Genomic DNA, 71,225 nt, shown 5'->3' with positions numbered 1-71,225 from the left:
CAGCAATAGAGGGATTGGTTTACAATTGTCAGCCGCTGGCCAACCACTGTGTATGTGTGTGCGTATACAAGCGTGGAGGCCTAACAAGGCTGAAATTGATGCCATTTTTGATGGTTGCTGACATTCAGCAGCAGAAATGTCCACATTGGATGTGGAAAAGGCTAAAGCCAAGGACGAGCAACTGGGAGAAAAAGAACAAAAGACAAAAGAAGAGGCGAGAAGACGAGAGAAACGAAAAGGATAAGAAATAAGTAAGCATGTGGGAGGTTGAGAATCAAAGTTTGCGCTGTCAAATTTAGTGGAGTAAAAAGCACAATATTTGGAGTACAGGTATGAAGAAGCATAAAATGGAAATACTTTAATAAAAGTACAAGTAATTCAAAAAGTTCAGTGCATGAGTAAACATAGTAACGTTACAGCAGTGTTTTCCCTCCACATATCTACAACATTAAGCATACTCTCGTTTTTAGATATCTGAATACATTACAGTTGTGCTTGTAGTCAGCTTCTGCTTTACTCTGTAATAACAAAATAAAGGAGGCAAGGAAAGGACCCATTAGCACGTTATCACTAAACACTGGTTGTACTACACTCCACAGCACAATGGTTTTACTGTCCAGTGGATGAAAACCCTCCAGTCTTTAGTTTGTGTTTTCAGAGGCACTTCTCATGCATGAAACACCCCATCAGCTACTACAGGAGACAGGAAACTATTACATGCACGTCATTTTTCTTCACTGTTGGCACACTGTAGTAATCACAGACCCCCACCCCCACCCCCCCTCCCGTATCGTCTTCCTCCTGTACAAGCACGGAGGAAAAACTCCCGACAAAATAAATGCTGCGACCACAGCTCCTCAGCTCGTATTTCTTTACCCAGCTCTTCTTTATTTCCCGTCATCATTTCAAGGGGAGACAAATGTTTGTCACATCTACTGTCTGGGTGCACAACAGCTGCTTGGGATTTTGGTTATCTCGGGTTTTTTTCTTTTCTACTGTTGCACTTATTTTGCATTGCTCTGGATAAGAGTGTCAGCTAAACACATACACTGCATTTGTACGTGTCAGCATTTCCCTAAGTCAGATCCCCAGGCTTGTTTCATTGCTTTTTTTGTGCAGATTGGAGTTTTACTTTTATAAACAGTACTTGGAAGAAAAATGCTTTATAGACTGAAATCAAGTATGAAAAAAAATTCTACCACCAGAGATTTTACTCAAAAGAACCTTCACTTATTTGAGTAAAAGGTTGCTTTTTTTTCCTTGCTCTCAGTTACTTAAAGGGGCACTACACCAATTTTACACATGAACTTGAGTTTACACCTCACAAAGAGTACTACTTAGCCTGTAATAGTTGTCATATGTTCTCTCTCTTTCCAGGGAGCTTTCTAAAGTCTGAGAATATGACCCTGATGATGTCTGACGCACGTTATTGATAGGGATGTTAATGATGAACCGTTTAACCGTGAAACATTTTTCGCATGGTAAAAGAAAAGTAGGCTATACAATCTATTTCTTAACTGCTAGGTAACTTGCTAGTTCTAACTTTGCACTTGCAAGTTGCGTTTTAAGCCGCTCTTTTTTTTTCCTGCTAAGTTCCTGGCTCTCTGCTGGACGGCGGCCACAGCGGAGAGCTACGTGACACATGCCACTATATTGATGAGGGCTGGCGGGTTAAATCGGCCGTCCTAGACACAGAGCGTGCCAGGCAGACACACAGCTGACAACCCCGCAGGTGGATGTGGTGGAGACGGGCTCGGACGTATTCTCTGGACAGCTGCGGACATATACCGGTCGTGCAGACTTGCAAGCGGTTCTAGGAAAGTGGCTGCTGTGGGTACGCCATCTGTGCTGCCTGCACAATTCGACATGCGCATGCGCAGATGATAATCCTGTTTTACGACGATTTACGACACTGCACGATCTGTTCCACGCTTGAAGTATTTAAGTTGGCCTAATACCATCCGGTCCGGGCGTCCTGGACAGGTGAATTGGGACTCTGTTGCCAGTGTCGGTTAACGGTTAATGATCGGTTAATGAGGGTCGGCTATTCAGGGAAAAAAAGACTCCCTAGTTATTGAGTTGCATTATGGGAAATGTAGGAACGAGTGTTTTTGGAGCTCGACCGGAGACCACAAGTCAGGATATCTTAGCCACTGCTGCTTCAATGTTGACCTTCTTTTTTTAAATCTGTCACTTGGGAGTCTCCCCAACTTTATTGATGTGCAATTGCTGGAGTACCCCTTTAACACAAAACCCTATTTTAGCTCTGCCCTTTGAGGAGTTTATTTCTTCTTTTTTTTATTATTTTATTGGGCATTTTTAGGCCTTTGTTTGTATAGGACAGCTGAAGACATGAAAGGGGAGAGAGAGGGGGAATGACATGCAGCAAATTAAAGGGCCGAAGGTCGTAGTCGAACCTTGGGCTGCTGCGTCGAGGAATGAGCCTCTATATATGGGCACGCTCTACCAGGTGAGCTACCCAGGCGCCCCTATGAGTTTATTTCTACTGCCAAAAACAAAAACCTTAGAGAGACGTTTAACATTCTTCCCATCCCATTTAGCTTTTCATTAACTGTAATGTTCAGTAGAAGTTGGTCACATTATTGCTTTAATTCAATTATCTCATTGGTTCCAAATAAGGATAAGGACCACTGCCAGACACAAAAAACTCAGAAGTGCCGTTCTCATTCAAGTAACGCCTAATGGTTTAAGATGATCTCAAGGATGCAGGTCAAACGGATTTGCCTGTGCAGAAATAACACATTGGTAAGTGCCTGTTGCCAATCTGGCTCAACAGTCTGTGGCCTACATCATGTTTCCTTCAACAAGTTGCTTCCTCTGTCAGCAACAAGTTTGACTAACAAGCTACACGCTAATAATAGGAAACATAAGGAAAGGGCGGGATACGATTGTGTAGAAAGGCCAAGCTGCTTAACTTAAAAAAAACATAGTCAAGAAATATGAGTGGGGTGTTATTTGCAGAATTGAAAATAAAAGAGTTTATGTGCAAAATGTTTGACATTACATTGAAATAAGAAGTTTCTTGCTGCTTTAAAATATTATGCATCTGGTCATTTTTTCCACAGCAGTTTCAGCATCAATTTCCACACCACCGATCTGCCATCCATCCATTTTTTCACGTATTTCTTCATCACCTTTCCACGTCTCCTTCCCTTTATACCTGAACCCATCTCTCTTCTCACTGTTGTGTTAGTCACCTCACTCTTTTTTCTTTTCTTCTACCTTTTTCCCCGTTTCTGCCAAGCTTGGCTTCATTAAAACACTAATGACTCCCATTATCGGAGCCACAGATCGATGTGGTTGGCGTTCACTTGAGCCTCTGCTAATAAGGTGTGATTAGTGTTGGTTTAATTCACTGAACCTCTGTGTATGTTTGTATGTGTGTGTCCTGCCATTACTCTGATCTTTTATTGATTTGCTGTTTGGCCAGCAGATGGACTCCCTCCATGGATCTCTGCCTCTCAAACAGACTATTTCAGAATCACAGGCAGTCTCGGCGGCAACTATGAAAACTGTAAATTCATGAAAAGTGTACTAGCGACAGGATAACAGAATATGTTCAAAAACTATATTTTGTGTCATCTCCATTTCTCTCTCTGTTTTTGTCTGTTTCTCTATATTCCAGTCCGTGTCTATGTTTTGCATTATCCCCACCAGTCTGCCTGGGGTTTTTGAAGTGTCAGGGAAGGCATGGTAGCCTGGACCTCCATGGCTGAAGCTTCCCAGAGGTTATAAGGATGTCGACACAGCAAATCACAGTTTGATGGTAATCCCATATGCTCCCAGCTGACCGGGACAGTCCACTCAGAGTATACACAAGTATAGAGTATACATTCCTAATAATGCTGTATCGTATGTATTTTTCTGTATCGTTTTCTATCGCGATGTTGAAAAACAAGAGGCCGAACTGCGTTGCGGCAATATTTGCGTCATTTTTACAATCTTCTGATCCTTGCACGTTATGTTCATTTTGTACTAGAGTTCCTAATTAAAATGAACATTTGTCAAGTATTTAATTCTCACAAGAGTATACAAGAGTAGAGTATGGTTTACCATGTGGTTATTTCATATGGACTATTTATTTATAATGAATAACCAGAAAACATGCTATATCGTGATATATATCTTTATTGCGATATGAAAGGACCTATATCAGGATCAAAGATTTCGGCCATATCAGCCCATTGCTTAGCCTATTTGAAAGTGCAACCAGTTCAAATCTTCACATTCTATTTTTTCTCTTTATATGTGATTTACACTGTAATTTAATGGTTGCACTTAAAAGTCAGATTTAACTGCTGTATTTCTACAGCAACATACTGATAAATCACAGTCATTTCAGGCAAAGTTGGTGTAAAAGTAGTTCAACTTATAGCCAGTAATTCAACGTAAATGTACAGTCCAACATTTCACAATGATGTGATTTGTCAAATATCAATGTATACACTCTAACATTTATGTAGTTGAAAAGTATTCTTGAATAGTTACCGTCATAGCTACTTTTTAACGTGGTTTATTAAATTGCGTGTATAAGAAAATAAGATTGCATCCAAATGAATAAGTGTGGAGTTTCTTGGCTTTGAGCAGAAGTACCTACTTTCTCTGTTTGATGTTATCTGCAGACGGGTCTCTGAGGATTCCCCTCTGAGGGCTGCGGATGATATTGTTCTCTGCGGTTTGCATCTGCTGGTTTGATAATCCAGTGATTTTGCCGTCAGAGGGGGATTCTGGGAGCGCAAACACGCAACAACACACAAACTCCTGGACTGTGACGGCAGCCATTGTTCCTCCCAAACAATGTCTTCACTTTGATGTCTGTGATGCTTGGCTGGCCGAGGGGAGTTTTTTCAATCTGCTTTCGCACCCAGTTCCCTCTCTTTCTCGCTTTTCTCCCCCCCCCCTCTCTTTCAGCCTGCACTGCTGAGGAACACATAAACTAAAAAGAAATAATGTATAAACGACTTTTATTCTCTACGTACAGTATATTATTATTTCATTTTATATCAAATGGATTTGTGGACTTTCTGAAATAAATAAAAAAATGTACTAATTATTATGAATTAATTGCATAGACACATGCAGCACCAAGTTCATATTTGTATGGTTAATGTGAAAAGTTTGAAGGGGAAACAACTGCATCATTTTTAATTCATAAAAAACTGACTTAGACTGCAATAAGTCTGGCAAGCCGATGGATTTTGGCGCTAAATTTGTATCAATAAATCCAATTTGAAATATTTAATCTATTTATTTCCTCCAAATCCACAGACTTTCAGGGATTTTCAAAACTCCAGGACTGTAAGGGGAATTATAGCTTGAATACTAAAAGGCTTTTTGAAGGAAAAGGCCAGTAAAAAACAGCCAGTAAAACGCTGCAAAAAACGAGAAGAAGAAGTCACACTTATACTGTATGTATGTGTATGTGTGTGTGTGTGTGTGTGTGTATATATATATATATATATATATATATATATATATATATATATATATATATATATATATATATATATATATATATTCTAATAAATAAATAAAATTGCCATTGATCTGATCTGTTGCACTCATATCACTGTATGTATGATGTGGCATATTGTGTGTTGTGTTTGTGTCACTAAAATGCCATTAAAAGCCCCTTCAAAGGGTTAAGCCTAAAAAAGGGGGTTTGTCATTGTCTTGCTGCGGGGGCAACATGCTGGTTGAAGTCTTGATTGGCAGGTTCAATCCTCCAATGTGCTTTGGCACAAAAGGTGACAAGCAGAAAGGAAATTGGCTTTTGTCCCTGCCTCTCAGCTACTTAACCTGTGCCGGATTTCTCATTTATTAAAACTTAAACTGTCCTGAAACTGACACAAACAAGCATACGCAAAAGAAATTCTGCAAGATGGTTCATTGCCTTGGTTATGTTTTAAATTTGTCTGCAATTACTCCTTTTTATTGACATTTCTGGTGGGGTTTAAGAGTCGCTTTTGAAGTAGATTTGAATTCTTCCATTTGCTGCATTCATTGTAAGGTTTCCCTCAATTTTTAGATACGAGTTAAAAACATCTGCAGTATTTTTTAACTCAGTCTCAGTACTCATGCAAGTTTTATATTATTGCAAACACTACCTTATTGCTTTTTAATCATCTTTTATTCTATTCATTTTCTGCTATGAATTGCCCTGCAGTTTTTTGTTGCGTTATTTTCATTGTTTGAATTTGAGTTTAGTTAACTTTTAACTCTTTCATTTGACTCTTTAAATCCTATTTATGTGCCTTTTTATATTGTCTTTTACATTGCTTCTTAAATGTATTTTACGTCTTGTGCAAATCACATGAATTCCCTTGCTGTTGAAAAGTGCTGTACAAATAAACGTGCCTTGACTTTCCTGTTATTTTATGTATGCCCTTAGTTTTATTTCATAGCAACATTAGTGCACCCAGCAACAACAACAAAAATCCAGACAATTTAGGAGATTTTTTTTTTTAGGTGCCCATCAAAAAATTCAATAAGAGATAAAACGTCCACACAAATAAAACTTGGAAATGAAATCCAGCCAGAGGTGGATGCCCTGCGTTCCTCTGTGCTTGGCCTGTACTCACTCTAAGTTAGTAGTTTTGTGCCCCCTTCTGGCAACTGTGGCAAAAACTGACCAGCTGATACAGTTGTGATAGAAAGAAATAAGAGCTTGTAATATGGGGGTGATGTCTCTTATCCAGCCACACAAGGCCAACAACCACCAATGCACACAGATTATTAGATTTCCACAAAGGTATACAGATTCATGAGCACTTTAATAATACAACGGATCCAAACCATCGTAAAACAAAAAGGGAATTTCTCTCAACAACCCTAGAAATACATCCTAATATGAAGTATACATGAACAATACAACTCCATATTCCTTCTTATTTGTCATACCATTCTGCCAAGCTCAACATGATTAACTATTTAACCCTTTCCTAACTTACCTACCCAACTTTAACCCTTACCAGTACAAGAATGAAGACACACACACACACACACACACACACCTAGGACTGTTTAGCAGAATGCCGTGTGCGATACAGTCCGGTGAAGATGCCACATACAAAAAAAGTGAAACATTAGGCGTTGCAACATAATAAGAACCAAATCAGCCATTTCCCCTCTGTCACCTTTGTTACTCTGAGAACCAACAAGGCAGTAGACTCTCCAACTACACCTCCCTCTCCCTCTCTCAGTCACTCCCGCCCTCTCTCTCGTCTCGACTCCATAACTTGTCACATTCCCCACTCATTTCCATGACAGATGCTGACTTTGCCCCTCTGCCTTTCTCTGCCTCACTCTCCATCTCTCTCGCTGTATTTCTCCCATTTATCTCTTCCATTTTTTGTCTTTTCTTTCACCTGCTCTCTCTCTCTCTCTCTCTCTCTCTCTCTCTCTGCCCATTTCCCTTCCTCCTCCTTCTCTACTTTTTTTCTTTTGTCATTCCTTTCATTACCTTTCCCTGTATCCCCCCCTCCCTGTCTTGACCCCCATATCTCCTCACACTCCCCATTAATTTCCATAAAAGAGATGCTGACTTTGCACTCATTCAGTGTTGGGTGCTGAGGGTGGTGAGTGTGTGTGTGTGTGTGTGTGTGTGTGTGTGTGTGTGTGTGTGTGTGTGTGTGTGTGTGTGTGTGTTTTTTAACTGGTGGATTTTAACAGGAGGAGACTCACAGGCCAAACTTGTATTGTGAATGATGGCTTCCTATTAAAGGAAGACTGTTATCATGATGGAAAGAGACAAACAGAGAGAGGTTGGGAGGAAAAGTAAGAAGTAATGAAGGCCATGAGAGAAGAGAGAGAGAGAGAGAGAGAGAGAATTAAAAAGAAAGGCGAGAGACAGGTGAAGAAAGGAGGAAAATGAGAGAATGAAGAAAGATAATAAATGAGTTGATGAAGAAAAGAAATACAACATGGAATGGGGATGAGAGCAGATAAAAAAGAGGAGGAAAAGAGAGGGGCAGGTGGAGAATATTAGAGTGGCAGATGTAGAGCAAAGAAGAAAAGAGCGGAGGAGATAAATGAGATGGAGAGGTGGAGATTGTGAGACAAAAGATGACAAAGGGAGAGGAAAAAACGAGAGAAAATGAGCTAGGTTGTTGTCCTTGTCAGAGCCCAAATAGAAACAGATGATGAAGAAAAGAGATAGAAAGGCCACTGAGTTGTAACACACAACAGATTGTATCTGAACCTCTGCTGATCCAAGGATGCTTCAATAACATGTGGAGAGAAGTATAGTGGAGAGGAGAGGAGAAGTGGAGTTTTCTTTTGTCGCTATAGTAAGACTTATTTCTCAAGCCTGGAGACAACTACAGCTACAAAGAATACGAAGAAGAAGAACCATCATTTTTGGAGGAAAAGATCCTTTTAATCTGCCTGTTAATGCACAGACTGAAGTCCCCCATGCAGTACTGCTACACACAGTGTGTGTACTGGGGGTTGATATAACATGAGATTTGTTTTACCGCGTCCACCTCCCCTCAATATCTCTGGGTGTATGAGTCCAACGTGGACAATGCTGTAAATCTATGAGCAGGACTAATGGCAATATTGAAATTTGATATGATGTTTGCATCAATGTGATGAAATACTTTGATTTGCCATTTCATTTTCTGTATTAGCCACACACAAAAAAATGTGTGGCAGCTTTGAGTCACTGTGGAGACTTAACTGGAGTGTGCTGCTCTGAAGGAGACACCTTCAGGCCTTGGACTTCTCCTCTACATGCAAGCTGCCACCTAGATCACTGTAGGGATGCAACTCACCATTACTTTCATCCCGGATTAATCGTTTGGTTTATAAAATGTCAGAAAACAGAGAGACTTTGAGAATTGGACACCTCCAAGGTGATGCCTTACATTGCTTGTTGTTTGACCAAAGCCCAAAAAATGAATTACATTTGCTCTCCTATAAGAAAATGAAAAGCAGTTTAGTTTGTGTTGTTTCCAATTTTCATCCGTTTACAAGTCAGGTTCAACCTTTGTGTGTTTTTTACTAGATCTGGCTGGGTCCACCGGTGCGCTTTCCTCACAGCCGGGCGGTGGCCCAGCGACGGACGGGTCATACTGTTTTTGTTGTCGCGGCGTGCAAGCAGGAGGGTAAACAAATCCAGTTTTAATAAGGGCTTGTAGCTCATAATCCTCAGCCGCCAGCAGGTGAGGGCCAACATATGGGGCGAGACTGCGGCGAACGGACAGCACGAACATGCACGCGCGCAGCCGTCCGTGTGTACACACACGGACACGCGCGCGCGCACACACACACACACACACACACACACACACACACACACACACACACACACACACACACACACACACACACACACACACAGCAGCTGTCACTTGTTTTCCGAGGCAAGACCGATCCAACAAGAACACCGTGGGTCATGGGGAGCTTCGCCAAGAGAGGAAGGAAGGGAAAAGGGGGGGTGGGGGGTGGGGGTACTGTATATTAATGCAAATGACAGAAGGTGAAGAAGGAAAGGATTTTACTTTTTCCAATTTAAGTCCATTTGTTTCCTGCCACCATTACATTTTCTAATACAAGCTGATATTTTACACAAAAGTACTCCATGGCTATTATAATTGGACATGAAGTGAAGTAATAGCACAGTATTCTACTGTGTGGGAGTGCACAGTGCGTTTTAGTTTGACTAATTTACCACTTTGCTGTTTTGTAAGCATAATGCGTTTGACTAGTGGGACTTGTTCATGGTTACTTTGCCCTAGTGTGCTTTATGGCGATAAAATGCTCTCAGCGATGAGGAAAAAAAAAAAAAGAAAAAAAAAATCAATTTCCCCCCTGACCGATTTGGTTACACAGAGCATGAACACAGTCTAGCTGGCTGTTGTCTTGTTTTTAGCTAACAAACATACTTTTTTTTGTTGCTGTTCTTGTGGCGTATTACATACAATCCAGAGAGGTTTTCATAAATCACAAAGGTTGTTTACACAGCCCATAGAGGTTCAATCTTTCTTAGTTTAAACATGAAAATCAAGCCAAAAACTGAGGTTTTAATGATTTTATGTCACACAGTGTGCGTTTGTCCTCTCCTCCACTGTAACAGAAAATGGCTACAGGAGCCACGCCGTCTGGTTTACATCTCTGCTTTCTCTATCCTTTTCTTGCTTTCTCATACTGTCTGTCATCACTCCCTTTTTGTCTCCTCCCCAGTTCGTTTCTTCCCTGTTTTGGTCGACTCTCTACAGTATCTCCGTCTGCCTTCTCTTTGTCTGCCTCTCCTCTCCTCCATTGCAACCCATTCCTGCTCCTTATGAACTGTGAAAAATGATTGTCTGCAGGATGAAGTGGACAGAATTCGCCGGCGTAATGGCCTGACAAAATGAATCGCGGCCTTCCTCGCCATTCATCACCGCTCCGAGGCGACTGCGGTTAAGATCTGTGAAGGTGCTGGCTTATTGATTACTAGTTGTAACTACAAAGTGTCTGATTCAGTGTTTGTAGCATGGCAGGGTGGGGGGGCGGGGGCCGGGTTTGGGGAAGGTGGTTGGTGGTGGGTGGAAGGGAATGCAGGCGACTGTAGCGCTCTCAGAAATCCTCTTTTGATAGATTTTAAATAGTGAAATATTGATTTCTGTCCGGTCCAAGGCCTGGCCGAGCAGGCCGCAGCCATTTGTCGGAGGTATAACGCCGGACACCCAGTTCTGCTGGCCACCATCAGTCATTCTGACACGGGGAAAAATGAGAAAGGAAGGAAGAAAGGCGGGGGCAAAAAAGAGAGGAGGTAGGTATAGAGAAAGAGAAATAAATCAGCGGTTCAAGCCTTTAGCTTCATTCAATTCGGGTTGAATCTCTCTGTTATATGGGAACACATCCTGGTTAAAGCACAAACTGGATTATGTCACTTATGAATATTCTGCATATTGTTTAAAGCGCTGACTTTTTAGTGATTAGACTAACAACAACGCCCACAAAAATACAGCACAAAGTATGTGTCAAAGCATTCTGAATGAAGTATTGTGGTGCTGCAGAGATGTCCCAGCCTACAAATCCTATCCTACAGACTGAAGAAAAAAATCTCTCTTTGGTACAGATCTTCGCAAAAATCACATTGTGATCATTTTAATTTTAATATTTTTCAATGAAAATGATAATGATACAAAAATTAACATTCCCTCCAATATCGTGAATCATATCGCAATCGCAATATCAGTCACAATTAATAAGAGTATAATAATCACAATTGTCGCAATGTCGTGCAGCGCTAATCCACACCTTCCAAACTTTCCTCATTAGCTTGTATTTGGTGAGAGTACTGGGAGTGTGGAGCTACTGTATGAGCTGGATAATGACCTACTAAGAGAGCACACCATGAAGAGGTGATTATTGCTCTTACTTGTTGTCCACAGAGGCAGCAAAAATGCAGGCAGGTAGCATTAATCTAAATTAAAGACATTGGAGAACGCTTTTATGCTGATTCACACTCATTTAAGGCTGCGTGTTGTTCTGCTGATAAGCTTGAATTAATGGTAGTTTTTAATGCTGCGCTACAAGAGGGAGGTCTCACACATGCTGAGAGATAATTATGATTACAACTGCATGAAAAGGGACAAATCCACATGTGGAAACACTACAGATTTTTGGACTTTTGCACCACAAATTCAACATTTTCCTAATCAAAATACAGTCACGTACTCGGAAGGAAGGCACCATATATAAAGCAGAAAATATGCTTGCGCTCAATAAACAAGTACAAATATTGTATCATAGAGGAATAAGCAGACGGATACAATACACAGCGGGGTTCAACGTTAAGGTTCACGCCTAAAGTCAATTGAGTTGGCCCCTATTCAAATAGTTTTTTTATTAGTGGTTATCAAATAACGACAAAGACTCAAATTATATACATTGAGTTGTTTCATCAACATCCTCAAGACACACTACGTCCTCTTATTCTGAAATTCATTTGTAAAACACAAAAAACTGCAAAACAGCAGCGACTACTTGATGGGTACCTAAATGAGAAGAGTCAAGGGCTGAACTGAGGTATTATGGGTACTTTGTTGGATTTCATCATCAACCTCTCTTGAAAAAAAATGACAAAATATTAGAATTAGTTCATGCATATGTACACTGGCCCACTTGTGTGATGTGAATTGAATTGTACTGAATCTTGGATAAACTTACTGTACATTAAATGTATTATTATGCTGATAGCATCGCTGTGGGAACACTTGTTTTATTTCATATTTTATTGTTGTTTTGCACATAAAGGGTTATGTGTTGACTATCGTCATCTCATGTTTTCTACCTAGTTACTGTATGTTGTATGTGATCTTACCAAAGCAAATATCAGCAATGCTGAAATGGCAGTAAGGCATTGAATCTTACTGAAAACTTACTGAAATCATATTAGACCAAAATATGAATCCAAATATATTATTATAGTATTTTAAAATATTCAAACATGAATGTATTTTCACATGATATCATATTCTGTATTTTTACCAACAAAGAAATGCTTTTGCTTATTTAAACAAAACATTTGTGCTATTGAGGAAATTCAGTTCATTCCAATTTTGCAATTCAATCATACATCATAATTTAGTCCAAAAAAAACCCTGCCGAGTGTAATGCAATGTTTTGGTCCTGAGAAAAAAAAAATGGAAGTAGGTCGAGAGCAGGTGGTGACCGCCACCCACGCACCCTCCACACACACACACACACACACACACACACACACACACACACACACACACACACACACATGCAGCACAGAGGAAGCTCAGTCCTGGTGGGAGGTCTGAGGTCTGGCCCTCCACATTCCACAGACAAGTGTCTAGCACCTGCTAGGCCTCAGTCAGCCTTTACTGGCCAACAGATTAGGACGGGCGGACACACTCCAAATCTGTTTACTTTACAGTCTGTCTATTTGCGTGTGTGTGTGTGTGTGTGTGTGTGTGTGTGTGTAGTATGTGATGTGTGTGTGTGTGTGTGTGTGTGTGTGTGTGTGTGAGAGAGAAAGAGAGAGAGAGGATCCAAATCCATTGTCAAGTTATTATGTGACAAACTGAAAAATATATGGTCACACTTTTACAGTGTGCGTGAACAGCTCTAATATTGTTTTTATTGTACCAAAAAAAGGCTAAAGAACAAACATGGACATTAAAAAAGACAACATAACACAATACAAATGCATCGAGAAAAAAGGCAAACGAAACGACACTCTGTGTCTGTCTGTTAGAGCTCTATAAATTTTTTTGGGCATTAAAGACTCGATTGGATATCAAACACTGCGCGCACACACACACACACACACACACACACACACACACACACACACACATACAGTAGACATGCACACCTTCAGCAGCCCATGTCTGACAGGTGCACATGTCAGTGGTTAGTTCAACCTGGATCAGAGCATTTGGTCTCACTCTATAGCAGACAGGCCCCTAGGGGTGTGTGTGTGTGTGTGTGTGTGTGTGTGTGTGTGTGTGTGTGTGTGTGTGTGTGTGTGTGTGTGTGTGCCGATGCTCAGTACCCAGACACTACCCATATTGTTTTCTTCAGTGGAGCTAGAAAAAGGGAAGCTGATTTACAGAGCTGTCTGGCACTGGAGCACACAGATGCATGACTGACTCAGCCTAATGGAGTTTTCAGCTTTGGATTTACACTTCTCCATCTCTGAGAGGAGCATAAGCACAATTGGGCTTCTGCACGTCTTTGTGGCAGCTATGTTAGCGCTGTGATCTCGTCCTGCAACTCTTACTAACCGTTTGCTTCATTGCCAGTACCACCTCAGCGCCTTCTCCCTCATGCCATGTTTTGAGCGTGTCAGAGGTTATGGATCCCAAGATTGGACATTTTCTTCTTTTTTATTATTTTTGTGGTAATAAACACCCCTGAGTCAGACTTTATCTTCTTTTTCCACCAAAATTTCTTTTATGTAATTGCACCCTTACAATTGTACATATTTAACAAAATGCACGCTAAAGCATACAAAAAGCTATGAGCCCTTGATCTAAAATCAATTAGTGATTTGAATTTGACTAAACCCAGATTTCACTCAAGATTTTACGAAACACAACAAAGAGCACGTACAGTAGCCTATATCTACTGTATACTTTCAATTTACACACGTTGAGGTTAAAAAGCATTACAATTTTCAAGATTATTCATGCTTATTGTGTGCATGCAAACCATGAAAAGCCAAAACCTAAAAATATTTAATTTTCTGTCATAGAAGACTAAAACAACCTCCAAATGTACACATTTGAAAAGCTGGGGCAAGTGTTGGCATTTTTGTTTTTGTTACTAACATTTATGATGAACAATGTTTTAGCTTCCTCCGAAAAAAGAAGAGCAGAGGTTATAAAGTGTTCAAAAATCTGTCAAGAAGAAGAGGTTTCACACTTGTCTTTCCTCAGCACGTCGTGGGCAAACCATGGCCCTCTTTCTGAATGAACCGTCATTACACTGTGACCCAGACAGCCAGAGCTGATAATGCTGGGAATCCAACATTAACGTGTTAACTGGACCTAAATCGTTTTTTGTCTGTGTCGGATTGCTGGACTGCCATCAGGGCAGGACTGTGTGAGTGCGTGCAGCTGCCCACAAACGCTGGCTTCAACAAATTACCCATTTCACAGCTCACAAAGCATTAAGCATCCAAACTATGTGAACAAATCCATTCCTGTGCTTTTGGAAGGAAACCAACTCACATGTGAATGTAATATTTCTATCAGCGGACCTGATGCTATGGGCCCAGTTCTTTATTCTGGTCTTGAGATTGTTGGCTGCTATTTAAATAATATGTCATTATGATGTCTGTCTGTATGATGATGGGTGAGAAAAGGGTGCTTTTGTTGTTTGCTACAAATGTGTTTTTAAAAGTTTCGGTTTGCATTTGCATTATCACTTTTTATCTGAAACGAACTACCATTCCAAGGTGGGAAATTCAATATTCAATCTGTCCGTCTGTAAAACACAACCTTGTACCGTTTGCTTGTCACTCAAGTGTGGCAGTGGGCGGCACCGTGAATAAATGGAACGTGGTCAGACCGGAATACGCCCGGCAAACTTTACTCCTGCTTAGGCAGTTAAGGGCAGGGTTGTAAGCATACACTGGGAGAGCTGACTTCTCAAGTAAGTCTCCAGTCTTGGCTATAAAGTCCAAAGTCAAGACCAACAAGTCGCAAGTCTAGTCCAAGTTCCATCTTTGATTCGAACGTTACATTCTGACACTTTGAACTAGGGCTGGGCGAGATGGAGAAAATCAAATATCACAATATTCTTGAACAAATACCTCAATGTCGATATTTCAACGATATTGTAGGGTGTTGGTAGCCTGGTCCTACCAGACTCTGGTACATTTCATTTGTACAGAGAGTCTGGCCTCTCTCCATTGACAAGTGTTAACTTCCTTGAAGGCGGGTACTCTGTTGAAGTTTAAAACTATTGGATCTGCCCAGAGCCACTCTGGATCTGCCATAACCAATCGCTAATGTTTGGTCGTGACATTGGCTTAGCATCGCTATTAGCCACTCCTTTGCCGTTGTGGCAACGCTGCCGAATATCCAGAAGTTAAAGCCCGAGCAAGAACAATCTTTGCTGAGTTTTGTTGGTGGCCATGATGTTGTGGCCCTCCTCCCCACGGGGTTCGGGAAAAGTTTGATTTTCCAGCTCGCTCCGTTAGTGGTGAAGGAGTTGGCTGAGGCTAACACTAGCGATGCTAATGCTAAATATAAGCCAATAGTTGTTGTCGGTCTCCGCTCTTGTTGTACTAGCGCATGACATACGTCACGACCAAACGTTAGCGATTGGTTATGGCAGATCCAGAGTGGCTCTGGGCAGATCCAATAGTTTTAAACTTCAACAGAGTACCCGCCTTCAAGGAAGTTAACACTTTTCAATGAAATGTACGAGAGTCTGGTAGGACCAGGCTAATATTAGGATAATACGGTATCCAAAATCAAAGACTATATCTAGTCTCATATCACGATATCAATATAATACATATATATTGTCCAGCTCTACTTTGAATGTTGAATTACAACATTCAGTTACAACCACACGATAACGAATATGCTAAAGGGAGTTTTGGTTCCAAATTAAGTGCCTGGGTTTAATCCTGTGGCTTTTTATTTGGTCAGAAAGGCCCAAAAAGTAAAGAAAAGAATTGGAAAGCTCCTTCGTATCTGTAAGAAAACCCCAACCATTCAGTGAGTGAGGGGAGTGAGTAGACTCAAGGACTAGCCCTGGACTGTGTGAGAGCAGACCATCAGCAGGGGCTCTGATCCAGACTTCCTTTATCATCTCCTCATTTTGGAGCGACCGTCAGGGGACCTTGAAGCATTTATGCAAAAAAAAAAACCCTGTGTAATAGCTCCCATTGTAGAAGTGTTGGTCCAGCATCAACTGTTGGCAGCGACTAATGAATGCTATATAAACTGGAAAACTGAGTTCCTTAATCCATTTACACATTTCTTTAGATTCTATGGTGCAGTAAGCCTATTAGGCCATAGAGCTGTGGCGAATCATGCAATAAGTGTTGAAAGTAACAGCGGTGGGAGACTGAGGAGGAAGGAACAACTGTGGCACAATTGTCATCTGAAAGTATGTAATGTGTGATCAAATCATGCGGAATACAAGCCGCAAAAAAGAAAGAAAAACTTGAGAAAGAAATCAAACTGATTTCTTCATTGCCTATAGCCATATAGCAGTAAGCTCGGATTTGTCTCGAGGGTTCTTTCTACAACATTTATTGAGAAAAAAAACGAGAGACCAAGGGAGACAGAAAGAGACTGAGAAGGATCAAGGTCTCTCCCTATAATTACAAAGATAGCACGGTCGCACTTTCTCCCCAGCGGAGCCGCTGAGGCGTCACTCCCCATCCCTTCATATTGTATAAAGACTGTTCTATCAGCCCAGGAACGGCGTCATTGCTTGTAAATTAATTTGGGGTTCCTGTCAGTCGGGGCCTTCTCCTCTCTTATCTGGCAGTGTAATATGGGAAGCTGAGAGGCTAGGGAGATACTGCTGAGAGCGCTGGAGGAGCGGAGGGGAGGGTAGAGGGGATATGGGGAGTGGAGGTGGGGGGGGGGGGGGTGGAAGTGAGTATTAAAGAGAAGAGAGATAGATAGGAGGAAAGAGAGAGGCAGGGACAAAACAAGAGAGGAGAGTGAGAGAAGCGAATGAGTCCCTGCTGGATGTCAAGGAGCAGATTCAAGGAAGTACCTGACTCAGTGATAAGTGAATATGGTCTGGTATCCTATTTCACACACACACACACACACACACACACACACACACACACACACACACACACAAACACACACACACAAAGCTATTTGTCATCCAGACTGGACTCTACACCGAGAGGCCTTCACCTATCAGCACTATTTGTCCCCGTGTCACAGCAGCCCGCAGATAAATCTTCTCCCGAGGATCCTTGTTTAAATCCACCCCCTATTACCAAAGGTCCAGCCCTCTCATATCCACATCTGCTCAACACACACACACACACACACACACACACACACACACACACACACACACACCTCTGACCCCTTCAGTTGTTTCTAATTAACCCCTCACACACTGTATGTCGCCTCAATTCCCTAATGGCAATAAATAGGCCTGACTGCAATCCCATTAGTGGCCGGAGTCATGATGGCAAATTAGGAGAACATTGACTGAATGCTGGGACGGCACGGAGGCTGAGCTCATTCACGTACAATATGAGCACTGATAGTGACAGTATGTACCGAGAGGGTTTTTTTGCAGAAATTGTCCTCTTTGTTACATAATTATAAACAACATCTATTTGTGAACATTCTTGTATCACAGGCTGTGTTAATATATTAGGGTTTGTGATGAGGAGATTACGTTGGGCAGAAACCATTGTGGGTGGCTTAACAACGAGGAGGCATAATGCAAAGACAGCTTCTGGTTAATAGAGATGCGTTACATCTGGCAGGCTTTCATTTAGCTAATTTCAAACCCTCGGCATTGTTTTATTATAGTAAAGCCAAATGGTGTAGACTGGTTTCAGGAAATTCATAACAGCGCCATTCATTTTAGAGAACATATGATACACAACAATACTCAACATTATGTACAATAATTACAATTAGCTGTTGTTGTTGTTCGTGCATCAACAATAATACTTGAATAATATCTTATTCTGACTGGGGCCATTTTGCGTAATGAGTGCTTTTGATAATGTAAGTAAATCATGCCACAAATACCTTTGTATGTTTACATTAAGATTTTAGGATCAGGACTATTACTTGTGATGGACTATTTTTACACTGCAGTTTTTACTCAAGTAAAAAGTTCTCAATACTTCTTCCAACCATGCCAATTACAAAGGAGAAGATTTATGGGGATGCAACACCAACAACTACAACAACAATTAGCCTTGAATAAATAATCAGCAGAGCTTGTATTAAATCAGACTGCATAATTCAATTAGTTTTCCACTGCTGCTGTGTGGGCACTTTGCGTTAGGGGCAAACATTTTAGCAAATATACTGTAACTTTTCAGCGTAAATGCACTGTATGAGTATTCATGTGAATCTGTGTGATCAATACGACCCCTCCGTAGCTATCAAAAGTTAGTATGCTGTTTTCCACCATAATACATTGTAGGGAAGCTAATAAGTTACTGTTAACTGTAACAGTGTATGCAAAAGTACTATAGGGCATCACTTCATTATGCTATTGTAAGTGTAAAATCCTTCATTTTAACCAGGAGATTCAAGTAATTACATTCATTTGTGTGTAAACAATAATTATTTTCACACTGCATTTCCACATTAAACAAAACATATCTTCTTTTTCAAGAAAAGCCTTGTATTATTTCAAGCATGTACACAAGGCAACAATGAAAAAAAAAACAAGCCTGGAATGTGTGCATACTACATCTTGAGATATTTGGCAAGCCTCCAAAATGACAAAAACAACAGAGGCTTTTTAAGCAAATGAACAATAAGACATGCATCATCTATTGTGGCCCATTCTGCATGGTTGGAACTAAATCCACAAGAGAAATTGGTTCATATCCAAAAGCTTGGGAGTGCTGAGGTTACGACAGGATTGTTGTAACACTCCTGATGGATAAATCCTGCCCTATTTATTCCTCCAAAAAAACACTGTATTTAGGCATTTTTTTTTAGTACACTTTTAAGTTCATCATCCAGTAGTTCCTGTAGGGACAGAGTATCAAGCAACTCCAAAAAATACACATGCAAATAACATAATTTGCTGTTAATTTTATTCAGTGGGTTATTTATCATTTTTGATAATTGATAAGTTTTGATAATTGCCTTTTGTGGTTCTCCTAACAACTGTACTACTAACTAACTTTCTACTGACATTGTAGAAAATAAAAAGAAATGAAAGCATGGTACAGTAGACAATTATAAAAACAAATGATAAAATAATTCATTTTTTGCATTTGCTGGGCCAGCAGGCTGGATAAAACAGAGATGCAAGCCTTGGGATTTTTTGGTATGTAGTGCCACCTGGTGGTTTCCAGCAAACAGTGATGCACACTGTATCCAGTATGTACAATACAGAATAGGCCTGCAGTTTGCTGTAATAAATGTATTTTCTGTGAGTGTTTTTCTGCATGTATTATTTTTTCAAAAAGTGCCAATGCTTTCAACTGTGTCATAATTTAAGATTTAAGACTTAAAGACCATTTTATACCTGTACTAACAACTGTAGTAGGCCTGATCCCTCATTAAAAACTGTACTAAAAACAGACAACTGGGAGTGTTGATTAGAGCCACAGACACGTTGCTATAAACTTTTCACATTTTCCAATTTCTTACTTTATCAAATATTCTACTAGCAAATTAAAAGCTGACAATCAAGGACGGCAGGGGGACAGAATATTGAGTCAGAGCAAAAGGCTTTTCTGTGCAAAATTATAATGAATTTTTCTGGTATTCTGGAGGCTATACCTCTACTACTGGGGGACCTGCAGGGCTACAGTTTAACATGTCAGACTTGTTTGATCTGCACTTCAATGGACATGCATATATGTTTGCATTAGTCTAAGAGTGCACGTATGCATGTGTGTGTACACACTTGTCCACCATTCAGTTAGCGATGCAAGACACAAATTAATCTCCCTGCGTGCCACAGAGTATAAATCACTTGTACATAATTAGCAGGGGCGAGGTTATGACTGACACTGAATTTCATCTTAATTATAGAAGGGAAATGTGTTCCATTAGTTTTATGGGGTTTGCATGAACACATCTCAAATGAGTTAATCACACCTGTCATTGTTCTAGTAAATATTCACAACAACTGAAAGGTCTCTTAATTTATTCGTATGGCAACTTCTGATTTTAATAATTAGCATGCATTGTTTTGCATAAAATGAATGTATTGTTTAGCTGACTATTGATATCATGTTGGGCAGCATGTGCTGTGGTGGTTGTGGCATATTTCAATCACGGGTCCCAACTGGGGCCAGCTGTTCTTTTAGAGGGGCCACTTAAATGATATCATTCATTTTTCAGCAGTGGAGAGGTTCAAAAGCCAAGTCAGATACTACTGTAGGTCATCAGAATAAGCTATAAAGTAGGACCAAGTGTCATTTCACCAACAAAGCAAACATTGCATGTACTAAATACATGACTTACCCAGTCCTATCTATATTCTTGGCATACAAAAGATTGACAACAAGGCCAACAGTATTCCAGTTATTAAAACTAATGACTCATTATAGCACAGTTTAAGAACAAAATAATAAAGGGATTCTCACAAGCAGCTAGTAGACTACCTGCCCAGGCTCGTCCACACATCACACAGTGATGCAAATGCAAATGAAAAACAATCAATAAATCAAAATTATTCAAAGTCTGGGCGGCCTTACAGCAGCAACAACACACCAGCTTCAGTACAATACATAATATAACCTTCATCATTTCAACAACACAGCAGCAAGGAGTTAAATGTGAACAGACAGCCAAAGAGAGACATTTAACCATCAGGAAACAGCTAGCTAAAAGACAGAAACAAGATAGAGAAACATAGCGTGACAGAAACAAGGTGTAACGTTATCTGACTCACGTTTTTTGACGTCCATTCGGCTTTCTTTCAATTAGACGAAGTTTCCATGTCATGTCATGTCATGTCATGTCCCACTGTACTTGTTGCTGGTTGTCATATAGTTTTGTTGGTTGACAACGTCCTTATCTTCTCTCTCCATCGCTGCTAGCTTGACGTTACGTTGGTGTTAACATTACAAACCGCGGTAACGTTAGCTGATATTATTAGCAACAATTTGACTCAGCCCATTCTGTAGTTTCATTAAATAATATGTTGATAAATGTCCATTGTTTGTTGAAAGGCCAGAGTGTGGCTGGCTTCACTTCAGGGTTTCTTTTTACAGAGACGTGCATTCATAATTTTACAGTGACACGAGACCATTGGGTTTGTACTAAACTTTTGAATGATACTTGTTTTAATCAGCTTCGACTTCAACGAAGTAGAATTCTGTGAGGGTGCAATGCCGTCTTTAACCACATAGTGGGCGACATAAACCAGCTTTTACAACTCGGGGGGCGCTGTTTCATCCAGCGGAATGTGAAATATATATATAAAAAGATGTTTGATTCAACTCAATGGCAATTGTTAGACTGACGTAGGCGATTTTGCTTCTGGAGTGGAAAAAATGTTTTAAATATCTTTCAATGTAGCAACAAAACTGTCTATGGTCAACATTCAAGCAACTAATACTTTTGGTAATACGAATTTTATTTTGAAAGTATTAACAGGACGTTTGTATTTCTCGAGTTGTAAGCCAATCACAGTACAACGAACCATGCTTCATTACAAACATTGGCTGGGTGAAGGAGTTCCAAGCGGTTCCAAGTCGTCTTTTCATTTTACCGATTGACATTAAAGTAAGAAATAGTCATTATACTATAGCTAAGTGTTCGAGTGGTTAAGGTTAGGATAGTCTATTGGTCAGGGGATAGGACCTGTACAAATGGGGTTACGTTACGGGGAATTTGGGACACTAAACTGCACGTATACCGCTAAGTTTTATCTAGCCAGTTATGCAAACGTTAAAGCCTGATTTTAGCTAGCGTAGCTAGATAAAGCATAACAGCTTCAGATCGCTTAAGTTCACGTCAAATGATAGCTAACGTTCAGCAGCAGGAGAGATCATTGATATCTAGGAGGAGATGATTTTACGTTGACCTGGCCCCACAGATAGTCACCCTATTAACTACTGATATATTTAGTAACGTTAGGTTACATTAGCTTGGCACCCGGTTAGGTTACTATCCATTGCAGGGCTATTAACTTGTTAGATTGCATTATTTTGTAATTATACAGGTCAATGTTGTGGTGTTGGGATTAGGCAAGATTTATACATATATATATATATATATATAAAGAAAAGTACACACTGTTCTTTTATTAGGTAAACATCTAGAATGACACCTTCATGCTCTTAGCTCAGCCACCTAAATTGCCCTTGACAACATCAGTGCGTTTAGTAATTGTAATGTAACTTAACAGTTGTGCACCATGGTAGTAGATGCACTCACAGTATTTTAAAGTACTTCAGATAAGGACACCGGTCATTGTTGCTGTTAATGCATGCTTTTATTTATAGGAGGTGGATGATGCTTGTGATGCAGTTGCTGAGGGGTACAGTGAAGCATGCTGGGAGCAGTCCCCAGTGCAGTGCTAAGCGATTAAGCTCAGTAGTACGTGGGATCAGCTCATCCTTACAACAGTCCTGCACTGATACTGACCACCCCAAAGTCCTCATCACTGGTTGGTTTTTGCACTTTTTTGTTGTTTTTCTCATTGTCTGTTATTAATATAGCTTTTAGTTTTTTAGGCAATGACATTTAATCTATATGGAAACTCATTTTTTTCTTTTGATTGTTACAGGAGGGCTTGGACAGCTAGGGGTGGGGCTCGCCAAGTTGCTGAGGTACAGAGTTTACATTTACAATTTACAATTATTTATCTATTTCCAAAGGTGGAATAGTTGTTTTGTATTTGAGTTTAGAAGCAACTTCTTCTAGGTTAAGAGTTACCCTCAGAAGGTGACACCATTGATGGGATTGTTGAATAATCTGGAATGTGAGCAGTAGCTCGAAAATGCTGTGAAAACAGTTGTTAAATATGTGACAAATGAAATCTTCTCTTCACGGTTAATTGGTCCATGTTGTCCCTATGATTTCAGTTCCCAGAACTGATCGTATTGATGTTTCACCCTCAGGAGACAATTTGGAAAAAACAACGTGATCCTGTCTGACATCAGGAAACCTCCCAACCATGTCTACCATAGTGGTGTGTATTTTTGTGTATCCTACTCTGTGGAATTCAATGTCTATTTAATTTTGTGTGTCTGTGCTATTTTTTAGCACCTGTACAAATCTATAAAGTACCTGACGGATGTTTACTTACCAAAAACACCAGTCGGGGTTTGTTATTGGGCCGTGTTCAAGTGACTTTGTCAGGGTACATTTTTCCTTTTAGGGGTTTCATTCTCATTTGGCCCAAGCACATATAAAATATATTCACCTAAAGGTACGCTCTTGGGGTAAAAGTGTCTACAAACACAGTAACGTTTTGTGTACATGTGTCCTCCACAGGTCCATTCATCTTCTCAGACATCCTGGACTTTAAGAACCTCCGGGAGATTGTGGTGAACAACAACATCAGCTGGCTAGTTCACTATTCAGCTGTGCTGTCCGCTGTGGGAGAGAACAATGTCGCTCTGGCCAAAGAGGTCAACATCACAGGTATATGCACATACATTTCTGTAATATTTATATTACTGTGGAACTACTGAAGATAAGACACTCTTTTTCAGATTTGAAGGGTATGTCACAACAGCATTTTAGAGTCATCTTTACACAGACACTTATGCACAGCCTCTCTCTCTTTGTAGGTCTCCATAACATATTAGACATAGCAACCGAACATGGTCTGCGTGTGTTTGTCCCCAGCACGATGGAGGCCTTCGGTCCATCCTCACCCGGTGACCCCACCCCTGAGCTGTGTGTGCAGAGACCACGCACCATCTACGGTGTCTCCAAGGTCCACGCAGAGCTGATGGGTGAGGTGAGACACACACGCACACACACACAGATATACAGATTCTGACAGACACACACAAAGACATCAAGTTTCTATATACATTCCTATGCTTTTTTCGTCAGTGTTTTACCACAGATCCCTGTAAAGCCCTGTGTTTTTTAAAGCTTTGCCTGTCACCCTTTGTCAGTACTACCACCACAGGTTTGGGCTGGATTTCCGCTGTCTCAGGTATCCAGGCATCATCTCCGCTGACTCCCAGCCTGGAGGAGGAACCACAGGTGAGCAGGTCTGAGGAGGAAGTGTTTAGGTGTAACCCCAACCTTTCTGGTCCAAGGTACAACCCACAGCCCTGTCGAGTGAACTGACGTACCCCGTCCTCGATTTCCAATGTATGTTCCAAATGTATAACGCTTATATAAATTATATAAAAGTGGATATTGTTAAATTGTACAATAATACAATGGAACTGTCAGTGTTAAGGTCGGTTTGGTCTGCAATCGTACTAATACTAACCGACTAGGCTACTACTACTCGTAGTAAAGCATTAGTCCATTACCATTACTTTTAGCTAACTATTATAACCGTTTCCTCACTACTTTTAGCTAATCATTGAACTGTTAAGTCATTACGTTTGGCTACCTGTTTGAACTTCTGTGCTCTCTTGCCGACTAGTTTTCACACACTCTTACATAACTGCAACATGCCGTGTTCAGGTGTTACAGTTGACTTAATGTTAATGTGTGGATTATATATTCTTTTAATCAAGTCATAATTCCAGTTATTCAATTTACTCTCTAATCTTTCCACGTTACCCCCCGGCAACTGCAGAAGTACCCCCTGAGGCTACATTTTACATTGCTACGTTTTTGTTTAAAAAACAAATATCTTTTGCTACGTTTACCCCTCGCATTCACTCTACTTGGCGTTTCAGAGCCCCTAAACCAGAGAAATTTGAAAACCCGTCTGACCCCGTTTTGGTTTGGAATCTGCGGGGTCGTGTTGAAGTCTCAACGGCCGCAATCAGAGACCTTTGGCAACACCGACGCCAACGTTTAACCGCCTGATTGGGTCTTATCGGTCATGACGTCTCGTTCTCTCAGACTAAGCTACTAACATTACCATGGCAACTACCAGCAACGGGCGGAGTGTACATGCTGCTTCCTGTTTACCCCGGCATACGCATGCCCAGTATACGAGAATGTTGATGAGATATGCGGCTTGGGCGTGTTAGTTTAAACGGAGATTAGTTCTTCTATTGGAGCTAAAAACACTAGTGTGCACGGAGATCGCTTTTGGCTCAAAACTCCGCTTAAAAACCAAAACGTAGCAGTGTAAATGTAGCCTGAGGTACAAGTACCGCTGGTTGGGAATCACGGATGAAACCTAGCTAAGAATGCGATAAAGATGGTGGACCAAGTAGTTGGAGTTGGCAATAGTTTGTACGGATTAAACAGAAGAGATATATTGTGCTGTGGTGTCGTCGGTCTTAATCTGTTTTTCCATTTCCCAGATTATGCTGTCCAGATCTTCCATGCAGCTGTAAAAACGGGTTGTTTTGAGTGTAACCTGCGCAGTGACACGTGGCTTCCTATGATGTACATTGGTAGTGGCAAATCTTTGCTATAGAATAGTGGGGTTTTCCCTGTCAACATTTTAACTCCTAAAGTGATATTCATCCTGTAATCCACCTCTTTGTCTTTCATCTCTTTGTTCTCTTGTCTTTTGCTTTCCTCTCTTCCTCTCCTACTCACCCATGACTTCCTGTTCAGATGACTGTCTCAGGGCTACTTTAGAGTTATTGGAGGCTCCGGCAGACACACTGGTCAGCTGCACCTACAATATCAACGCTATGAACTTTACACTGCATCACCTCATCCAGGAGATACAGAAAGTCCTGCCGGACCTTAAAGTCACCTACAATGTGGATCCTGTCCGGCAGGCTATAGGTGAGATTGCTGGCAAAACGGAGGGATGAGTGGTTTAATGATATCTCTACTTTACAGTCACAGAGTTTTGGCTTGATACCATAACCATATCTCTCTTCTGTCTCTTTTTTTTTTAAGCTGACAGCTGGCCAATGGCATTAGAGGACAGCGCAGCGAGGCGGGACTGGGGCTGGAAGCACGAGTACGACCTCTCCCAGATGGTGCAGACCATGCTGACTCACATCACTACGGGCAACCAGCTGGCACAAGCCTACTGAGCCTTTTGTAGCAACTCCATACAAAGCGTAATTTGAAAGTATGTGACACTAAGGTTTTAAGAGAAACATTTAGTACTTACACTTTAAAAAAAAAGTTGTCTTTACAAAAATCTCCAGATCCTAAATCAATAACAAATAAGGCTATGTTCACACTTGGCATCTTTTTTTAAGCTGCCAGCGTCTGTTTTACATTTTAATCCTATGGAGTAAACCGTGTTTTCAAAAAAGTCCTGAGCATTTTTTTAAACGCCACCGCAGACTTTTTTCTGCAGCTCAGGGCTCCTCATCCGTCCATCTCATCTCTCTTTTTCTTCTCTGTTCTTCTCCATCCATTCAGCTTTTAGTGCAAAACTAATCTGATGCAAGAGCATGCTGGATACTATCACTAAGTTACTGAACTTTTAAGGAGTTGAGTTCTCTCTCTGAATGTACTTTATGTATGTATCTATGTGTCATGTTGTATCTGTAAGTATGCAGGTGGCTTTTGCTAGCTTACTAAATGTGCATATGTCATCTGTAGCAGCTAAATGCTTGCCTTAAAACCAGAAAACCAGTTGGCTTTAAATAAGAGCTGCACTCCAACTGGTCACCAATATGTACTGTAACCATAAACACTGAAAGGCTTTACCTTGGATACTGTTACTATAGAAACTTAACTCAACCTAGCTAGTGGTACTGTACTTAACAGGTGCTTTAACCGTAGTTGCCTAGCAGGGCTGTAGGCTTAGAAATAAGTGTTTGAGTTAAAGAAGAATTGTTTTTAAAAGGTACTTCACCTTTACACTAGGTGCTTTAAATCTTTTTAATTTAATGTATTTAAATTATTTTCATTGTTGCTTTCTGTTTTGGAGCTGCGGTCTCTGTGCTCAATATATATGAATGTTGAATCAATGAATGCATTAGCAGTCATTTTCATGTATTGAGGGAAATAGAGCTCCTCAGTTTTGCAGCTGTACTTTACTGTCTTAAATCTGTGAATGAAATGCGTAGAATGAAAGGGAGTGGGCATCAGAGCTCAAATCGTTTTTGTTTCTTTAATATGGATGTTATTTATAATGCTATTCTTTGCAGCTTTTTCTGTCAAATCAAAAGGACGACATTTTTCTTGTAATAAATATTTGAATGAAACTAGCCCCTTTCCTTTGTAACCAATCACAAGTCTAGTACAATGAGTCTATTGTCATTGCATTTTGATGACAATACATTGATACAATGAATGCTTTTAAATGTCCAGTGCAGTAGCCCACAAATGGATAATTAGATAACAGTAATCCCATACTGGACAATGAATTAGATCAGAAATGGCAAGAAGTACGACAAAAACGTAAGCATCCACAAGCATGACAGTTTAACATTGTGACATTAAATAACTTTTCAGTGTTTTCCTCCAATTAGCTTTACTCACTGAGACCATGTCCTCACACTGCATTCCCAAAATCCCTCAGTCCTGTTTTTGCTGTGTGCAGCTTCGGCTATGCGGGTGCGTCTGGATGTATGCGGGGTTGTGGAGCCTTCTTACGGTGGCCAGTGCTGCCCGCTGCAGTTTGAGCTGCAGGATGTCACTGAGCAGGGAGGCCTCTCGGTTCAGACTCGCCAGCATCTGGCCTTCTGTGGCCTTCACCGCTGCACGAACCAACGCCAAAACACCCTGCAAAGAATAGAGACAGAGCGCATCGGGTCATACTCTGACAGCCACGCCCACCGGAGAGGAAACCAACTCTCCGCTCTCCCTTGGCTTTTGTATTGCTTGAAGGTCCTCTTTGTCAATTTCGTCTGCTAGCAAACAACAGAAAAATGCCTAAAAGCTGCTGTGTGGTGATATTAACTACACATGTTGTTAGGTTGGTGTAAGGATCCCACAGTCTTCCCATTCTCTGCTGACTCCTCATGTCTGTATCCGCCTTTGTCTTCATAAAAGCTGTTTTTTTGGGGTCGGCAGCTTATCAAAACTTAAGTTCTGGGTTACATTGTTGGTAGTAAATATCACCACACAGCAGCTTTTAGCCACTATCCTGTTGTTTGCTAGCAGACAGAATTGACGAGGAGGCACCTTCACGCAATACAAGTCAATGGAGAGCGGAGAGTTCTTTTCCCCTCCGGTGGGGGCGGAACTTAAATGCGCTCTGTCTCTATGGCAGACAAAATGCTAGTCAGCGCATGAACGAATGAAATTCCAGAATGCTTTCACTTGTTTTATATCCCTTTGTGAGTCTTACCTCTTCATTCGGTTGATTATCCTCAGGAACATCAACCTCCCCCAGAGTGACCCTTGACCCTTCTCGGAGACTCCGCAGCCTCTCCTCCATCTGTCGCAACGTAGACGTTAGCTCGGCTTGTTGGCGCTGATGCTCCCAGTCATGCAGATCTGTGCCCTGCAGCGCATGTACAGTGCACTGTTCAGATACATTATGTTAATGGTAGCTGTGGGGTTTGCCCGTCACTGATTATAAGGGCTTCATTACCTCTGCTAGAGGACAAGGTGTGGGCGGCAACTGCACCTCCAAGTGTAGCTGAGCGATGGACATGTTAGCAGCGCCACCCACCACCGCCTGGAGAAGCCTCCGCCGGGTGATGCAGGTGTCTGTGAGGAACTGGGTGAACTCACGTCGGTGGACAGAGGTGAGGTTTGGCAAACACTCAGACAGCGCATCTCTCAGCAAGGACAAAAGTTTGGGTACGTCGAGACCTGATGAATAGAAGACGTAGGAGGTTTATTAAACCTAGAGATAAAGGACGATAATATAACATAAAATAAAAAAAAATTGTGCTCTGTGGGTTTGAATGTTTTCATAAGGCACACAGGGAGTGAGTCACTGGAAATGACTCACTCGACTTTGGGTCATCTGTACTAGATGATCAACAATGACAGGCATTCATATGGGTTTTGTGTATTTCTTGTGCAGAAAAGTGCACTGCAATTAAAGCTTTTTTCAAAACAGACAAGAACTGTACAGTACACTGCTGTTGGCTCGGACCTGCGTCCAGCTGTGGGAAGATGCCTTTGGCGATCACAGCTGCCCGGATCACGTTAAACCAGGGAAAGCCACGGGCGGTGGCGAACATAGCGACGTCATACACAAACTCCTGATGGAAGCACCGCCGTTCGTCACAGAACTCAGGCCATGAGAAGTGACAGCTGAGCCTCTGCACGCCAGCCTCTCTCTATCACAGACACAAGAACACACAACTATTATTACTGATGCATTGATGTACAGTATAAGCAGCATTTTAATGCTGGCACTGCTCAAGGTGGAGCGTTTACTTTTATCAATCACACAACTCAAATGTTCTGCAACTCTGCATTTGGATAATGATTGATTCACACAGTTGTGGTCTATATAGTATGCTATTAAGTACAGTTTCTTTTGTTTCATGATTTATTTTGTATATGGTGATCTAATCATAGAGATATTTTATTTAAAAAATAAAAAAAAATAAAAATGTATTTATACGGTTGTAGCTTAGAAACACTGCAATTTCCTGTGTGGGATCATTAAAGTTTATCTTACCTTGTATAGTTGTGTAGTTTATTGAACGCATCAGATTACATGAGGCCATATTGTTTTGCATCTTAATTTTCAAAGTAAAGTAGTAGTGGATTAGAACACTCAAGTACACATGCCTCAGAATTGTACTCAAGTAGGGCCTGCAGTATTTGAGTACTACTTAGGCTAGGCCTAACAGGTGCCTTGACGATTTACCTTCATTTTCAGAACTTCACAATGGTAAACATAAAGTATAAATGCATGGAAGCCATTGTGTAAAATATTAGTTCAGCTAGCTAAGTTAATAGTAATGGTCTCTCTGTCCTGTCTGTTTGTTGAGCTAGCTAGCTAACTAAATAACTATAGTAGGCTACAGCCAGCAGTTTACATAGTTCTTTTTCTTGAATGTTTACAGTGAGTAGCCTACAGTCGACAGTTTTAGGGGACAATAAGAGCCAAATTCTTTGCACCTGTGCTTTTTAATTAGGCTAGCTAGCTAGTTAACACTGTCGGTATTGGTAACTTCATGTTTGGGTCAATTTCCTAGCAGCATTTGAAAGCACCATGATTACACGACATTACTCTAGCTATATTAATTAAGTAAGAATTCCATGTGTTAATTCAATGCCCGCCTACCTGGTGTCTCGCTATCTGTGCTATTTCCCTCTCTGTAAGGGAATCCTTTGAATCCATCCTTGATAAGCGACAAAATTGCACTTGGTTGCCAATGGAGACGGACGCTGGCACGTGGGCGGGGCGTGCGACGCTGTACGGCGCGATTACGTCGCACGCACGTATGACGCGTAGCAGCTGGCGGAATGTTCGGATTCAATATTCTTGTTGTTCATTTGGTATTGCATTCTGGAAAAGCTTTGAAGAGTATATGGTATCTAAAACAAAACATACAATCACACTTGAAGGGAAACATATTATTACCTATTTTGAATGTAAAGATAGAAAGTTATGTAATATTGTAAATCTCTTTATTTTATTAGGTAAGTTTCATATCAACACCGTGCTTCAGACTATTCCAGGTTGAATTTGACATGTACTTTGAGTCTCATAAGTTGGTATCCAATAAGAAAGCTATCTTAATATCTGAATTTCTTTGTTTAAGTGCTCCTGCTGTCTATATTATTAACGAAGTTTGAAAGTCTGTCTCTTTTGTACCTTTGTATCCTTTATTTCCCTCTGTTTCCTTCTGTTTTTTATTTGATTACGTACTGTGATGACTGAATATCTGGAAACTATTTTTCGAAATAATAAAGCTTAAAATTTTTTTTTAAAAAAAGGATTAAATATTCTTTGTTGCAAGAAGCTTTACTTTTAGGTTTCTGTCATATGACTAAATGTAAAAGGAAATTAACAGTATCATACTATATTTAATTAACTCATTAGCCACAAAATATTCTGAAATAGTCCTAATCACATTTATTCGCTTGAGTTGACAGCTGACACCTGTTGTTTCCGAGGTTTAATGGCGACTGTTTTGGTTGACAGCTCATTAGAATGTGATTGACAAAGGCTGCTGAAGGTAGACAGAGCAGTAGGTTGGTGTTACCTCAGACACACTGTTATTGTTTTTGTCACTGAGGTTATTACCGGAGCCAGTAACTAGCCTGTCATGTAACGTGTAGCTGTATCAGTCCAGGACTACAGATGGCTCAGGCAGGGCTAATCCTCTTTAACATGAATCCCACTCCTCCTCTTCTTCTTCTCCCCCGTCGTCATCCTCCTTCTCCTCCTCCTTTCTTATATTCTCTCTTCTGTCTCTGTTCTCCTCATTATATGGCTTTTCAAGAAATAAATCGGGGGAGAGAGGGTTTTCTGATGTAGAAATAACTGAATGAGATTATGTCAAGATAGCCATAGCAGCGATACACCATTTCCGGTCGTGCATTTAAAAAAATAAAAGTTGTATTAGTTGAATCCCCCAAGCGTGATGTTTTTGTATCGTTTAAAAAAAAAAAAAAAAATTAAAGGGGTTGTGTATTTATCGCATTAGTAAAGTGAATGTTATTTTAATCAGATAAAAAAATATGTTTTTGTTGCACATACAAACAGTAGTTTATGGAAATGCATCATGTCATCATGTGGAATGATAACTCTGCTAAATGTCAGGTAATTTAATTATAATAATTGACAGACCCAGACAGTTCTCTACTCTACCCAATCTTCGGATCAAAGGTTTGGACTTTTTGCATGGAAAAGATGGAGATATATTCCACTATAGGGTTTTGTTACAGAATATAGATTCAGATTTCAGTAGGAACAGTGCTCTTTCTGCACCTTGGAAACAGAAATCTTAGAACTTTTTTTTTGGAACACGTAATAACCTAATGAAAGCCTTTTTTGGACATTGGGCACTTCTGGTTTAAAGATGAATGGGGTCCCATTATTTGAAATTTCACACATTAAATTATTTTTTAGACCATCTTCATTTTAATGTGTCTGATTTTAATGTGTCTGATGTTATTGTATTAGAATAAGATAATGCCACATCCATAGGCCTACTTTAAAGGTGGCATCAATCCCTCATGCAGTTTGTTTAATGATTGATTTTGTAAATTGTTTTAAATCCCTTAAGTAGCCTACTGTAGTATAATATAGGCTACAGCCTAACAAATGAGAACCAACACAACATGATTACGGTAATGTCTAAGTATTTAGACTTATATTTTAACTGAGAGCTGCTCAACATGACTTTACTATGGTGTAAATTATGTCTAATTTTTTTGGCGGTTTGTGAATAGCATACTATGCTCTAATGTTTCCGTTACAAACTAAAATTCAAGGGCGCGACGCAATGATGATTTGAAAGTCAAAAATCAGTGTACTTCCGGTCTTTAAAGTGCTGACTTGACACACGTCTGAACATGCGCCTCATGTCTAGGATCTCCGGGGATAAGTGAACGCGCAGCGCTACTCTGGCCGATGTGGGTGACGGAGCTGTCCACTGCTGCTCGTGACTTTCATGACATTAATATCTGACATGTAAATGTTTTCTTCTGGATCTATAATCGGCCATTGATCTTCTAACATCGCTGTCGGTATGCGTCCATAAAGGTAAGAGTAATCTCATTCTTTTCCCTAAAACTCCTGTTGCCTAACAAACAACATGCACCTTTAAACCCTTATAGATCTGGCCTATAAGATCTGCAGTAGGTGCAAGTTGTTTATGCTCATTTTATAACTCCCTTCGTGTGTGTGTGTGTGTGTGTGTGTGTGTGTGTGTGTGTGTGTGTGTGTGTGTGTGTGTGTGTGTGTGTGTGTGTGCATTTGGTCTCACTCTTCTGTAGCAGACAGGCCCCTAGGGGGTTGGTGTGTGTGTGTGTGTGTGTGTGTGTGTGTGTGTGTGTGTGTGTGTGTGTGTGTGTGTCTGTGTGTGAGAGAGAGAGGAAGACAGAAAAAGACAGAGTTTGGGAGGAAGCAAGCCAAATAAATATACATATTATTAACATACAGTATGTTTGTTTGTGTAATCCAGTTGTGAGGATAAGGTGAGTCACACACCTGCTTATTGGATGAGAAACAGAGAGCAGGAGGGATTGAGCAGGTACAAAGAGGAGTTAGTGCAGCTCCTAAAGTAGGCCAAACATTGATCTCTCCTTTGCTTTTTTTCTTTCTTTGTCCTGCTGGCTGAACCAATTCAACTTCAGCACTGACAATAGTTCACTTACTTTTTGGTCTGTCTTTGTCTGTTGAATGTTGCGTAATAACAACAAGACAGAAGTGATTTCCTTGATTCATCCTCAAGGAATACTCATGAGCACCAAGAGTTTTCCAGAGACCAGCTGCCTGATGCTTCACTTTGACGCCTGGCTCCTGTCAGCACAGGACCTACTCATCCCTGACTTCCTGTCTACCCAGAATTCTCTGAGGCCCACCTACTCTTTCTCGCTCTCTCATTAAAGCTGTGAAGCAGATACAGGTTGACGAAATGAGGGGTTATATAAATCTGAATTATGCAAGGATGTTTATATCCTAAATAATAATACAAATACTAGATTGTTATTTAAAACTGCCCTTGGTGTTCTCAAAAGCATAACAAGATTTTATTGTAGCCTATGGTATATATATTTTATTTTAGATTTGTTAAAGCTGCAATGAATGAACAGAATCTAAAGCAAAAAAGAGAGCCAAATGTCTTTCTTTAAAAAATCTTGCATAATGCAGCTTTCGACATATAAGGCACGTGAACTATGTGCTTATTTTAAATGTATTTTGACTTCTAATATCAAATAATGAAACAGAGTTCATTACTGCAGTTACAGTTCAAGTTCTGTACTCAAAGCCACTCTAATAATATTTTTATTAACAATAGACCAAATGTCTACTTTTATGTGAAACCACAGAGATTTAGCACCCAACTCTGCAGTTCCCCTCACTTTCACGGGGAGTTTGAGCAGCTCATTGTTTTGGTTTTAAGGCCCCCAACTTTATTGTATGGTTTACTCTCACCGCTCTTATCAGCATCGTGTCCAGACTCAGCTGTTCTCAAAGAAATGATAAAAAAACCCACTACCTGCATGGCAGCAAACAGCAGCAGACCGAATTAGCAAGTAGCTGGTGAACATAACGGAGCATTTAGCATCTAAAGAGCTCGCTAGCTGGGGATGCTTCCTATCTTGAGGCACTTTTCTTCTTCCCTACTGTCCACAAGTTACATTACACAACATCTATACAGAAATAACTTCAACTTTACACCCAAACATAGCTCTTTGTTATATAATGTATGTTCATTCAAACGGGATCGAAGCGGTAAACTAAATAGGGACAAGTGAAAACATAAAGTCAAAATCAATTCTAAACGATTCTTACTCGTAGTAATGGTGTTTTGCCAGTTGTGATGGCCGAAGCCTCCAATAATAATAACTGTTTTCCTCGACGCAGTTCAATAGGAGCAGTTAGTGTTTTCAGTGATTTCTAAACAGGAGGCACCCTGCTGTCAGACAGATTGTCTGTAATTACAATCCTCTTCGACTACAGCCGTGTGTGTGTGTGTGTGTGAGTGTGTGTGTGAGTGAGAGAGGAAGACATAGAAAAAGACAGAGAACAAGCTAAAGAGAGAAAGATGGAGCAATATGTGATGATTTTAGAGTAAAAACTCTGACATCCAATCACACATACAGACTACAGACTAGAGGCCACGCCACCTAGACACAGAAGAAGCGTAAAGTTGAGATGAAAATTCAATCCCTAAAAATGATCAAAATGCAAGTGGTTATTATTTGACAGTCAACTGTTTTCTTTCTTTCCCCTCCCCTCACTAATCTAACTCAAACTGTAGGCACCTTTCAGTTACAAGCAAGTCTACCAAATTATTACTAAATAAATACTTTTTGCATCCATCTGATGATAAGGTTTGAATAAAAGAAACCATCAAAGTTACAAATTAGCATGTGCCTCTTCTCCAGGTCATGTGCAACGTACAAAAGAACATCACTTGTCTTGGCCTCACCATGGCAACCCCCTCCTTTGCCCCCCCCCACACACACACACACACACACACACACAGGTTCTTAAGCAGGCTTTTCTTTCTATCCTTAGCCTCCCTCCCTCCCTCCTCCTCCCATCTCCTGTCTTCTCCTCTCTCTTCATTTCTCCTCCTTCTATCCGCCTCCTCACCCCCTCCGTGCACCGACTGCTACTTTACCCTGAGAGCTGTGGAACCGAGGGCTCTGCTGGGCATCTTAGTGCATGACTAAAGCTGCAGAAGTAGCCGCCACACACACACACACACACACACACACACACACACACACACACACACACACACACACACACACACACACACACAATTAAACACTTAGTGCTAATTCCTGGTCTGACTCAGCACGGACTGATTCCCCCTCCAGCTTTTTCTCATCTCTTTGGATCATGTTTCCTGAATATGTGAGTAGTGTACCTAATATACAGTATAGTTGTTAAAGTGAATGAATTGTGGTCAAATTAGTGATAGAAGTTGTTCTTAAGTTCTTATGTAAGGATTTAAAAAGTCTTAAATCGGTGAATAGTGGTAAAAATGGTTCTTTAGTTGACGTTAAGGTTTTAAAGATGGGTCTGTAGTTAACGTATAGTGACAATGGCTTAGTGGTAAAGTAATCTGTGGTGATATTTTATCTGCTAAGAATAGGTCTACAGTTGATATATAGTGGCAAAAGAGGCTCTAATTATCTTAAAAAGTTCCCAACTTGTTGATGTTATGCTCAAAGGGCTAGTGCATGTGGCTCATGATAAATGTCTTGTTAAAATGTTTTGTCAATGTGCTTTCAAGGGTGTTTTGTGTCATTTATTGTCTTTCAAATCATGTCAACAAGAAGTAAACTGGGCAACTAATACTGTCATTGAATGCAACTATTCTTTAAATGTATGTTTTCAGACATGTATTCAGGCCCCCGACCAGGGGAAATGATTTAAAGTGTCACCTTGGAGACAAATGATTTGCAGCCATGGCTCATTTAAAATTCTTGTGTGGATGTTGAGATATTTTTGGAACGAAGTTGTTAAGAGACACAGAGCTGGAGAGGGATTAGGAAGCAGAGCGTCACGTCAGGTGTCTGGAGCTAAGAACTGTGATTTGGCCCCGCAGTCTAACCTCATGGGACTTAAAAGCCTGCTAAGCCTGCTGATAACAGTCACCTTTTTCATAGGTTATAAAAAGTCATCACAGTTAACAGTCATGACATTATTATCACTTTATTGAAAATAAGAAGCGAAGCGAAGTGTTACTGTGCGCTGATCGCTGTAATCTCCTGTCCTGATTCAGGCTACACCTGTTCATATTGCAGTCGTTTATTATTATTGCTGCTCATATCAGGATATATGATTTGTTGGGTTTTTCGAAACCCATGTAAACCAAATAGAAAAGTTAAAAAAGTTATCCCTCTGTCAGTCATTATTTATATTTATACAAATTGTGAGCTTATAAAACAAAATAAAACCGTATGAATTACGTACTGTACATTATGCAAGCTGTTTTTACGTGCGTTCCAAATAGGATTTCTCAATGCGTGCTAGGCCGCTCCACTAAATATAGCAGGCTTTAGGAAGCCGTATCTTTAACATGTATGTAGATGTGGATGTAGCTGCATTTGATATAACATTATGTGACTATTTTCTGGTCTTTTGTCCCAAATGATTTTGATAGAACAAAAATCGTAGAGAACCTTTAGGGAATCTGGGGATTTTTTAAGTCAGGTCAGTTATTAAATGCAGAAAAACAACAATTTTAAGTTCATGAGGCAACAAACTACCTGGCAGCTTACTGGTTTGATTTGGATGACTTTGTACAAAATGCTTGTATCCTGTGGAGCCAATACAGTATGTAACATTCTTATATGCCAGGTAGTCCTGTTAGTGGATGTCCTGTCCTAAATCCTCAGTCAAACACCCTGATTAGGAGTTGTGATCTTGTGAGTGGGAATAGAAGGCTACGTAACACGTCAATAAAATGAAAAATGCATCTCTTGAAAACGATGATAGATTACACTTTTCTTTGCTATTCAACAATTTTACATTCTGTGTTGATGTTTGTGTCTATACCTCAGGTGTGTGTGAGATTGCAGCATGTACTCGGTCGAGGCAGGGATGTGGGACCCCCAGCCCCCGTCTAAACATGCCTCATCCATCTCCCCGCGACCCCCCTCCAATTTACGCCCTGCCCATGTGATCGCAGCCCCCCCAGCCAAGCGGATCACCTTCTACAAAAGCGGCGATAGACAGTTCGGGGGCGTCAAGATGGCCATCCAAAAGCGCAGCTTCAAATGTTTCGATGCCCTGCTGGACGACCTTTCCCAAAAGGTTAGTGGGACAGGTATCAGAGCTGTGATGTAAAGATTTCTTTTGAAGCTGACTGTGTAGATGCCCTTGTACCGCACTTTAATCTTCTCAACTTGGCAACCCCATTAGCTCTACTTCGTTAAATGTTCACCTGCTGAATGAAATTTTATCTGAAGACACACTTGCAACAGATTTATACCGTATACAGTACATGTGCATATGTGTGTCCACATACAGGTGCCCTTGCCATTTGGCGTGCGGACTGTGACCACTCCCCGCGGCATCCATGCCATCAAACACCTGGAGCAGCTCCAGGACGGTGGCTGCTACCTCTGCTCTGACCGGCGCCAGGCTAAGCCAGTCAACATGGAGCTGGCCGGCAAACGCCCGACCATCTGGTACCATCACAGCCGGAGGCCCCAGCAGCCCGAATCCTCGTCCACAACACCGCCCGGCCATCAGTCTCACAGGCAGCGGCGGATCCTGCTGGTGAAGAACAGTGAGCCGGGGATGAGGAGGAGCGTGGTGCTGAGCAGGAGGTCAACCAGGAGCCTGAAGTCCTTTCTTGATGAGGTGTCAGAGGTGATGCAGTTTCATGTCCGCAAGCTCTACACTGCTGAGGGACGAAGGGTAAGAATTAGCTCGCTTCTGAATGTTTGGTCATGGTTTAGATTGTGTTTTTATTGCAGATAACAGCTTTTGTACTGGAAACTGACACTGTCTGATATTTTTCCCAGATTGACAGCATACAAAACCTGATGACTTGTCCTGGTACGTTGGTGTGCGTTGGCCGGGAAGCCTTCAGCCCACTGTTGGTAAACTTCATCAGGAAGAGCTCAGAGGAAAAACTGCCTGGTCTGGGCAGCAGGGGCCCTGCTCTTGGCTCCAGGACTCCTGGAAATGGGGCCAGATCTCCAGCTACTCAAGGAGCAAGATCCCCACCTCGTGGAGCTCAGTCCAGAGCCAGTGAATACAGCGAAGGGCACGAAAGCAGGAAAAATGGTAAGTTGTTTGGGTGAATCCCCGAAAACACAAACCAGAAATTTCAACAACAGCTCTAAAGTAGTTTAAAGAGTAAGATAAAGTGAAATACTGGTTGCATTTACATTCCCTTTTCTCTCTCTCCTCAGTTAACTTTGGTCTGGAAACCAAAAAAAGCATAATCCATCCTCGTTCAGATTCCTCAAACCGCTCCACCCGTTTCTCCTTGTCTTCAGAGAAGTCATTCAGCAATGGTGTCAACGCCTACTCCCAGGCCAGACCAGCTATTATGAACGATGACATTGAAAAGCGTGTCCTGGTCAATAAAGATGGCAGCCTGTCAGTTGAGATGAGGGTGCGTTTCCGCCTACACAATGACGAGACCCTGCAGTGGTCTACACAAGTCAAGAAGTCCCCATCTCTGACTAATGAATGTTGCCCCCTGAGCCAGGCCCAGCCCCATTACCTGCAGCAGGGCCAATCAGAGAGCTGCTCTGATTCCACATCCTTTGACCCAGAGGGTGTGGATTATTCTAACCAACCTGTGCAGCATGTATTGGAGGGGAACCAATGCCCCTGCTGTTACCAGAGACAGGAACAGCAATACGACTTATGGGAAAACCCAGCACACAGCCAAAAACAGCATCCTGTCCCTCCCCCACATCCACCCAGCCATGCCCACACTCTGCTGAGACATACACACTCTTCTAGCTCTTCCTCGTCATGTAATTCCAGGAGGGTGGTGCGCTGTCGAGCACGAGTCACAAACTGCGGAGCAGGTTCAAAGCAGAGCCAACTGGTCCAGGAGGAGATGTTTATGACGGAGCAGGTCGAGCGCAGAGTAGAGCTGGAGCAGGATGGAGATACCCATGTCGAGGTATGCAGGATGAGCCAATGCTGCAGCCGCAGTGAAGTAGTTGCCATTGACAGCAACCTACGACCACTTAGCAGGAAGTCAGTAGATGATGAGCTAATGATGGAGGAAGAAGGGGAGCGTCCGCTGTCTGCAATCAGTAGCTCCTCACATATCCTTCAATCACTGCAAGAGGACCAGGATGATGACCTGCCACCCAGCGTCTCACAATGCTGTCATAGCAACGAACCATCTCCTTCCCCAACTTCCCAGACTCACCTGAGCGACAAACCAACAAGCAGCGTCGCGGCTGGTTCTGTCCACTCTACAGAACATGAGAAGCAAGAGGAAGAGAGAGAAAGCAGAGCAGTATCTGTAGCCTCTTCCTGTCACTGTGGAGCAGCCACCCCACATTCAGCAGCTGAAGCAGAGGAGATGGATCGAGCTCCCAGCTCCAAGTCCAAAACGAGCAGAGCCTCAAGCAGGTTCAGCAAAGTCCGGATCCCAAACTCAGAAGAAGAGGGGGCTGCAGATGATGAGGATGAAGATGTAAAGAGGGTTGTTAGTGGCTTGTCTGGTCATACAGGATGTTCTCTGCAGTCAAGGGGATCCAGTGTATGTCCAAATTGTGGCGGATGCAAACGTGGGGTCAACTCTGAATCCAATAGCAGAGCATCACAGAGGTCCCAGCATTCCCACCGAGCCTCTCCAAAGCAGGCCACACCTCTTTCCAGCCAAGAGAATGCAAATAATGGCAGTGATGATGATGGCTCAGAAGGTTCAGATGGGTCCACAAAATCCAACAAGACCAACCTCACCAACAATGGCCGCTGCTCTGCAATATCAAACATCCTGGAGGACAGAGCATCTAGTGCCATGTCCAATCCTGAGGAAGCAGGAAAAGAGGAAGAAAGGGCTCAGAGTGCCACCTCAGCCACAAGCCACAGGTCCAATAGATCACACAAGTCTGGCTATAATGGCAGCCCTTGTGGTATAGCACAAAAAGAGGAGGAGAGAAGCCCCAGTGCCATGTCGGCTCAGTCCAACATGTCTGCCAAGTCCAGCAAGTCAAACAAGTCCAACTGCAGCTGCCCCGCTGACGCTCCTGACATAAAGACAACAGAGGATGCAGAAGAAGAGAACACTGAAGAAAGAGCACTTAGCTCCTTGTCAGCCAAATCTGGTGCCTCGGCGGAGACCAGTGCTTCAGTCAAGAAAGGAACTAAGGTTGCCTCACCAACTGACAATACAGCTGTGGAGGAGAATAACACAAACAAAAGAACTCCCAGTGCCCTATCTGATAAGCCTGGCGAGGCAGAAAGACCAGATAGTGTCATGTCTGCTAAATCAGCTAAATCTAATGTGTCAGCAAAGTCCGGCACATCTCACAGGTCTACTTGCAGTCACTGTGCATCTCAAGCTTACAGACCCGTTATCGAAGCAACAGAACAGGAAGAAGAAATGGAGTCAGAGGAGAGAGCAGCGACTGCAATGTCAGACAAATCAAATCTTTCTGCCAAGTCTAATAAATCCCATAAGTCCATCAAAGCTGCAGAAATGTCACTTTCTCCTGGAGAAGATGAAGAAGATGGAGAAGATGGAGAAGAAAGGGCAGCGAGTCAAGTGTCAGGCAGATTAATCAAATCTAACATGTCTACCTCTAATGACAATGAAACCGCTGCATCTCCAAGCTCCAAGGAAAAAGAAAATGTGCTGGGAGAAGATGAACAGCAGAGGCCTGAAAGCGTAATATCTGCCAAATCAGCTTCTTCTGCAAAGTCTCACCACACAAATTGTGACACAAGTTCAAGAGTGGCTTCTCCAGCCAAAGACACAGCAAAGACAGAGGTAGACAGTATGGAGGACAGAACCCCCAGCGCCATGTCTAGTAAATCACACACCTCTGCAAAGTCCTCCAAGTCCCAGAAGTCAAATCTAACCACAGTATATCCAAATCCAAATGAAGCTGATATGCCTTCTATTGAGATAAATGGAAAAGAGGAGCATAATGAAAATCGAGAGCGGGTGGCCAGTGCCATGTCTGTCAAGTCAAAATCTTCGATGAGGTCCCGTACTTCTCACAAGTCTAGCAAGAATCTCAAACTGGTGTCACCAAGTCCAAATGTTGTCACCTTTCAAACACCAGAGGGGGTTGATGAAGATGGAAATGAGACAACAGAGAGAGCACAAAGTGCTGCATCTGCTAAATCAGGGAAATCTAATGTTTCGACTTTATCGCGTAAGTCTCATCATAAGAGAACAGCTGATGTTGCTGTTATTGAAACAGCAGATGCAGATGAAAACGTGGACGACAATTCAACAAAAAGTAAATCTCACGGACAAACGCTCTTACCCAGGAGGTCATGTTCCCCACTGACCCACTCACCCAAAGCTGCATCCCCCAGCAGATCTGGCAAATCGAAATGTGGCTGTGGAGCAGTTTCAGCACTTGAAAAGTCAAAGGAAGAAAAAGAGGGGGAGAAAAAGGAAAATCTTGAGGAACTTCAAAATGAGGAGGCTTCTGAGCGGGCTGCCAGCATCCTGTCGTCCTCAAGCAGAAGGCAGAGGAGAGAATCAGGAGGCACTGAGCAATCACTGAGTCGAAACTCATCAGGCTCAGTCTCTCTTGGGTTGCCAGAAGACCAGGAAATAGCCGACTCAGACAGTGGCAAGTCCTGTGTTTCTTTTCACACAAAGAAGACTCTCCTTGCCCCCAGAAGCTCAGAACAGTCCGCTTTGAAGGAAGAAAGGGAGGGAACGGGGTCCATCATGTCTCAAACGTCCAACAGTAAAAGCACTCACAATCATCCAGCAGTCGATATCCCTACTATTAAAACAACAGGGGGGAGCGGGGATAAAGGTGAAGAAGGTGGGGAGCAAACAACAGAGAGAGGAGCCAGCGCATTGTCAGCCAAAAGCAGCAGGTCTCACAAGTCTTCTTGTAGCTGTGGCGTCAAAGCACCTCGAATGCTTGACAGTAAGCCAAAGCAACACACTAGTGCCAGCCCAACCAAAGCAGGAAATGACCTTGAAACAGCAAGTTTGAAGTCAGCTTCGACGGCAAAAGCTAGCAAAATGAACACCAATGACAACAGGACATCATCTGCAATGTCAGCAGCAAGTGCTAAAGCTCGGAGCAAATCCCCTGCAAATGCTAGCGCTGAAAATGCCAATGTAGCTGGAGATTCAGGAGATAATCACACTGCAACTCAGGCCATCAGTAGACCAGCTAGTAAGGTCAAAGGGGAAGACGATATCGCAGACAATAAGACGGTGAGTGTCCAATCCAAGAGGCCCAATAGCCTCAGGCCTGATTCAGCAGCTTCAGCTCACTCAGGCTCAAAAATGAAAGCATCAAAGGAGAATAAATCCAATTCCAGACCAAGCAGCAAAGTGGAGACATCTAGCGGGAGCACTCTGCATCACTCTATGTCTGCTGCTGACATGCTGAAGAAAACCATGGCTGCTGCTGCTGCTGTACGTCCAAACAGCCAACAGTCAAAGGCCAGTAAAACCAGTGACAAGTCCAGGAGTAAAAGGTCTCAGAGGAGCAGGAACCAGACGGATCAGGAGGAACTGGAACTGTCACCTGCCTGTCTGCCCAACGCTTCCCCCAATGAGGTTGTCAGTGACTGGCTGCGGAGCATTCCTGCTAACAGCTGCATGCTCGCACTTGGTGATGGGCTGAATGAGGAGGAGCAGGAGAAGGTGGAGGAAGAGAAACCTGGAGAAGAGGAAGCAAAGGAGGAGGGAAGTCCAGAAGTGGGGGAAGTTGAAGACAAGGAGGAGGATGTTGAGGCTGACGAGGAAGAACAGAAAGAGGAGGAGACTGAATGTGATGCAGCAGAGGAGGAGAAGAGTTCAGATCCAGCTCCAGGTGGTGGTGATGCAGTGGGGACTCGCCCAAAAACTCTGTTGTCGAGCTGTGACGCTCTGCCCAAGAGTTGGCATTCTTCAGTTGCAGTGATGAAAGTTCTTCTGAGCTCCTCTCCGGGTCGATGTCAGAGCATGCCTGAGGTAAGCCAATGACTTTATGTAACTGATTTGTTGTGTATGTGATTGTATAACATGGAATAAGCACAAAAAGCAATTAAGGTTCAGGCTTAATTTCTTCAGTTCTCTTCATTTGTTACTTCATTTCTGAGTCTTTAAGATGAAACTATTAAGGCTGCATCTAACAGCTATTTGCAATATGTTTAATGTGCATTTTATCAAATAATCAATACGTTTAGTCATAAAATGTCTTTTTGTCAAAGCAATAATCTAAAACAAAACAAATATTGAAATTACCATTGTATAACAGAGAAAAGCAGCAAATCTTCCATTTTGGAAGCTGGAACAGAGAATGTTTGACACTTTTGTTGTATTGGTAGAGGTAAAACTATCTAGTAATTCAGAAAGGGAAAAGCTTAGTAAGAGAAACAGCTGAAAAAATGAATAGACTCTTGTACAGCTTTTTAAGAATCCCTAATTTACCAGGATGTACAATCGATTGTATGAATGTACATAATCAGTCTTCTCTGCTGTCATCTGTAGGTGTCTCCAGTTTATGGTCGTAGACTGAGCACATCAGCCAGGGGGTTTCTGGACTGTTTGGCCCAGCTCCAGCTCATTGAGCCTAAAGTAACCCCTGGCTTTGACCAACAGAAGGACCGCAACCAGCAGTATGAGGACATTATGGCCATCCTTCAGTCTCTCTGGCTCACTTCACCCAGGGACATTGAGACCAAGGAGGCCAAGGAGGGCAAGGACGTTGGCACAGAGCAGGTGACTCCACCGAGGTCCTCATCCGGGGTGGGAATGAGCAGTGGCTCTGGCGGATCAGGGAAGGAGAATGGAACTCAAGGTGGAGATGAAACAAATCAAAACAAAAAAGAGTCCTCTTTACATGAGGAGAAGGAGGAGGAGGAGGAGGAGGGGGGAGCGGAGAAGTTTGTAGAAGAGGAAGGAAATGCAGAGGCAGAACACAAGGAAATTGAGGCAGAACCAGAGGAGACGGACGTTGTAGAAGAGGAAGAGGAAGGAAATGCAGAGGCAGAACACAAGGAAACTGAGGCAGAACCAGAGGAGACGGACGTTGTAGAAGAGGAAGAGGAAGGAAATGCAGAGGCAGAATTCAAGGAAACTGAGGCAGAACCAGAGGAGACAGACGTTGTAGAAGAGGAAGAGGAAGGAAATGCAGAGGCAGAACAGAAGGAAACTGAGGCAGAACCAGAGGAGACAGACGTTGCAGAGGAAGAGGTACAGAGTGAAGAACAAAGTCCAAGTCTGGACAGCCCAAAAGCCACTGAGAATCCCTTGTCATCGGACAAGAGCTCTGCCAACGACAGCTCCAAATCCCCCACCGATAACGAACACGAGACGGCGGAGGACTCAGGCAGCTCAGGCACGCCCCCGACTGTCCTGCGAGCACCATTGTCAAAACGACTATCCCAAGACCCTGATCCGGTGTGGGTCCTGCACCTTCTGAAGAAGCTGGAGAAACAGTTCATGGACCACTACATTAACGCCATGGCGGAGTTCAAAGTTCGTTGGGACCTGGACGACAGCCTCATGCTGGACACCATGATTGGCGAGCTGAGGGAAGAGGTGAGCAGACGCATCCAGAGCAGCATCCAGCGCGAGGTGAGGAAGATTCAGAGTCGCGCCGGCAGAGGGGGGAAGTTGCCCCGGCCGCCGCAAAGAGCGAACCTCTCCAGGGAGTCCACCGTAACAGAGAAGAGGCGTCAATTATTGAAGGTAATGTCACCAAATCCTCTTTACAACATACAAGATGCTGCTGCTTCAAAGGCAGAAAGATAATGTTTGATTTATGTTTCAGGTCATGAAGAACCAGTCAGTAAAAACCGCTGATTGCCTGAGCGATGGAGAGATGACGGCTGAGTTCAGCGACCAGCGAAGCGATGACGAGTACTGCCCCTGTGACGCTTGTGTTCGCAAGAAAATGGCCACCCGGCCTCTCAAAGCTAACCCGCTTGCAGCCGAAGCACCGGTGATGATGGAGTTTGACCTCCTTAAGATTCTGCAGCTGAAGAAAACCCCAATGCCTATGCCTGCAGTTGTGTCGCAATCTGCAGAGGTGGAAGGTGATAGCAAGGTAGCAGACGAGGAGGGGAGGAATTTAGAGGTAGTGCAGGAGGAAGAGGAGGAGGAGGAAACTAAAGAGGATATTAAAGCTGATGTTGTTTTAGAGGAGACGATCCCAGAGGAAGATGAGGAAATAGGGAAAGAAGAAGAAAATGGGGGTGAGGCAGGAGATGAGGAGGGGGAAGAAGCTGAAAAGGAGGAAAGTATTGCAGGTGTTGAGGATCAGGAAGAGAAAGAAACGGGTGGTGAGGAAACTGGGGAAGAGGAGACATCAGGAAATGGAGAGGAAGAGGAAGAGGCAGAATGCCAATGCCAGTGTGCCAGAAATGAGGAGGAGAGCGACAAAGCAGAAGAGGGAGAGGAGGAAACAGCAGAAGGAGAGGCTTCTGAGGAAACCAGTGACAACGCAGCTGAGGTTGAGACAGGAGATGATGAAGAGAGAGCAGGGGCGGAAGAGGGGGAGAACGCAGTGGATGAAGAGGAGCCAGGGGGCAATGACGGAGAGACAGCAACTGAGAAAGAGGAGGAGGAGAGTGACAAGGAGACGGTAAAAGAGGCAACAGCAGGTGAAGGAGAGACCACTGAAAATGGCAAGGGTGAGGAGGAGGCCGAGGTGGAAGAGTGTGAGGTGTCTGAATTTAAGGAAGAAGATGAAGAAAAGGAAGCTGAAGAAGAAGAAGGAAAAGAAGGAAAAGAAGAAGAAGAAGAAGAAGAAGAAGAAGAAGAAGAAGAAGGAAAGGAAGAAACGACAGGCAAGGAAAGCGGAGAAGATGAGGATTCTGGGGAAAATGAAGAATCCACGCCACTGGAGGAGTTTGTGGAGGGTAACGTCAGCGCTTCGGCAGAGGATGAAGATGAAGGGGATGATGCTGCCGGAGAGGGGGAGTCACATGAAGACGAAAAGGAAGGAGAGAGTGAAGAGCCAGCAGGCGAGGCATCGGAGGAGGAAAGAACCTCATCAAAGGTAGGATGAATTAAATGCAAAAGAAATGTATTCAATTAGAAAAGTATTACCCAAACTGTCAGTTTTCTAGCTCAATTGTCACCTTTTGTTCTTGCCATAGTATAGCACACACATCGTTTTCCAGGAGCACTTTAGTTAAACCCCTTTTTTTAACCCCCTTATTAGCATTTCAACGCATTAAGCAGATGTAATCAGATATAGCGACATTAAAGAAAGAACAAAAATTCCATCTGTGAAGCATTTGTATCTGATGTATAGACAGATAATGAATAATTGATACTATAACACCATATATATGGATATTAAATATATTTTTATATATTTCTTAATTAACCAAAAACCCTAAACCCTCTGGTCCAAAAAGACCTTTTACCATAGACATGGCAAAAGAGACAGCTTTAAGTCAGTAGATGCATACATGTATTTTGAGCGTCACAACCCCCGCAAAATGACTCGTTTCACTATCAGAATTTTATACATTCGGTCCGATAACATTCGAAAAGTCTAGAAGAGCCGCACAATTAAACCATTAATCCCCATTCAAGTTACCAGAGCGCTGAACCGAAAGTAGCCGGCTCAGCAGCGCCGATCATTCAGGTATTTTTTTTGGCTCCGTGATGGCTTCATGCGCCACTGACTTCTTATTATACATCCACGTCTGCTTAACGACGCAACAACTATTTTTCGGTCTTTTAATTCTTTTAAAGTCAGTTGGATTACATAAGTGTTCCTGAACTGACATTCTAGTTATGAATACCAAATTGAGCACCACCCATTTTTAAACCCTGAGTACCTGAACATGGACACTGAGTTCAAGTCTACTGCACTTTATAAAAGGAATCTGACCTACTGCAGCCACTAATTCTAACCCTGTGGGAAAAGATAAGCTTGCTATCCAATTAGATGCACTGAACAATCTGTTTTGTTCCGCAGCAACACAGCGCTTCCACCGATGGACGACTACTGTTATTGTCAGTCTTTGCATTGCAGTCTACTTTTGCTGTACAACAAACATGTAGCTGTAATTATTAACACTTAACTGCCTTAGTACTACCCAGTTTAGTTAATTACAACTACACAGAGTTAATGTCTTGTTATCTTGTTTGTCCCTCAGGGCCAGAGGGTGACTGTGACCGAGGGAAAGGAGGCCGACCCCGAAGAATCGGACACCGACAGCAAACGTCCAAGCGACACCAGCGTGGCAGAATCAGGGCGTGAGGGGGCCGGAGCCACAGAAGACGAGGAGGGGAGAAAGGGTGGAGAAGATGGAGATGAGGCGGATGATGCTGTTGAAGAATTCAAACCAGAGGAAGAGGAGGAGGAGGATGGAGAGGTGGACAAAAGGGAGAACGGTGCACTCTTCCATCAGTTCACCAGGACCTCTGTGGAGTCCCAGCCCGGCTCTTTGGAGGACATTGGCACAGAGTCACCCCATAACCTTGTCAGCTCCATAGAAGTGCCCAAAAGGGCTGTTTGTGTATGTGGCCAGAGGAGGAGCCGCTCTACGGGCAGGGTCAAACGGTCCAAACCCAAAGAGTGTGACGTTGAATTGAATTGACTTTTAACTCACACGGAAACCAGACTTATGGTCACAGACTCCTATAAACCCTTGCTCTGTCAGTGACTCCATGGATAGAGTTATGTAGGGTAAAACCCCCCAAAAACTGCAAACAGAAACTTGAACACTTGAAGCACTTTATCACTCCAGATCCGATGTAGAATATTGAAACTTGAAACCACCACATTATCCTATTTAATTATATTTGTATATTTTGTAAGTTAACTGGATGTACGAAGGGATATGTTTATTTCTGTATGTGTCTGAATAAGGTATATTTTTGAAATCTTTTTGACACCCCTGGGTGTATTATGTGAACTTTATTTTTTGTGTAGCGGACCACAGGTTTAATGATTTATTGAATCATATAGCCATTAATATACCAAGTACCCCGGAGATATCTGATCTATTTATTGCCTGTTTCAATAGTGTGACAGACCCAGTGTATTGATACTTGGTTCGTGAATCAGTTTAATTCTTTGTCTATTTTTTTGGGCTTATCTTATTAAGTCTGTATTCTCAGGGGTTTGGGAGGTCATCTCCAAGATATTACTTAACTAGCTGCTTAAATCTGTAGTCTGTAAAAAAAAAAAAAAAAGCCCTCTGTTTTAATCTTATAACCTTCTGTGATGTAAACGGATTACCTTAAAGGAATAGTTTGACATTTTGGGAAAATGTTTTGCTGAGAGTTAGACGAGAGGATCAATATCACTCTTCTGTATGCTAAATATGAAGCTAAAGCCAAGAGATGACAGTTAGCTGTAGCTTAGCACAAAGACAGGGAGCATGGGGAAGCAGCTAACCTGGTGCTTGAGCTGTACTTTTAATTTCTTTTTGGATTACTGTCTATTTAAAAACATTACTGATTTTATTCAGAATCACAAACAGTATTTCAGTAGCTTTAATGTATACAATTTGAATTTTTGACATTGATAATGTGTTTCCCTTTAAACATGCTAAAGTGTAAACTGTACCTCATTATATTTATGTAGTCCAATTACCGTGATCATTTATTTTGCATGAGTTTTCTTTCCCAGTTACAAAACGTTCACAACGAAGCACACTGAGCATAACTGAGGCCGAGTCTGATTTTCAGGTTGATGTAAACCTTTCTCTGCTGCTTAAATATAAGGGCGTTTCGTAGACTCAGGTGGGGTTTGCATAACCAGCCGTGTGGAACAACAGCTTGAAGCGTGTTACTGATGCCTTACTGTATCCATGGTTTTACGAAGGTAGATCAACAGAAACGGAGGGGGAGATCATGGTTAAGTGTACGTCTTTTGTTTCCTGACACCCTCCCTCTGTTAGTGGCTCTCCAGCAGAATCAGAGAGCCTGTTAAGGAGACTGGAATGGATCAAAGCTGCTCTTTAAAATGCTGGAAAATACACCTTTTAAAAACCCCTAAGGACAATTTTCTCTCGTTTTAACTTCTCTCGTTTAACCCTAGGTGAGTGAGCTCCAGGTTTAAAGCGGAGATATTCTGTGTGTGTTCAGGACAATTTGAACGGGGCAAAACGTGCATCTCTTATTGCATAGTTTTACAAAATCCTCCTGTTTGTGGTACACAGAGGGTGTGTGTGTGTGTGTGTGTGTGTGTGTGTGTGTGTGTGTGTGTGTGTGTGTGTGTGTGTGTGTGTGTGTGTGTGTGTGTGTGTGTGTGTATGTGTGTGTGTGTGTGTGTGTGTGTGTGTGCCTGCCTATGCTGTTATTGGTCTGTTTGGCTGTCTGTCAGTCAGTCTGTGACATCACAAAGTAAACATCATGTACCTAGAGCAAATGAATACACAAACATAATGACTAAATAAAAAATAAATAAAAAAAGGGGATTCTTGTGTTCTTTTTCCTAATTGGAGCACTGCATGCTTCGTGTTAACTTCAAGTGAATTCCAGAGCAGTATACTGCATTGACTATCAAATGGTTCAGTGGCAGTCCTTGTACTGTCTAAGCACTAAGAATGATGTGCTTATACTTCCAGATCTAATGTGCTCTGTGCTCTTCCCTAGCGCATTTGGCTCTGCTCCAAAGCTGCTCAACTGCTCTCAAGATTCACACACACGTCACGCTAATCCAGCACCTGTGTGTGTGTGTGTGTGTGCAGCCACAGAGGGATTGAGGCTGATTTACATCACATGGACCAACACGGTCTGCACCTGCAGAAAACTGTTACAGCACACAGGGTGAAAATGTCAGTGAAACAATAAACATCACTCCAGTATACATTTTAAACTGTTTATAACATAATTCAGTTATGCAATGCACTGTATTTGTCTGATTATTATATAACCAATCAGGAAAACACAGATTTTTCTGTTTGCTGATCACTGAAAAAGGTGCGTAAAATTGAATTGAATTTATTACTATATTTTCCTGATTTTATTGCGCACACTATATTCTAACATCTTGTATCTACATATTTGAAACAACTTTTTTCAAAACCCTGTCTCTTCTAAGAACAGTAGAAATTGACAGCACATTTGCAGGTTATTATGCTTGTGTTGAGGTGTCAAGTCTGCCCCTTAGTGTTATAACATGGTGTTGCATGGTGCAGGTGACAAAATCCAAACTATTTTCAGCGTAGTCAATATTAGCTCATAATCAAAGCAAGAACCAACAAAGCATGACCTTTAATAAATAATTACACTAAATATAGTAGGGATCAGTTGATCTGCTGACCTGTCACCTCTCTGTAGAGGGGAAATAGAGGATTGATTGAATACATGAATGAAGTGTATTAGAGTAGGGACTTGACGATGACATCATGCCATGTCAATTATGACAGGCACGCCTCCACAGCCTCCCTTACGATTGGCTGTTGCTCCAAATGAGTCTCTGCCTCCATGAGCGAGCAACCGGTCAGCAAACAGACCAAAGCCAGAGGGACCACCTTCACACAGAGAGAAAACATATAATACAGCCAGCCACCACAAGACATTCCTCCAGTGCTTCATGCACCCTACAGTCTCCTCACCTTGGTCCTGTTTCTGGCAGTGCATGTGTGTGTGGCAATGTTGGAGGATGTAATGTCCGCCGTCAGCTTGTCCACACGGTAGATGGTCTTCAGGAGAGCTTCCTCACATTGGGACTCAGGACAGCCAGACAGCTTCTGGAAGGAGACAGCTCTAATTTAGCGCCAAAATCTACTGATTCTTCTGTCTGGGATTACTTTTTTGCACCACTAAATAACAATATCAATCGAGACATGTCCTGCATTATTACATAATCTTGTGGCTCTATCTTTGGGAGGGAACTGGGTCAAAATGGAAATCTAAAACCTGAATTGTTTCAGTTTATTTAGGGAAACGCACCATGAGAGCACAATATAACGCTGTGTGTCATCACATTACCACAAACAGACTGACACACAGAAAACCTGTGGTCAGACAGTATTCATAATAGGTCTCTTTGCAAAATATATAATTAAGCTGCCATCATTTTTGTGCTGTGTGTGCACTGTCCTAGAGGGGTACACAGAGGCAAAAAGGGCCCCAACAGCATTTTATTTTGGTGGAGTTGTCAGGTTTAAATCCTGTTGATCGCCCATGAATGGCGTCATTGCATATACCTGGAGTAAACGTGTGGCTCTGCAGTAGAGTTTGCTGTTGGTGACCTGCACGTCGATCATGTAGTTCTGGTAAATCTTCCCCTTTAAGACATGAGCGCCCGTGCTCACAGCGTTCAGCAGCAGCTTAGTGGACAGCTCCCACTGCTGAGAGAGAGGCAGAATTGATTTTTTCATCTTCTCTGCATTTACATAATCTAGACTGAAAGGAAACAATGCATACACAAATAATAATAACCTGTCATCTAAAATAAGACCTATAGAACACGAGGATTAAGAAAAACTGAAAATCGATAAAGACTACATTAGTTTTATAGTTTTGCAAAATGCTCTCTTGAAGGAGGGTGGGGGACAAAGAAAAATGGAGTAAATGAGGAAAAACATTATTTATCATGCTCCAATGAGTCACCGAATCAATGTGTGTGTGTGTGTGTGTGTGTGTGTGTGTGTGTGTGTGTGTGTGTGTGTGTGTGTGTGTGTGCGCGCTGTACCAGGTGTGCTAAGATCCCTGAAGCAGGTGATGACCAAGTGGTTTTTAATGAGGATGAACACAGCTTATTGATGTCCTCCTGCAAAAAAAAAAAACATGCAGACTTTATAAGATGGATGAAGGGACAGACGGACAGACAGAGAGACAGAGGGATAGACAGATAGATACTTGTTGTACAGCAGCTGCAGTGTCTCCATCAACCCGATGATAAACAGCGTGGAGGTTGGACGTCTTTTCTCTCACTTTGCGCGCCAACTTCACCACTTCACTGACATCGTCTGTGGAGAGAAGCCGTCAAGACCCACGTGTTGATTTGGGACAGAATCCAAACATGAGAAAGATATCTCACCGGAGTGTGTGTAGATAAGAAGAACGATGTCCTGTTCATTGAGAAAGGGCAGAACTAGATGCAAAAAATCCTCATGTGCTATGCAAAAGTCAGGACCCTACAGGAAAGTAAAAACATTATATGTCCAAAAATCTCCTTAAAGTATACACCATGTATTTTTGGAACGTGTACAGTAGTTTTTTTGGCAGTTGTTAACTTCCTGTGTTGAAATACAAAACTTTATCTTTGATTGTTACTTCTTGAGTCATGGATATTAATGTTGTCAAGAGAAAAAAAATGTTGAATTATAGGGCTTTAAAGTTAAAATTATCAAGATTTTCATATTAAACCCACTTTTTAAAGCGTTTTATGGCTGGCATCATTTGTTTCCTTTACGTAACATAGTTTGCATCGTCAACGGCGGAGTCCGCCATTCCTGTGCTGAAATAGTGTGCACATGCACAATGGATTCACAGGAAATGACACATGCACATACAAACTGAACTCTGGGAGTTGTATTATCAAGAAGTTCTCGGCAAGTGTTGTCAAATTGACCAGAATTGAAATCTTAAACATTATAACTTTTAAAATAGTAAATATTAATAATACATTTTTAAAAGAAAATCTCAATCCACAAGGTGGATATAAATAGCACTTGCAAATTCAAGTAGTAGCCCTTGACTGAATGAAGACCACCCAGCGGTATAATCAAAAGATTAAAGCAGATTAATTGAAAACAGACAAGTCCTACTGGGTTTCATAAAGCAGGTACAAGATGTATTTCTTGTTAATCCTGCTCTGGGTTAATCTACAAGTCAGGCACAGCAGAGACAGATGTGTCATTACAAGCTGCAAAATAAGAGTTGGATTTCACTTAATTGGATTTTACTGGATTTCAGTCATATTCATATTTTGTAAGGCCTTCTAAGGATTTCTCAGACTTGTTGAACACCCATAGACAAGCTGGAACGGAAATCTCCATGTTTGGTGTCAGCGTGTACTGTACTGACAGCACGAGTGTAGTTCAGAAAAATGTTCAATCTCCTGTACAGTGGCATCGTATGTACCTTTCTTTTGTTAAAAATATTTACTTGCTCATTCATTCTAATTTTTCTCTTTTGTTTAAATAGATGTTATTCCATTGTTTCCTTTCACATACCAGTGGACCCTCATTGTTGTTTAGCTCTCTGTATCCTCCGCTGATGAAGCCCCGAACATCTTCGTAGTCTTACACACACACACACACACACACACACACACACACACACACACACACACACACAGACACAAACACACAGAAAGCGTGAGTTTTGGTGTATTCACACTTTCATGCGTGATTTTGCACAGTATAATCTCATTCATTCCGGTGCAAATGAAGCCGTGTTTGCTGCTAATGAGTGCATCACACTCCTCTCACCTGCTCCAAATGTGGGGATACACTCGCTGGCGTCAATGAGGCCCAGCATAGCCAGGGAGCCCCAGCCCAGGTAACACACACGCCTACCACACTGCAAACTGAAACACAGAGTAGCAGATAGTTTGGTTCCAAATAGGTCACATCTTTGCAGAATAGTTTGTATTGCTTAAAACACAAACTATATCATCTTATACATTTTAAATGTCCGCAGTACTGTCTGTTTAATGAGATGCATCTGTGTGGGCTGCCAGCATGGTCATTTTCTCTACCAGTGGATGTCATTATTCAATGGAGAGATTCAATGCATATTCACCTTGCAACAAATACACTTTACTGGGTTTGGGGTTCTTTATTTCAGTGTTTGTGAGATGTTTTGATGAACCACTAGCAAACTGGCAGCTTAAGAGAGCCAGGATGCTGCTCTGAATCACAAAGAGTCAGTTTGCCTTGTTAAATAAAATCCAAGGTTACAGTGAAAGGTGTAAGACAGGATGTTTCACCTCTTTCCAGCTGCCTCCAACAGAGCACTTATCCCCTCTTTCTGAGCAAAAGTGACATCCAGAGTTTTCTCGTATGCTCTCATGTGCTGCAAGATGCCCCTGTTGGAAAGAAACACAAAGGAGCTAACAACTGCTGTGTTTGACTTGTGGGTGCAGAGTAGGGCTGTGCTATTCATCGAATTTTGATCGCAAAAAGCATTGTAATCGAGAAAAACTGTTATTTTGCACATTACATTTTGCAAGTAAAACTCTTATTTTGTCTTGTGTTCTGAGTGGGGAAAAAAGTAAAAAAAAAAACGGGAAAAGTAGTAAAGGGAAATTCCACAGTTCTAGGCCTTTTCACTGTTGATTTTGTCTAACTGTTTTACTGATTTTTAATTTCAATAAAAGCAACATCTTTCCAAAAGTCTATGAGTAATCGTGTTAAATAATCGGGATTTCAATATTGATCAAAATAATATTGATCAATTACAATAGTGGGTAAGATGGAGTTTCATTATAATCTTAGAGTCTCTCTAAGATCTTAGAGTCTCTCTAGTCAGCGTATACTGTCCAGATGTGTGAATAAGTACATCAACTACACCAAGATATTCAGGTAACTGCAGACAAAGCCTGAGATCATTTAGCAAGCCTTTTCATGCTTACTTGTAAGTGATGGGTGTGTTTGTGAAGGTGGCAGCATGAGCAGCAGACAGGATAACCTCCAGGAGAATCTTAGTGGCACTGCCTCCTTTCATCCTGGAGGAGCCACTGATGGCCTCCGGCTGAACACATTCACACACACAGTCACTGGCCAAAGCATAGACACACTGCTCTTTTGAATCACACAAGAGTACAAGTAGAGGTTCTTACCCCAACCGCTGGGTTGATGAGGAAAGCCTTTTGACTTTTGGAAAGCTCCTGCATCCTTTGCGCCACACTGCGAAATGTGAACATGCAGCCTGGAATGGACTCATCCCTACACATTGTTATTTTGGATGTTAAATAAGCTTTATTTTTAAATCAGAATGGACATTTCATAGAAAATTATCCCCGATTTACCAACATCATAATGTTGAAGGAATAATAGTAAAGTACACACAATCACACACCTGGCCTGATGTGTAGGATTGAAGCCAACCAGTACAGGAGTGTAGACCTCAGGGTGCTGCAGGCAGAGGTCCAACTGACCCGCCACAAATGGAGCCTACGCAGCCAAAAATCAAATATAGACAAGCTAGCTTAAGTTATATGCATTTTGCAACGCCCTGACTAATAAATTAACATTCTGTCCCAACATTGAATTCAGATTCTGGCCAATTAGAGTGGCTTACAGATAGTCCACAGGAAATACCAATGAACAAGACCCGCTTCTTTCCCTCACAGACCTGCAGGGTGCCAAAAACATGGAGTGGTCAAATGCATGTTTTGCTTTAAAAAACATCTTCGTGCACACACAGACGCACACGACATGTCCCTGACCTTCTTTAGACTGAGCATGCCCTGTTTGGGGTCATCTTCAGGTGCTTCTTGAGAGGATAACAGAGCCCTGTGGAAAATGAGAGAAAGACAGATTATTTTAAGATATTAAAAAAGAAAAAGTAGAAGAAATAACACATTCTTCCTCTTACAAATGAAAAGATGAATTCATGAGCCATAAAACACGCCCTTGTTTACTTCATTATTACTTCATTACTTCAACATGTATGTTTGAAGCATGTTTCTTGTTCAATGTAACAAAAACCCCAGCATACCTGTCTCCTCCTGCAATAATGTACGAATAAACTGAACTCTGGTTCAGCTCCCTCAGCGCTCTGTTAAAAGTCGACTAACAACACAAACACACAACACAGGAAGTCATCACTTTTCATTCTTGAAAGAAATTGTTTGCTTCCTGGCGTGCAGTGGGTTAAATCACATTTCAGGACAGCTTTTACCGTGATGAGGAAAGCCAGTCGACCAGAAGTTCCACAACCACTCAGTACAACGACACTGTCCCGAGGATCCTGTAAAAGAAACAGAAGATAGGCTTTAACAACGTACCTGACTGAGCAACAGAAACACAGACAGTCAGAGAGTACATACCTTGAGAATGCGCTCCACCTTCTTAGCAACCTCCATCAATGTTTCCACCACTTGTTTACTCAAAAGCCTCTAAAAATGACAATTTAAATAAATCACTTCCTTAAAAGAAATTTTTCAGAATAAAGTTTTGTAACAGGTTATTCATTGTTTATCATATACCTGTACCTGGTTATTATGGAACCCAACTTCTAGGCAAGACCCGCCCTTCAATAGCATTCACACGCTACTATTGGCCAGGCGTCCATGCTTACGCTAGGTAACGTAACCCGATTTGTTCAGGTCCTATCCCCTGACCAATCGGCTATCCTAACCTTAACCACTCGAGGCCAATGCCTAACCCCAACCAATCGGCCTGCTTCGAAGGATGGGACTTGCCTAAAAGTTACGTGGGATCCATAATAAAGTGTACCTGGTAGGTGGCTCCTGTCTCTTCCTGAAACATCTGGGCATCACAGGCCTGCAACATCCTAACAATACAATTGGCTGAAGCCCGGTCGATGTCACGCGTCAGGGGGTTGGACTTCTCTGAAACAGGAAGTGACGGTTCATAATCTGGGGACTGAGAAGGATAACATGTAAATTTTAAGAATAATTCAACATATTTTCTGCATTCAAACACTGTTCTACCAGCCAATCCAAGAATTAGTCAAATGTAAATTGAAACTACATATTAAAATAAATTTCTTTGGATGCTCATTTATGTTTTTTATGACAAGCAGGAGATAATGATAATATAGCTTCATTTGGAGGAATAGTTTGATATTTTTGTGACATACATTTGTTTGCTTTCTTGCTGAGAGATGAGAAAATTGATGCCACTCTACGCTATGCTAGAGACAGCATCGGGTTAGCTTAGCTTAGCATAAAGATGGGAAATTTATGAAACAGCTAGCCTAACTCCAGTCTTTATGCTAGCTAAGCTAACCAGTTTCCTGTCATGTTGCTTCATATTTAATGTACAGCATGAGAGTTATATTAGTTTTCTCATCTAATACGCAGCAAGAAAAGATGTCAAATTATTCCTTTAACTCACCTCCCATTCATGCATTGTGGAGAGACAGGCAGATTCTGCCATCGTGCAAGAGTCTGTCCTTTTCTGACAAAAACAGTTTGTCACAAGAAATGTCCTTCTGTGCAGCCAGTTTCCTTTTTGTCAGTCACAGGATGTGAAATGAAAACCACAAAGTGCTTGACTTTATCTGTGGTGACAAAGTTCACTTAAGGACCTTTGTGACTGAGGAGTGAAAGGAAATAGCCTACTATGGTTTCCTCTGTCGCACACAAACACAAATGCCCAGTACATCTGTGGATTAATAGCAGCCAGGGTTCATTCTTGCAACTATTTTATAAGAAACAAGAAAGAAAGAAAAAATGTTTTTAAAGTGCTCATATTATGGTCATTTTCAGGTTCATAATTGTATTTAATAAAAAAAAAAAAACACCATATATTTGTTGTACTGCACATTGCTGCAGCTCCTCTTTTCACCCTGTGTGTTGAGCTCTCTGTTTTAGCTACCGAGTGAGGCATCGCATTTCTGTTCCATCTTTGTTGGGAGTCGCACATGCTCAGTAGCTAGGTAAGGACTACTAGCCAGTCAGAAGCAGAGTATGAGGGAGTGCCACGCTAGCAGCTAGGCGAGCATTATAATGTGTGTTACAAAGTGACCACGTTTGTCTCTGAAGTAAAGGCTGGACTACAACAGAGCTGTTTGGAGCAGTTTGTGAACAATGTTTTCTCTGGAAGATGGTAAGTCCCTTTGAGGTGGACTTTGGGCTTTTTCACTTTGTAAACCTATAACATGCACAAAAAGATATATAACACAATAAAGAAAAGAGAAAAAGCCAAAAAGAATTATAGTAGCACTTCAAAGAAAATCATCCGCACTGCCTCACAAAAAAACCCTCAAACGGTGAATGTGCTCCATCCTTCTCAAACATGCTTTCAGCTCCACAGTGTACAAAAGATCCAACTAATTATCAACAGTGCAAAAATATTTACACCCCAGCAGATTGTGGAGTCTAACATTTCATCGCTTTCAGAAACTGTTTGCTGCAGCGTGCCTCACTCCTCCAAACTCCCACCACTGTCTGTCATAACTGCCGGTTAATTGCTGTCAGTGACACAGCATCTGACATTTTTCATGTTCCATCAACGAAGACTAATATTTATTTCTCCACACAGTTCTCCCTGTCATCTCTTTTTTTTCTTTTACACAAAATATATTTCATATAGATGTACACTGGAAAGGTCAGAGATTCGTGTGACGCATGTGTATAGCCTCCTACTCATTACTAGCTCACGCTGAGTATTAGACATCTGAAGTACATTTGGTGTTAACCTCTCTGAGTCAGTCCAACACCACACCTGCGTAGAGCTGAGTGATAAGTCAAAGCCACGATAGAGTGCCTCCATGGGTTGTTGGCTGCATCAACACAGAAGTGTCATAATATGCTTTTTTTTTAATCACAGATCATTTTTTTTGGCATTTTAGGCCTTTATTGGATAGGACAGCTTAGACATGAGAGAGAGGGGGACTGACATGCAGAAAAGGGCCGCAGGTCGGAACCGAACCCGCCACCACTGCGTCAAGGACTCAGCCTCTGTATATAGGCGAAGGCTCTACTCTATGCTTTTATTTTCAGGCAATATCAGTAGATATACATTGTTTTCCTTGTTTTGACTTTTACAGAAATCTAACAAGCCATTTAAGATGTAAATATCTACAATATCGAGCCCACTGCTCAGCCTCTGTGTCTCCGTCCTCACTGAATGATGCAGCAGCACACTCTGATCAACAACATCTGGAGCAAGTGCCTTTGAAATACAACCGATTCAACCTATGTAGCTCTTCATAAATAATAAATTCCTGACCAGAGTGGACCCTTGTGTCTCGACTCATTCAAAACCTGCTGCAGCGCTGCACTGCACATTGAATTTGGCACCAAACCATGAAAGGTCCTTTCGATTTAGAGCAAGCCGCAGTTCTAAGTTTCTAATTCCTAATTCTCCTCCCCAAAGGAGCAAGAAAGTCATCAACACTTAAGTGGCTCTTCTCATAATCAGCCATAAAACCCTGGAACAGGAAATGGTTCATTCAGGGTGCAGAGGGAAAAGACGGTCAGAATTTTTTTTTGTCAAAAACTGTTGTGAGCTCTGCAGTATTTCTCTGTCTGACTCTAAGTCAACTCCAAACCAACTCGTTTGATCACTGATATCTCAGATTCTTCACTTTCTGCTGATCACTTATTACTATCTGCATTTGTGTGCCTTCAAATGAACTCCAAACATGCCAAAGCCCCCCCTGGTTTTGACTTCAAATGAGCTCTAACAGCTTGAAATGATATTTCTTAGACTGCCAACACATTTAGATGGCGTCACATGAATTTCCATTGAAAAAAAGGTATACGAGTGCCTCTGTGAGCTGAATGAAATGAACATGGGATATATATATATATATATATATATATATATATATATATATATATTTTTTTTGTTATAGCTTTAGTCTGTTTGCATCCCTAGGTTTTGGTGTACATATTCTGCTGCACAAAATGTATTATCATTCCCCGATTAAACATCTACATTTTTCAAAGACTGTCTCTTCTTCATGAATCAATAAGCTCATGATAAATATTCAATTAGTCCCACCATAGCAGGTACAATTAATGATGTCAATTAAGCACAGTCTGGTGTGAGGTCTAATCAGCCAAAATAAGTGAAATCACATGTGTATGTGTGCAGGGCTTTACATTTAGCTGATAATACTTCTGTGATGTAAGTGGGGGTGAAGGTAAATAATAAACAAAGGAAAAACATGGAAGGAAAATTGCTATGAAAACCCCACTTACTTTTACTTTTGTAAAAAAAAAACTTACATAGTGGGATTACTACTGATTCAGAATGCATTTTCCACCACTGTCAGACTCTATTTAGCGGTTGGAAGTAATCTGTGTCCTCCCCAGTTGTCCTCCCTACTGTGCTCACATTATCTTTAACTGTGGTATCTCTATTCAACAAAATAAGCCAAATAAAGCTCCAGTTAACCTTGTGTTTTGGTTGTATTTTGTTCATTGGTAGTGCTCCCCTAATTCCCTAATCTCCCATAATTAGTCTCTGAATGATGACAGGCTGGTAGGGTTTGTTAATAAACTGAAACTCAGGACTTTTCCACAAAGCCTTTGTGGCACATTTCTACATATTTGTGGTGTTCTTATCTTGCTTTGTCCTCACAGTCATTCACTGCTTGATTAAAACTGTCATTTTGTGCCTGTCTGGTTCCATTCATTTCAGAACAAGATCATTGTTCTGATGTTTTGAGGTTTGCAGGAGCTGCTGCCGCTACATACTTTTGTCTTGAACAGCACGGCCAAATCATCAACACGCAGGAAGTATTTGATCTCAAGTCCTCTGGCTTTTTTTATAATTCATTTGGATTACTATTGTATAGTGGAGAGACTGCAGCTGCAACCTTCACAAAAAGAGGGTTGTTATTGCATATACATTAATTGTATAATATTACACTTTTTTTCTTGCATTACTGTTTATCAAGAGCTTTTTGTGGCATATTGAGCCTCACACTTTCAATAAAACAGGACAACAGTTTCAATTTCTTTACTAGGAGTGTAGATGTGACACATTTTTTATTTCATGAAAAGCTATACAGTCAGTTGTGGACCGTAGTGTCAAACATCTACCATACATATGCCTCTGCAGGGTATATTTCTCTGCATTCTTGAAATATTTGGTGTAATTAGCCATGTGTTAATGATATCACTCACTCTAATTGTTTCTTGCTCACAGACAAACACACACACACACACACACACACACACATATACAACCATCGACTCTCTCTCCCTGTCTTTAAGCTGCACAGCCACAGTCGTCATGACAACAGAGAGGCTAATCTCCAGTGGACAGAGAGATAGAGAGAAAGTGCAAGTGCTTGCACAGAAACGTGTTTTTGAGAACGAGGAGCAAGAGTGTGTGCCATGAAGATATGCAGTGCATGCTTGCATATTTCTGATTATATGTGCATTTTGGAAAAATAAATGAAGCGTGTGTGTGTGTGTGTAAGTGCACTTGTGAGAGGGCGGCTGAGCATGCACGTTTGTGATGTAGCCTGTGCGTGCATGTATTTCTACTTCCATTAAATGGCATTACTGAATACATTTTTACAAGAGGAATCACACAATCATTCATCATTCTTACAAAATCCTTATTTAGTCCGCCCTTCTACTCCTTAAAACTCCTAAATGCAACCCTTCTTCTTTTGTTTTTCCTTCATGCCATTTATCAGGCTTTTCTTTTCTTCCCTTACTACTAAGTAAATCATCTTTCCGTCTCTCTTCATCTCTTTTTTGTGGCTCCATCCCTCAAAAATGGCTTCCCTGAATCTTCCAGTCACCCTCTCTCATGCATTCTTCCTGTCAATCTTGTCATGCTTTGGAACAGCTTCAGCTTGAATAATCTTTTCTCTTTTGCTCTCTCTGTTTCTCTCACATCACCCCTTTCATTCCTCCTCTAATTCCTAAATCCATCCCTCTTTTCTATCCACAGCCTCTTAGCTTTCAGCTCCCTCAGTCCCTACTAGTTTCTCTCACACACAGTGTCCATCCCAGTTTCTCACGTTCCTAAATCCTCGCCTCTATATCTCCCTGCTAGGTAAGCAGGGATCACACACACTGCAAACACACATTATGTTATGGCTGATTAGGCTGGCAGAGCCACAGGGCAGTAAGCCCACTGTAGGGAATGATGGGATGGGTGGATGGAGTGTGGAGTGTGAGGGAGAAAGAGAGAGGTGGGAAGTGCAGAATAAGCGTTGGGTGGAGGGGAATATGAAAAGAGGGGATGGATAGAGGAAAGGATGATGATTGATGGAGTGATGAATGCCACACGGTGGGAATCTCATTTGTCCTCCTCTTTTAGAAGGAGGAAACTGATTTCACTGCTCCTATAGGCTACAGAGTATTGCAAAACCAAAAATGTTTTAATGCGCGTGCGCATGCCCGCGTGCAGATGTGAATTCGGGGTTGAGGTTCTTATCCGGTAGAGGGCGGAGTAAGAGTATGAGAGAGAAGTGAAGATCGGGGAATCTGGAGCTGCAGAGGGCTGGAGCTGCGGAAAGGAGCGGATAGGCTGCAGCGGATCCCGGGTACCTGCAGCCTGAGTGCGGTCGGGATGAAAGGCAGGAGTCGGGGGTCCACCGGTTGACTGAATAGGAAGGCTTGTATTAGCACGAGTCGTGGTTTGAGAGACTAGTCTGGTGTCCGGTGCGCGCCCACACACACACACACACACACACACACACACACACACACACATCCACACTCTCAGTAGCCTACGTCTAAAGAACAGCGGGAGATGCATTACGTCATAGCCTCCCGTTGCCCTAGATGACCGCGCGCGCAGGACGGGATGATGCAGGGCTGCTGGACTAGAACAGGAAAGGATTCCACTGCTGCGAGCGAGCGCCCGGTGGCTGTGTCTCTACTGGACGAGGAAGAAGGGGAGCCGCCGTCGCGTGGCCGCTGGCGCTGATGGCTCCTCGCGCCCCAAGCGGGAAAGAGACACAGCAGTCGCCGCGGCGCGAGAGGGAAGGGGACAGCAGGTATCTGGGAAGTGACGTGGTATCCGCGCCCCACGAGAAAGCACAACGGTGCGGTTGTCGTGCATTTCGCAGGAGGGCAGGAGCGGGAAGGGGAACATGGCCGCGCAGTCGGACGGCGGCAAAGCCGGTGTCGGGTGCGGCGGCGGTTTCGCCCAGCTGTACGATGTTGACGGCGAGGAGCCGATGGACTCTGCCGCGATCCACATCTGTCAGTGCTGCCGCACCTCCGCTTGCTACTGGGGCTGCCGCTCAGCCTGCCTCGGCTCTCTGCTCGGCGGGGGCCAGCCTATCGGAGGGGTCGGCATCCGGGAGACTCACTGCCCGCCCCGGGAGCAGCTGTGGCTGGACTGCCTCTGGATCATCCTCGCCCTCCTCGTCTTCTTCTGGGACGTTGGCACGGATCTGTGCCTGGCGATGGACTACTATCAGAGACAGGACTACCTCTGGTTCGGCCTCACTCTCTTCTTCGTGCTGGTGCCGTCTGTGCTGGTCCAGATTCTGAGTTTCCGCTGGTTCGTGCAGGACTACACCGGCGGGGGGCTCGGCGAAGTGGAGGGGCTGACCAAGCGGGGCACGGTGGCTCTGGGGTGCCTTTATCCCGGCAGGGACCGCCTGCAGCTGGCCACCATCTGGCTGTGGCAGGCCACCATACACATCCTCCAGCTGGGACAAGTGTGGAGGTAGGGTGGGGGGCACAAACAACAACACACACTTGATCCTAACCTGTCACCACACTCCCTCCCTTTATCTCCCAATGTAATTCAAAGGGACTTTATTGGCATGAAAGTTTCAACAACAATGTGGTCAAAGCATCAAAATACAATACATCCAAATATTCGGACAGTAGCCTACACAATAGGCTACACCAGTAGGCCTAATATGAACAATTAGGCGCAATTAGTTAATGAAATAATCTCAATTAATCTTCCTCTTTTTCACACACAAGTTTCTTACACACACACTTAATGTTGCTAATGGGTAGAGTGGCATGTCTACTCAATGTAGCTAGAAGAAAGCTAAGCCCACTTCACACTGACAGGCAGAGGAAGAGTAAGAGAAAAACAGGGAAAGGCCTCGCCAGCACTTCAGTTACTATCTGGGACTGACAGACATATATTAAGAGAGACAGTCAGGCAGTGAGAGGGACACAAGAAGAAAGACAGACAGAGAGACAGTGATCCCACTTTCGAAGAATGTGACTTTCACACTCCATAGCTCTGGTATATTAACTAAAGATAATATATTAGACACATCCACGCAGTGTTTTAAAGGACGACCGAAACGCTGTCCATGGTGCTGAAATATTTTCAGCACCATGGACAGCGTTTCAGCCGGAGTCCTTTACTTTAGTTGAAGAAAAGAGAAATCAGGGCTGTGTGTGCACATTTGTGTATGCACATGTGCGTGTGTGCTCATGTGTCTGTGTCAGCGTGTGTGTGACCAGTGGAAAAACGGTGTCATGGCCCTTCCCATGAGAGTCAGCATGCATGGAGAGTACAAAGAGGAAAAGCATCTGTGTTTCTGGCAACACAGCTCCCTTTCTATCTCACTTCCTCTCTCCCTCTCTCTCTCTCTCTCTCTCTCTCTCTCTCTCTCTCTCACTCACTCACTCACTCACACACACTTGGTCAAGGGTAGGTGCTAATTGTAGTGCTAAAAGCACTTCTGGGAAAAAACAGAAACACACATGGACCCTTTTGCTCCTATGCGCGCACACACACACACACACACACACACACACACACACACACACACACACACACACACACACACTTTGTATTGCAACTGTAGGCTCTTGTGTGTGCTAGCTTGTCTCCAGCCTCCTAGCCCTCTATGCAAGGACAGTGTTCACTCTCATTCCCTCCCCCTCTCTCTAAGAAGACTCCTTAATGGTGTCCACTTGCCTCAAGCCGGGTGAGCAGCAGGGAGAGTAGAGTGATGATTGTGTGTGAGTGTGTTTACATCCTGCTGTGCTACTCAGCTTCTCTGCTTTGGCCTCTCTGTGGTTGTAGGGTTAAATCAACCCTTACACCCACATACTCACAGACACACACATAAACTCTACCTTCATGCACCCCACCCAATAATCACCCCCCCAGCCAGCAGAATGGACTCTCCCACCTGGAGGAAGTGGAGGGGCAAGAGAAGGAAGAAGAAGAAGGGGAGGGGGTGAGGATGTTTGTAGCTAAGGAAATGGTACAGCCTGATTGAGACAGATCGCTTAGAGATGGAGAGGCTGTGGAGTGAAGTAGGGGTGGGGAAGGAGATGGAGGAGGAAGAAAAGGTTGCACATACACAATGTGTAAATGGGGGGAGGGGAGTAGAAAAGAGTGAAAGCAGAGAGGGAAAAGAAGGAGTAGGAGTGAGAGTGGTGGGGGTAGGGTGGAGGGGTGTACGATCTTCTGAATGCGGTACAATACATATGGTTGGTATCCCTCCGTGTTAAGGCATTAAGTGGCTCTCAGGGCCGCCTGCCACGCTGCACAGTAAAGCCTCAATCCCTAACCTGAACGTAAATGCAAGGACTTCCTGTTTACAGATTTTAAAAAAGCCAAACAAATTGTGCCGGTTATTTATCCTTTATTGTTCTTGAGTCAAGGACAAACAGCATTTTGCTGTTTGTATCTTATTGTAAAGCTACATAATCCAGTAATTTGGCTTGAAATGGTTTGTTTAAAAGCATTAACATATTTGAAGAATAGGATAATTACTGGAATTGTTGGGTCTTTGTAAATTATAGTGTGTGGTCTAGACCTACTCTATCTTTAAAGTGTCTTGAGATAACTCTTGTTATGATTTGATACTATAAATAAAATTGAATTGAATTGATAATAAGGATAGGTTGGGATATATGGGATGGCCCTCACCCCAGAGTGTCCATCAAAACACAGGATGTCAGGGTGGATATCTTTTACTCTTCAATTCAATAGCATACAGCACAGCAAAGCAAGCCCACCTGTATTATCTCTACAAAAGGAAATATGAAAAAAACATTAACAATGCAGTGAAAATTCTAGAAATTGTCAGCATACTGTACGTCCATAACTAGTCAACCCTGTTAACAGTCCACTTTCCTCTATCCTCACCGTGCCACCAGATCGTTAATTTGCCAGAAGCCCTCCCATGACTGGTAGCCCACGTGCCTGCTCAATCCCAGCATCTGCATTAAGCCAGACCTGATGTGAACATAAAGTGGTGTGCATGCACTCGTAGGCATGTTCCTATGGATGGTGCATAATTTATGTTTTGTGAATTAAGCTTGTATGTTTCAAACCAGATGGCTGTAATAGCCGTACATGCAGAGTCATGCATAATGTAGGAACACATGCACACATGCCATGACACCAATGAACGTATAATAGGAGCAATGCACTCTAAAGGGAAGCAGGAGGATATCGTTAGACACACACACACACACACACACACACACACACACACACACACACACACACAGTGAGTGCCCTTAGGTATTTTAATTGCAATCACTGCCTACATCCCACCCACATGTACTGTAGTTTTGCATATCTAGACATTCACTCAGTATGTATGGATCAGAATTTTGTCATGGCTGTTTGTTCATAAAGAGGTTCTATCAATAATCAGACCAACCTAAAAATATTTTTATAAGTTCAGTAGGGCTATAGGTCATAGCTTTTAATTCCGTTGCTCAGAGTGTTGCATTCATATATTTCTGATAGTTGTCAATTCATAATCATCTAGATATCTGTCATTGTACCATGTGCATTAGGACTACAACTATTGACTATTGCTATCATTAATTAATCTGTTGATTGTTTGCCTGAAAATAGTGAAAATGGCCCCTGGCTATAGCCAATGGCTATAATTTATAGAGGTAAGATATTAAAATTGCTTCTTTTTTTTTTAAGCCAACAAACATGCCAAATCAAAAGATATTCAGGTAAATATATATGATGACGAAAAGCAAATGTTCAGTATTAATGTTTGTGAAAATGACTGAAACGATCGATTATTAAAATAGTAGCCAATAGTAACCAATTCAGAACTTAATCAGATTATTATTTTATGACGGATTAATGATAGTAGTAGAATTAGTGATCTTTTTAAAACAAAAGTTACAAGCAGGCAAAAGACAGAATTAGTGAGAAAGAAAATAATCAAAAAATGGCATTGAGGATAAAAACAAAGAGACTCAAAAAATGTGTTTTTATTAATCAGCGCTCTTACATCTGACCCCCTGCAGGTACATCAGGACGCTGTACCTGGGCATCATGTCGCGTCGGCAGAAGGAGCACCAGCGGCGCTGGTACTGGGCCATGATGTTCGAGTACGCAGACGTCAACATGCTGCGGCTGCTGGAGACTTTCCTGGAGTCTGCACCTCAGCTGGTCCTGCAGCTCTGCATCATGATCCAGGAGAACCGAGCCGAGACGCTGCAGTGTAGGTGGAGCACGGACTACACTGGATGGACTGACTTCAGTTCTTCAGACTAACAACAGCTACATGCCACATTACCAAACATAACACCTTGGTTTCATGGAGCCCACAAAGCACATACAAATCCACAGCTGCACACACAGTAATTAGCAATTTGCACACATCATGCTCAGTAATTTGTGGCTGCAAATGGTGCTGCATTTGGATTTTCACAGTGCTTTTTTTGTTCAGGAAGTCCTAGAAAGAAAGCACAATCACAGGTGTCAGGGAGATGTGCTAGCCAAACTCCATCAGCCTCCTCTTCCTTATTCATCCATGAAATGTATCATCTAGGTGGCCACCCACTGGTGTTATTCATCTCTATCACTCTGGAGTTTTGGGACACATTCTACTTGTACTATTCTAATGCAAATATGTGACTAGTGCAGTGCAGGGGGTGGATGCGCACAGCAGCTGGGATATTAAAAATAACTTCATATTTCAGACTCATACGATTAGGCATCATTACTAAATGTTTCTGTCGTGTCACACATTACTTCTTACTTAAGGATGTGCTCACATGATTACACAAAATACCCCCATTGACTCATAATAATCTTGTGCCCATGTACTTTGTTTCACGAATCTTGAAACCTTGTTTCTACTTTGTTCTGATTGATTCACTCAGAGAGAGAAAAAAAAAAAAAATGCATCCACATCATCATCCGCCTCTGTTCTTTTTTTCGCATCCTGTTACTCTCCTGTGACTCTCTCTGTAGGCATCTCCTCCCTCGGCTCCCTCTTGTCTCTCGCCTGGGTTCTGGCCTCCTACCACAAACTGCTGCGAGACTCTCGTGACGACCAGCGCAGCATGAGCTACCGCGGGGCGCTGCTGCACCTCTTCTGGCGCCTCTTCACCATCTCGTCCCGCGTCCTCTCGCTTGCCCTCTTCGCCTCCCTCTTCCACATTTACTTTGGCATCTTTGTAGTGGTTCACTGGTGCGCCATGGCCTTCTGGGTGGTGCACGGAGGCACCGACTTCTGTATGTCCAAGTGGGAGGAGGTGCTCTTCAACATGGTGGTTGGCATCGTCTACATCTTCTGCTGGTTTAATGTGAAGGAGGGCCGGACGCGGTACAGAATGGTGACGTACTACATCGTGGTGTTGGCCGAGAACACCATCCTCACTGGGCTGTGGTGAGTTGGCATTTCTTTGCATCTTGAACCGGGATGCAACTAATGTCATGTTTAATCAAAATTAGAAAGAGAGGCGGAGGCAAAATAAAAAATTTAAATCAAACCAGTGCAGAGAGGAATTGGCTAAAACACAGAATGTAGGTATACTGTCGCTGTCGGGCGGAAACCTCATACCCCCATATTTTGTCTTTTTTAATTTTTTTCATAAATCAATGCTATTCTATTGATCACCCTTTACATCTGTCTGTGGGTTTTACACCTATTTAACCAATGAAAAGTATTAAAAAGAGCTCCTGACTAAATCTCGTAACTCCATTGGATCCTCAAATTGTTGGCAAAGCATCGTAACTCCTCTCCGCCTCCATCTTGTATGAAGTGCCGCACACAGCAGAGTTGAAGGTAAACAGCGACGAGGTAAATAGCTCAATACAATGTTTTCAAAATCCCCCTTTTCATTAACAATTTTGGACATATAAGGTTTCCGCCCGACAGCGACAATATGCACTCTAGTCTACACAGAGCACACACACTTAAGTGCACATGCACACACACAGTCACATTAAATTGAACCCTATTCTGCAGGTACGCCTACAGGGACCCAGTGTTGACTGACTCCTACGCTGTCCCAGCGCTGTGCGGCGTCTACCTGACGTTCGCCGGCGGCGTCCTGGTCATGCTGTTGTACTACGGCTTCCTGCACCCTGCCACCGCCCACCTCCAACCAAGCCCTGCCTCGTCCTGCTGCGCCCAGCTGCTCTGGGGTCTCCCCCTCCCCCCGTCAGCCCCGCCCACCGCCCCACCCACCCCCGCCCACATGGCCAAGTCACAGACGGAAGAGGATGTGGCTGAGACGTGTCTTCCCGTCTTCCAGGTGAGGTCGGCGCCCATCACCTCCAAGCCAGAGGGCCCACTGATAAAGATCGACATGCCCAGGAAGCGTTATCCGGCATGGGACGCCCACTACGTAGACAGGCGCCTGCGGAGGACTATAAACATCCTGCAGTACATAACGCCGGCCGCTGTGGGCATCCGCTACCGTGACGGACCCCTGCTGTATGAACTGTTGCAGTATGAGTCCTCACTCTGACACACACACACACACACACACACACACACACACACATCAGTACAGCTAAGCACATATACACCATAAAAAAAGTTTGTTCAGATTTAGAAACAAACATTCTCACACCACACAACGTCGCACTTGATGTAAGCACACAGACACAAAAGCAATCTGTCACAATTTTACACACACAGACACTCTGCGGGCACCTACAACCTGTGAGTCCCATGGCCATGACTCAACAAGCTGCTTCAGCGCGAGTCCATCTCTTTCTCTCCTCTATCTTTCTAACTCCTCTGATCACTCGTCATCTGTTCTCATTGATTTAATATCACACGTTTGCTCTCCGCTGTGAAGGGAAAACAAAATATTGAAAAAGGAGCGCAGTTTTACTTCGGAGTCTTTGACCAACGCATGCCGTTTATGTTGCGTCGCGCACACTTTCACGGGTTTCAGTAGAATAAAAAGAAGTGACACAAAGAAAGAACAAACGTCACTTTTAATAAAAGGAGTTCGTGAACGTGTTGTCGTTAGTCTTGTCAAAAGGTAGTGTATATATTTTCTATGTACAGAAAGGATGTTTTTTATGTACCGTTACGTTGTTGCCGACTGGGGACAAAGCAGTTGGACACATCAGTTTTGGGGGTTGGTTGACAAGGTTACCAGGGAGAGTAGCAGAGTATGATGGGAAAGATGGAGACAGAGAGGGTATGGCATGTAATGAGCACTCAAACAATTTCACTTAAAGTTGCGCTACAAAAATAGTTTCACATTTTGGGAAATACACATATTCATTTTCTTGCCAGAATTAGATGAGAAGATCTTTCTCTCTCGTGTCTATACACTAAATATGGCGCTAGAGCCAGGAGTAGATTAGCTTAGCTTAGATGCTAGCCTGTCTCCGTTCAAAGTTAAAGAAAGGAGAGATGAAAGACTGGTATCTAGGGCTGCAACTAACGATTATTTTCACAGTCGATTAATCTGTTGATTATTTTCTCGATTAATTGATTACTTGTTTGGTCTCTAAAATGTCAGAAAATGGTGAAAAATGTGGATCAGTGTTTCCCAAAAGCCCAAGATGACGTCCTCAAATGTCTTGTTTTGTCCACAACTCAAAATATATTCAGTCTACTGTCACAGAGGAGAGAAGAAACTAGAAAATATTCACATTTAAGAAGCTGGAATCAAAGAATTTTTACTTTTGTCTTAAAAAAATTACTCAAACCGACTAATCAATTATCAAAATAGTTAACGATTAACGATAGCGATTAATTTAAAAGTTGACAACTAATTGATTAAAATCGATTAATCTTTGCAGCTCTACTGGTATCAATCCTCATCTAACGCTCAGCCAGAAAGCCAATAAGCATATTTCCCAAAATGTCAAACTATTTCTCTAAACATGCCAACAATTAAGCATACACTGTGTTAGGTGACAGCTGCAACATTAACTCTAAAAGTGAGAACATGAGAAGTTGTAGCAAGACCCAATACCTCCTGAATGGCTGCCAATGTGCAACTAAAAGATTACTGTGCCAAAATGAAAATGTGCATTGAAAGAATTAGTTTCCTGTCTGAAATGTACTTCAAAAC

The 71,225-nt window shown here is 42.3% G+C and overlaps 4 protein-coding genes across 5 annotated transcripts; 2 read left to right on the top strand and 2 right to left on the bottom strand.

The window, feature by feature from the left end:
* Positions 1-21,875: 21,875 nt before the first annotated feature.
* On the top strand, positions 21,876-27,415 carry LOC144512990 (L-threonine 3-dehydrogenase, mitochondrial-like). The gene is made up of 10 exons (XM_078244029.1): positions 21,876-21,923; positions 22,646-22,809; positions 22,930-22,972; positions 23,264-23,334; positions 23,640-23,789; positions 23,939-24,111; positions 24,275-24,365; positions 25,598-25,690; positions 25,857-26,033; positions 26,151-27,415. Exons 2-10 carry the CDS (start codon positions 22,653-22,655, stop codon positions 26,288-26,290), a joined length of 1,095 nt encoding a protein of 364 aa, XP_078100155.1. The 5' UTR covers positions 21,876-21,923; positions 22,646-22,652; the 3' UTR covers positions 26,291-27,415.
* A 316-nt stretch (positions 27,416-27,731) lies between these two features.
* c24h8orf74 (chromosome 24 C8orf74 homolog) lies at positions 27,732-30,468 on the bottom strand. The gene is made up of 5 exons (XM_078244154.1): positions 30,412-30,468; positions 29,266-29,452; positions 28,753-28,976; positions 28,507-28,662; positions 27,732-27,938 (listed from the first exon to the last, which is right to left on the bottom strand). The coding sequence occupies exons 1-5, from the start codon at positions 30,466-30,468 to the stop codon at positions 27,732-27,734; spliced, it is 831 nt and encodes a 276-aa protein (XP_078100280.1).
* Positions 30,469-50,159: 19,691 nt separating this feature from the next.
* Positions 50,160-57,528, bottom strand: gckr (glucokinase (hexokinase 4) regulator). Of its 2 annotated transcripts, none has more exons than XM_078244007.1 (19): positions 57,394-57,528; positions 56,770-56,919; positions 56,361-56,429; positions 56,213-56,281; positions 56,030-56,103; positions 55,758-55,824; positions 55,610-55,663; positions 55,388-55,482; positions 55,149-55,254; positions 54,942-55,060; positions 54,297-54,395; positions 53,797-53,894; positions 53,539-53,606; positions 52,401-52,431; positions 52,220-52,329; positions 52,053-52,130; positions 51,565-51,708; positions 50,971-51,105; positions 50,160-50,886 (listed from the first exon to the last, which is right to left on the bottom strand). In XM_078244007.1, exons 1-19 carry the CDS (start codon positions 57,433-57,435, stop codon positions 50,773-50,775), a joined length of 1,722 nt encoding a protein of 573 aa, XP_078100133.1. In that variant the 5' UTR covers positions 57,436-57,528; the 3' UTR covers positions 50,160-50,772. The 2 variants fall into 2 exon arrangements, with proteins under 2 accessions (XP_078100133.1, XP_078100132.1); XM_078244006.1 differs by having other exon boundaries at positions 50,162-50,886; positions 52,401-52,497.
* Positions 57,529-63,015: 5,487 nt separating this feature from the next.
* Positions 63,016-69,653, top strand: xkr6a (XK, Kell blood group complex subunit-related family, member 6a). The gene is made up of 4 exons (XM_078243818.1): positions 63,016-63,654; positions 67,197-67,393; positions 68,149-68,566; positions 69,149-69,653. The coding sequence occupies exons 1-4, from the start codon at positions 63,071-63,073 to the stop codon at positions 69,651-69,653; spliced, it is 1,704 nt and encodes a 567-aa protein (XP_078099944.1). The 5' UTR covers positions 63,016-63,070.
* The last annotated feature ends 1,572 nt before the right edge of the window (positions 69,654-71,225 follow it).

This window comes from Sander vitreus, chromosome 24 (assembly GCF_031162955.1).
Source record: "Sander vitreus isolate 19-12246 chromosome 24, sanVit1, whole genome shotgun sequence".
Taxonomy (NCBI): domain Eukaryota; kingdom Metazoa; phylum Chordata; class Actinopteri; order Perciformes; family Percidae; genus Sander; species Sander vitreus.
This window is presented reverse-complemented; position numbering and strand designations above follow the sequence as displayed.

Coding starts and splice junctions, on each gene's coding strand:
- c24h8orf74 (XM_078244154.1), bottom strand. CDS start 30,468: ATGGATTCAAAGGATTCCCTTACAGAGAGGGAAATAGCACAGATAGCG. Junction 28,977..29,265: donor CTTCCCACAGCTGGACGCAG/GTCCGAGCCAAC, acceptor TCTATTCATCAG/GTCTCGACGTACCCAAACTT. Junction 28,663..28,752: donor CACCTTGTCCTCTAGCAGAG/GTAATGAAGCCC, acceptor CATGCGCTGCAG/GGCACAGATCTGCATGACTG.
- LOC144512990 (XM_078244029.1), top strand. CDS start 22,653: ATGATGCTTGTGATGCAGTTGCTGAGGGGTACAGTGAAGCATGCTGGG. Junction 24,112..24,274: donor ACGCAGAGCTGATGGGTGAG/GTGAGACACACA, acceptor ACCCTTTGTCAG/TACTACCACCACAGGTTTGG. Junction 26,034..26,150: donor TCCTGTCCGGCAGGCTATAG/GTGAGATTGCTG, acceptor TTTTTTTTTAAG/CTGACAGCTGGCCAATGGCA.
- gckr (XM_078244006.1), bottom strand. CDS start 57,435: ATGGCAGAATCTGCCTGTCTCTCCACAATGCATGAATGGGAG. Junction 55,825..56,029: donor ATTATTGCAGGAGGAGACAG/GTATGCTGGGGT, acceptor CATTTTCCACAG/GGCTCTGTTATCCTCTCAAG. Junction 51,709..52,052: donor CAGGGATCTTAGCACACCTG/GTACAGCGCGCA, acceptor CCTCTCTCTCAG/CAGTGGGAGCTGTCCACTAA.
- xkr6a (XM_078243818.1), top strand. CDS start 63,071: ATGGCCGCGCAGTCGGACGGCGGCAAAGCCGGTGTCGGGTGCGGCGGC. Junction 67,394..68,148: donor CCGAGCCGAGACGCTGCAGT/GTAGGTGGAGCA, acceptor CTCTCTCTGTAG/GCATCTCCTCCCTCGGCTCC. Junction 68,567..69,148: donor ACCATCCTCACTGGGCTGTG/GTGAGTTGGCAT, acceptor CCTATTCTGCAG/GTACGCCTACAGGGACCCAG.